The following is a 71,232-nucleotide window of genomic DNA, read 5'->3' on the forward strand; positions in this document are numbered from 1 at the left end:
ATATGGAAATCTTGTCCTATTTGGGCACAAACACTACATATGGAAGGATAAGCTCTACTTTAGGAAGATAAGACTATTTAGGAAGACGTTCCTAAATAGGACTCTTATCAGATTAAGGTAGATCCCGACAAATCAGGAGAATCTCTACGATACGGCCGAATCCCTACAAAGTAGGATTCACCTGCCTAATACAACTCTGCTAGGTATATTCGACTACTATAAAAAGAGCACGAGATATGCCTAGAATCACAATTACATTCATATACTCAAAACGCTGCTCAAAGCTCTAGACTGACTTTAGCATCGGAGAGTTAATCGGACAACCACCGTCCGGTTAGCTTCTACCCTGTTTTGCAGGTTCACTCACCGGTTCAGAAGGCAGACTCCATCAAGTAGTATTTGCTTTTTTACCTCTTTAACAATTGTAAGTAGATTTTTTTAAAAAAAATATAGTTTTATTTCTAACTATTTTTGTAATAAAATCTTGGTTCTAAAATTTTATATTTTACTCTCTTATTTTAATATTTTTGTCATTATCTCTAATTTTATAAAAATACGATGTTTAATTTTTTTCTTATAAACTATTTAAAATTGTTAGATTTTTTTTTGAAAAGAAAAACTATTTATAACCGTCTTTAAAAAATAGTTACAAAGTGTATTTATTAAAAAATGTCGGAAACCTTTTCAGTAATTGTTTTTAGAAATAGTTGCAAATTATATGTTCTTAGAATTTATTTGAAATCATTTAAAATTATTTCTAAAAATATATGCTAAAACGAAATATGGGGTTGGAAATCAAATTACATACGTAAAAAGTATGATATGCTTTGGAATATAATTTTTAAATTATAATTTTAAAATTAGACTCAATAAATATTTTTATTTTTGAATTATTTTTATAAAAAAAAATTTATAACCCACCATTTTAATCATTCTATAACCCTTTTTATATGATGGTATTTAATTTATCCAATTTTCTTCCAAAAATATATATTTTAAAAATTAATTTTTAATTTTACGTCTCATGGGTTAAGAAAGATAGATTTAAAAAAAGAATTATATATCGTTACTTTTTTTTATAAACATTCCTTGTTATTACTATGACCAAATATTGCCTTCAGGGAAAAAAAAATCAGGAACACAGCAACTAGAGTCTTTAGTGTTGACTAATGACTATGGTTAATTAAGTTTAATGACTATGGTTAATTAAGCTTAATTAATCTCTATATTAAGTTAAAGACTCTTTAACCATGGTTAACACCGCATGGAAAATGTTAAAGTATATTAACTTGGGTTAGTTCTTGGGTTTGCTTTGATTTCAGAGCTTAATAGCTTGTGAAACTTTGACTAATTAAAGCCAAAATCTAGTTTGCTGTATTCTTTGAATGATTTTAATTGTTTAATAATTTGGATGCTTCCTTCATAATTTATTTTTAAGGTTTATTCCACTTGCTCTTTACCGCGTGTGCCTCACCTTTCGAGACAATTTTTAACTGTTTCTAGGGTAAGAATTTGGTTGGTCGGGTCAAAACTGAACCAAAAATTTGCAATCCGCTCAAAATCTAACAGATAAAATAAAAAGTTCTAACCGAAATTAAACCGACTAAATATCAAAAGAACAAAAACCAAATAGGTTGACAATTTGGTCAATTCTGTTAAAACCGAGAAAAATAAAAAAAATAAAAAAAAAAGAAAAAGAAAATCAAATTTTTAGTTTATTTGATCGATTAAGCTAATTTGGATAATCTAAATCTTGAACCAAACCAAAATAATAAAAAACTGACAACTTTTTTTATTAAAATCAAACTAATCGAACTCAAACTTATAAATTAACCAAACCGATCAAAAATCGTCTGATCGGCGAATTAAGTCAATGTGAGTATTATTTTTTTTAGACAAAGATATTGCATATATTAAAAAAACATTAGCACAGTAACTCACATATGCTCAAAAATTGATCAAAGATCAATTTTTTCCATTTTTTTTTATTTTTTTGAAGATTAGTTGCTACTATTTTAACAAGTTTAAATTTAAACTATTTTCTCTATGAATTTTTAAAAATTATTATTTTCCTTCTGATAATTTCGTTCTCTTTGACTTATTTTTTTCTTACAACAACTTTAAATGTAAAATATAAAAATCAAGGTGAAAATATTTATTTTTAAAGTTAAATGAGAAGCTATAGCTTAAAGCTAAATTCATAATAATACTACTATTTTTTAGTAACAATGTGAGAATCAAAAGTTTGCTAGCCAAGGAAAGGTAAAATAATTATCTTATTAATATATATTAAACTGTTAAAATAATTTAATTTTAATCAGTTTTATTTTTTATTATAAATTTGGAAACCAAATGCTTAATCTTTTCTCGTAGTATTATAAATATGTCCTTTTTAGAGCATATTAAAAAACCAGAATCTAATTTGTTATAAAAAATTTAATTGGCTTCAATGCATTATCTCTTAAAGTTGAGGTCATTTTTGTAATTTTCCCTTAATCTTTTACCAATTGAGCTATTTAACCTACAGTACTTTTTCCCAAAAATAAACCCTACAGTACTTTTGACTGCTGATTTCTGAGTAAGTACGGAGCAATATTTACCGGTTGAGTTAAAATTACTGTGCTGGACTATTTATAATGTCCACGCGCCGACACAACAGAAAACGAGAGTCATAAGACTCATAACCAAACTAAAACACCATCATGGAGATATTGTAGGAATGTGTTGAGATCTAAACAAGAAACAAACAAATTCCAAATTACAAAACTAATTATTTAATCATTTCACCTGAATTTCTTTTTTGTCTGTGTGATCCCAAACAAATATTCATAAAAAATAAAAACAAAATTCATTACGAGATCCCTATACTTTATCCTTTATATTCAAAAAGTCTATTCCGAAAAATTTATCTTTCCGGTCCTTATATTTGCTAAATTTTAATTTTCATATCCTTCTGTATGGACTCTATGAACAACAGCGCCAGCAAATATAAAGACCGTAAAGATAAATTTTCCGGAACATGAACTTTTTAAATAATATTTTTTTTATTTATATGCTTACAAAATTCGATTTTTATACCTTTTTGTATGAACTGGACGAATAAAAGTGCTAGTGAATATAGAGACTGAAAAAAATAATGTTTTCGCTATATAAACATTTGATATATTAAAATTTAACGATAAGTTTTTCGGATTATGAGCTTTTTGAATAATAGTGGTAAAATATAGGGTCCTCGAAACGAGTTTAGCCAAAATAAAAATAACTAAAAACTCTCATTCTCCTTATAAACTAAAAACACAGACACACTTGCACACATAAACTCTATCATCTCTATAACTCTGCTTTGCCTTTTTTCTTTTTCTGCCCAAAAACAACAAAAAGTTTCAAAATCTTGTCTCTGTGTTGCTCTGTTATAACTTTAATTCCCACCAAAATAAGAAACAATTACAATTCTGAATTTTTCTTACACCATTACTATGCAATAATACTTCATAAAAGGTAACTTCTTTTTTTATTTCTTACATGAAAATTGCATGTCTTTAATGTTTTTAGTTCATTTTCTTGTGATTTAATGAATACCCTCTTAAAAAAGATTGTGTTTTTTTAGTAATTATGGTTTAAATTTTTTGTTTTTCAGGTAGTTATAACTTATAGTAATAGAATGATGAGAGATTTTGGAGTTCTTAAATCTCAAAAAGAGAATTTAAGAGTTGTGGAGAAGTGTTTAGATTCTCAATTATGGCATGCTTGTGCTGGTGGAATGGTTCAAATGCCATCTTTGAATGCTAAAGTGTTTTATTTTCCTCAAGGGCATGCTGAACATGCTCAAGGAAATGTTGATTTTAGTAGTTTTCAGATTTCTGGTATGATTCCTTGTAAGGTTTCTGGTGTTAAGTTCTTGGCAGATCCCGAAACTGATGAGGTTTTTGCTAGAATTAGATTGGTTCCTTTGAGTGATAGGGAGATTGTGTTTGCTGATGATGAGTGTGATGAGGGTTTGTTTAGTGGAGGTGAGTCTCAAGAGAAGCCTACTTCTTTTGCCAAGACATTGACTCAGTCTGATGCGAATAACGGGGGCGGATTCTCGGTGCCTCGTTATTGCGCGGAGGCTATCTTTCCGAAATTGGATTATAGCGTTGAGCCTCCAGTGCAGACCATTCTTGCTAAGGATGTTCTTGGTGAGACTTGGAAGTTTAGGCATATTTTTAGAGGGACTCCGCGGCGGCATTTGTTGACCACCGGGTGGAGTAATTTTGTGAATCAGAAGAAGCTTGTTGCTGGGGATTCGATTGTGTTCTTGAGGGCTGAGAATGGGGATCTTTGTGTGGGGATTAGACGGGCCAAGAGAGGGATCGGTGATGGAAATGAGTGCCCGTCTGGGTGGAATGCTTTTGGGGGTTATGCTTCCGGGTTTTTGAGGGAAGATGAGAATAAATTGATGATGAGGAATAATAACGGCGATAATAAGAGCAAACTGAAAGGTGAGTCTGTTATTCAGGCTGCAATTCTCGCTGCCAATGGTCAACCGTTTGAGGTTGTTTACTATCCGAGAGCAAGCACTCCGGAGTTTTGTGTTAGGGCGTCGGCTGTGAGGGCTGCGATGCAGATTCGATGGTGTCCTGGGATGAGATTTAAAATGCCTTTCGAGACTGAGGATTCATCCCGGATTAGCTGGTTCATGGGAACTATATCTTCTGTTCAGGTTGCTGATCCCATTCGCTGGCCTAATTCTCCATGGCGGCTTCTTCAGGTACTGTAAATCCGAGTTTAGCAATTTTAGCGACTCTGAATTTATACATCGATTGTTATCTGCATCAATCATTAGATCTGAAGTATTTTCCTAGGTTGTATGTTCACCTATATGAAATATCACTTGATTTTGACTCTGAGAATTTTGTTCATCTTATGATATAGATTCGACATTTGAATTCATTGTTGTACCACAAAAATGTATCTATAATCACAGTACAATGTCCTATCTTAGGCTTCAACTAATTTTTCAGATTTTAACTTTCATCCAAAGTTTCTTATCGGATAAAAATTACAATTTCAGGTGGCATGGGATGAGCCGGATTTGCTCCAGAATGTAAAGCGTGTCAGCCCATGGTTAGTTGAGTTGGTATCAAACATGCCAGCTATTCATTTGTCGCCCTTCTCCCCTCCGAGAAAAAAGTTGAGAATTCCAACACCCGCGGACTTCTCCTTAATCGACCAGCTTCCGATGCCATCATTTGTTAGCAACCCTCTCAGTTCAAACAGTCCCTTATGCTGTGTCTCAGATAATGTTCCTGCAGGCATACAGGGAGCCAGGCATGCTCAATTTGGACTATCTTCGGCAGATCTCCATATCAACAAACTGCAGTCGGGTCCTTTTCCAGTTCGGTTTCAGCAGCTTGATTACGCTGCCCCAACTTCTAGAATCTCTGATTTCAATTTCGAAAGTGATACTGAAAACAGAGAGAATATCTCTTGTTTTTTGACGATGGGTAATCCTTCGTTGAGCCCGAAGGAAAGCAATGAAAATAAGGCGCCGCACATCTTATTGTTCGGTCAGCTTATTTTCCCCGACCCCCAGAGTTCTCAGAGTTGTTCCGGTGACACTAATGGAAATAGTTCATCCGATGGGAATCTCGAGAGGACAACAAATATTTTCGAAGGTTCTGTTTCTGCAAGTCATCAGACTACTACACTCGAAAATTCCTCTGATGAAGGGTCTCCCTCTTACAAGGATCATTGGAAAAATGATCTCGGTTTAGAAACGGGTCATTGCAAGGTCTTCATGGAATCAGAAGACGTTGGTCGAACCCTTGATTTATCAGTCCTCGGTTCATACGAAGAACTGTATGGGAAATTAGCAAAGATGTTTGAAATAGAGAGCTCAGATATGCTCAGCAATGTTCTTTACCTCGACGCAACAGGCGCCACTAAACGCACCGGAGGGGAACCATTTAGGTAATTTTCTAGTACACAAATCTTTTTAACCGATTATTCTTATCAAGCATTCTAAACTGCTTGTCTTATCGTGGCAGTGAGTTTTTGAAGACAGCACGGAGACTAACCGTTCTTACAGATTCCGGTAGCGAAAGTTTAGCGAGATAGAGAATGAGGAAGTTTGACTAAATTGTACAGTTTATGAGTCTTTTCGTTTTGTTTTAGATTAGAACTTTCACCATCGAACCGCTGCTAATCGGATTTTGAATGTTTTGCAAAAGTTTGAATTGACAAAATCAAGTTTTGAATGTCTGCTTGTTGTGAAAGTAGTTAGCCGTTGTTTATGTTGAATATAACTTAAAAAAAAAAAACAATTGTGTAACATTAACTTGTTGCTGAAGTCTTCTCCAAGATTTGGAGGATTTTGAGGTCTCGAGTTTGAATGCAAATCGACAATTGATTTCATCAATGTGAAACTAATTTGATCAAAATTTGCTTAAAAACATGGTTATGGTTTTCCATTGGATCCCATATGTAATAGAAAAATATTATTTCAATCCGAAAGTTGTAATCAAATTCTGGTTGTAACAAAGAAAAAACAGTTCTATAGTTGTCTTTATGATTGTGTATAAATGTTATGAAAACATGTTTCGTGCTTTTGCGGAAACAAAAAATTTCATCAAGCTAAATCAGCAGAAGTTAATCTGCAAGAATTGTAAAAAGATAAGAGAAATATTCCCGAGGATCTGATTAGTAACGAGATTTTTCACATAATCCACAAGTAGAGGTGATCATTTGGTCTGGTCGGTCAAAATTGAACTCACAATCCCAAGACTTAATTAATTGGCCGACCAAATTTCAAAACTAAACTAACCGGCGGAATAAAAAAAGAAAAGAAAAATCAAATCCTGAACCGAACAGGTAGACAATTATGCGGGCAGTGACGAAGTTAGGGTAGGGCCAGGTTATGCCTCAGCCCTACCTCGGTTCTTTTTGAAAAGAACAATCACCTTTAAAATAATTAAATTTATTTATTTGTTTTATAAAAATACACTAGCTACTTCAAATTTAAGAAAATTTAGTTTATATTGTATATTTTTCGCAATATAATATTTTATTTTATTTTAATTAAACCTTGTTCTATCTCAAATTTCGATCTAACTTGTACGTGGGTTTGGTAAGAACTAATAAAAATATAAAAAAATTAAAAATTAAAATATAATTAGAACAGTGTATCACAAACCATAATAAAGTGATCCTTTGTCAAAGTTAGGATTATATTAAAAAACTTTGAGCTGTTAAATGCATGGGAGGCTACAAATCTCAAACCATAGAACCGATATTTCTGGCGCAAGTGTGGAGCCAAAAAGAATTGCATGCATTGGGATTTTCATTCTATATTAACAATAAGATTTTAATAAGATTATTCATCAATGCTTTCCAAGTCAAAGGTGCAAGCTTTTATGGGTTCTTTAATTTATTTATTTCCAATATAAACAAACAGTAGCAGAACTAAAAGAATAAATATATACAAAAAAACAATTGATTATTGAAAATTGAAAATTAAATAAAATAGGTACAAAATATCGAAAGTCTTTTGATTCACGGATATAAATAATATCCGCGCCCATATATTTTTCTAAAAATATTTTCTATTATGGGAATCTGTTTTTATTTTTGGTGTATTTTTATGGTATATATTTTTGTGATATTAGAGTGATTTATTTTTTATCGATCAAAATTTTATTGCTTTGGACGAGATTCTGATTATTGATAACCAAAGTGTCGTTGATATGTTCAAAATTAGGCTTAATGTTTTAAAACCAAACCTTTTCGGTTGAGGTTAATTTTAACCAAACATTTCAAACCATAAATTTTAGCCCGTTTTCAATACGTATTTATTTTTGACCAGTCAGTTATGATCTCGTAATTTATTTTTATATTAATAGATAATTTTCAAATGAAAAATGGATAGATAAAATTGAAAACATTCAAATATGTCTGATATTTTTTTGAAAAAAATGATCGATTGACTAAAACTGAAACGTCGTACACATTAAAACCGGGCTAAATTTAGTGCTAAAAAAGATTTGATTAGAATTGACTTTACCCGAAAAAAAGATTTGCTCTTTTTAAATCATTACACCTGATAATTATCATCATGTTGATTTAAAAAAGAAACATGACACATCAAGCAGACAAAGATTCGTAAGTCATGCAATGCCAGCCCTAGGCCACACTACCAATTTATGAGCATACACATTATTATGTATATTTTAAACTAGTTCTAAGGATTGTGTTGACTTGCAAAATTAATTATTAATGCTTAAGATTACTGTATTTTTTTTTCCTGGGATTTTCAAGAAAAGGAGACGTTGAGTAGCAAGAAAAATAAAAGGTTCCACGTGCATGAGAACTACAAATATAATTTAGAAATCGATGGTCGTCTATAGTACTAATATTTAAATGTTGGATTAAATTATATGGTTATGGAGGATGGACAGCTAGAAGGTTCTTATAGAAAACAATACTTATAATTTGTCATAGTTGTCACCCATAAACCTTAAATTATTTCATTATCTACATTGGATCTTTAAATTATTTTTCTTACTTTAAATAATCAAGGGATTCAATAGAATTTTCTTTCCCCTTTTCTTTCTCTTAAGAATTTTTTGTGATGATTTCATTGTTAAATTAAGAGCAAAGGCTCCCTTATATATATATAATCAACAGATTTGATATTTTTTATTTGAAAATCGACTTAAAGTCGCCCAAGATCTCCGACTTTGGAGCATTCCATTGCCACCATCCCTAAATTTCATTTTCGGTCTAGAAACCACCTAAATTCGATTTGAAAATCACTACCGTCCTTTCGTCCATTTTTCAGCTAACACTATTAATAGTAGCTTATATGGCATTTCAAAAAAAAATACAATTCACATCACCTGACATATCAAAACATCCTAAAATGTCTAAAATATCCCCAAAAAAATTAAAAAAACAAAGCTTCCCCTACTACCACGGTTTCGCCACTGCCAAAGCCACCGTATTGTCAATTCCAACAGTCCCGCAGCCGCCATCAACCATCTTCTGTCAACCAGAATCCTTTTGCCGCCGTCTATTACCCACACCATGTCAGTCGTCTGAGACAATCCCTTGCGGACTCTTCTTCTCAGAAATATCGTTCGTCTGAGAAGACGAGCCCAGTGGAATCGTCTTCTCACACTCGTCTGAGACGAGCCCACGTCTTATACAAATGAAGTTTGAGAAGTTCGTTTGAGAAGACGAGTTTTAGTGTTCTACTTTTTATCAATTTTTTTGGTGTATTTTATGAATAATTAACAAACATAGTACTTTTTATAAAAGTTAATTTAGTACATGTATATTATTTGTTAATTTCATTTAATGTTTTTATAAAATATAGTAAACAAAAGTAAGTTTGTTTTGAAAATGATAAAATAATTACTATTAGTAATATATTCACTGAAACAAGAAAGAGTAGTACTGAAAGGCTGAAGGGCAGTGCTATTCTGGCATTGCCAGAATTATTGGATAAAGGTCACTTCATTCCTCAATTTGACACAAAATCTGAAATAAATAATAGAGGAAATTACACTATTTACCAAAAAAAATGAAAATAATTACAAAACTACATGTTGATTTTTTTTATTTACAAAAATATTAATAATATTTATAAAAGTACAAAAAAATAAAAAATAATATCAAACATACGGTGTATACTATGGATATAATGTCAGTATACTAAAAACTAACATTATATCAACATTATATCAATATTATACCAAAGTTATACTAACATTATACATACTTAGATTTTATTAATATTAAATAAAAATTTATCAAAGTTACATCAAATCGTTTACTAAAAATTAAATTAATAATATACCAAAATTATACCAACAGTATACTAAGAGTGTACACATCAAAATATACTGAAATTTTATTATTACATTAACAATATACCACATCACATACTAAATATTAGCCTAACAATATACTAAAATTATTCAAACAATATACAAATTCTCTAGTTCATTACCAACTATAGTAAAAAATACATATAAAAAAATATACATGTTATCAACTAGAAAATATAAATAAAAATTTATAATCGATATACCGAAAAAATACTGAAATTATATCAATAATAAACCAAATATTATTTTTAAATTATCTGATTTATAGTTTTAATATTCCAAAATCATATCATAATTATACTGACACTATACAAATCGTACTATTGTAATTAATTTTTATTTTTTTGATACTTTTGTAATTAATTTTAAATCGGTCGTATTTTTGTAAATAAAAAAAGTTTACATGTATTTTTATAAATATTTTTAAAATTTTAGGTACTTCTATCATCGTCCCTAAATAATATTTAGTATAATTTGACAAACCTGGCCCATGAACAAGTTTACCTATTTGGAATAAATAAGATATGCAAAATATGCAAAATTAAAAGGTATCAAATCATTGAACTATGAGAATTTAAAATCTAGTCAAACTATTTCTAACATGAACAATTCTTAAACCTAGAAAAATAGGTCACAAAACTTCATAAAATGTTCAGCATGCACAGAGAGATGTTTTATGTGTAATGTAGAGTAATTTTGAGCTCCAGATTCATCCATCATATTTAAATACTATACAAAACCATAAGTATTCACCAGCAACAAAGGATAAAATGTATGTGCAGAGATTCACTGATATGTAAACCAATATAAACAGTTCAATTCGAGGCATCAGTCGAAGTATAAACAACTAGCTTCATTGTTGATTCTATACTCGGATAAAATTGAGCAAGTAAAACGATGCAGCTCTACTGCTTTAAGCACTATAGTCTAACCAAACTCAAATGGTATACGAGTTAGACGGTGTTCTGCTAGATTGTGGGTTCAATTTCTTACACAAGCACTCTCCCTCCTCACTTATAAAAAAATAAAAAGAGTAGTCTAGTTAGACACTACTACTTACAAACAACAACAATCTGGCTCTCGAGCCTATTTATGATTTATATATGAAAGAGGAATGAGAGCAAAATCGGGATTATTAGCCATAATAATACCAATTCTTTATACCTTTGTATTAAAGCAGTACCAGAACTGTAATTTGTATCATTTTAGTACCATTATTTTTATTTTTATTCCAAGTAAAATTATTCAACCATTTTAGGTCATTTTAAGCTAACGTGACAACTAAATTTATAAATATTATTATTTTCATCAATAAAGGATGTAATTTCCACTTCGATATTTGGTCTGACGGATCGACCTCGAATTTTCTTATCATGCTGTACATCTTATGCATGAAAATATTTATGTGGTAACACAGATGTACATAGAACATAGTATAACAGCACTAGGAATCTCCAGTTTTCATCCAGCTCTTCTAGTTCATACATACATAATTTTCTATGTTAAGATAATATTTACTTGATAGATGTAACAAAATGATCAAATGATTAAAAATATATGGTCTAACAGTTAAATTTCATCCAACTCCAAACAGCAATAACAACAGCACAACCAAACATGCCCCAAGTTTTAATGCAAGAAATGTTTTGGAAAAATGAAAGTAAAGGTATGAAGGGGGAAAGAATACTATGCCTACATGCAACAATTGCGAAAACCGATGACGACCTTTTTATCCACTTTACTTCGACAAATTGAGGTACTCATAACGCCCAACAAATAATTGAAAGTCTCTACTAGTAAAATATATTAAGAACACTGCTTGACATATAGATTCACATTTATTGTTTCATTTGACATCAAGCATTTTACTGAAAGGGCGTTCATCATATATTACCACAAGAAAACCACGCAATTATCGTCATAACAAACTACACATCTTGTCGTCAAGTATATGTGCAACGTAACAAGACATCAATTTACAACCAACAGTAGGAAATTACTAGGATAGTGATGCAGCCTTCTCCTTCATCATACCATGCCATATAACTGCATTACCTGAATGAACCAAAAAAAATCCACAATATAAATCCATGCCTTCTTCAATTCACAAGTAATAACCAATGAAATTAAACAATGACGAAACTATAGCACTTGAGATGTACATACATATATAACCATTACATCAGTTTAGTGATCCCACAACTAAAGCTCCATGAATGAAATGAGGCAGCAAAGTAAGCAAGTCATTTAAATGAAAGTGAACAAGTCACTTGAAATTTTAACCACCCAAGTTCATATGAATGAAAGGATTCTGCCAATTTGGTACGAAATAGTAAAACAAAAACAAAAAAACAATTTAAGTTTATGCTATTAATGATTAAAGTGAAACCCCATGTACTAAAAAATAATTAGTACAACAACATCAAGCTTAGCTTCACAACATAGAAACTTACTACTCTATCCCAAAAACATGGAAACTCTTTTCATATAAACATGAATTAAGAAGTATCTTCCCCAAAATACCCGTCATTGCAACTCAAAAAATAATTAAAGTATAGTCAACAATTAAGTTTCAGTTGATGATCTCTCTTAAAAAAATTACTTTTGTTGTAACAACCAAATAAATAAGATTGTTTTGACTTTTGAGCACAGCCCAAAAAAGAAGTAATTCTATTAATTGGGAGATTGCGACACTCAAATTAAAAAAAAAAGCCTCTTTTAGGGTGGAGAGAGTATCAAACTGCAGCTACGATCTGACCCTTACAGATGCATAAGGGTCACTAAATGGTTCAACTCCAAGAGTGCTAAAAACTGCAGCAAATCTCATTCAATCAAGCAACATTGCTTTTAGACATTACTTTCAGTTAACTCCTAAATACTGTTTAATGCCTAAATAGACCATTTTCATTATAAGGGCAGGTACAAGGCTACAGCTCAATAATTCTACCAATTACTCAATTATTATGCCTTTGTAGAAGCAGCTCTGAAGAACTTGGCTTGTTTGGAACAAATTAAATGCAAAGCTATGTTATAATTCTTCAGAAATCCCTCCAAAATGTAATTTTCCCTTAAAAGAATCAAAGTAATGAATTCTAGTAACCAAGACTAAAAGTATCCAGCTGAATTGAACTCTTACATTTTTATACTTCACAAATTTTCAGACTTCTCAGACTCCGATTAATATAAAATGCATAGTTAACCTTTTTATAAGTTTAGCGAGTTGTAGAACAAGAAACTAATGTAGTTGAAGTTCTCAATTTCTAACAAATTATCACAGCATACAAATGTTAAAAAAAACCTGGGTCAAAAAAAAAAGTTACTGTAAAGTGGATTAACGTACAAGTAATGAATAAAAAAGTACAAAACAAACATCAAACATGCACCTATGAATCAGTTAAGTTGGCCTTGTTTAGAACAAATCAAGTGCAAGAGTTCAATTTACTTCCAGTATCATTATTTGCTAATTGATAACAGAACTGAATTCTAGTAAACAATACGTGAGAATTAACTAACCATATTCTGATTCCACTATTTCTAATCAATTATTAAACTTCCAAACACACCCATCAATACTTAAATATATAACCCTAATTTTAAATTAAACCACAAAACAGTAATTAAGAGTAAAAATTAAACCACAAAACACACAGGCCTAATTAAAAATCAGTGAAAATTCAAAGACAATTAACCTAATTCAGAACAACAACTAATTCCCCAGTATTCAAAACATTGAAAAGAACACCGAATATTAAAAAAAAATAAAGATTAGAAAAATTACTTGATTGATTAATTGTAGTAGAGCTCGAGGCCCATGCCGTCATGAATCTCGTAATCTCTGAGTGTAATATGATCCTTGTAAACATTGTACCACTTCTGAATCCGGATCTTTTCAGCCCGAGTTCCGGTTTGCGCGGCGACGAGTTTCTTTAGGTCGCCGATCGTGTCGTCGTCGTTGCACTTCACTCTTACCTTCTTACCTAATCGGTCGTTTAAGACTACCTCGATCATCTCGGTTGATTTTGTTCTTGATTGGAAATTTGAATCGGAAAATTTTAAAACCCTAACCCTAACATTTATTTATGAGGAGGAGATTTATTTGTCTGTTTGTAAAATCCTAGCGAGTTTGGGTTTTTGGGCTCTAAACGACGTCGTTAAAAGATACTATCCTTTTTCTTTTTCGATTTAATACAAATGAGCCCATACATGATCTGCTGCAAACAGATACAGCAGATAAAACCCCAAAGACTACCAAACTCTTCTCCTTTCTATCAATCTTCCAGTAAGTTTCTCCGCCAGCAACTGCTTCACTCTTCACATTTCTCATCCTAAACGTCGCCGTTTTTGTCGCCATAGGAGCACTACACTTATAACAAATGTCTGGTAATTACTTTAACTCTGTTTTTTTATTTGCTTCTACTTATCAAACAGATGTATCTAACCTTTAGCTTTTATTGCTATAAATTTTTAATCCAATTGGTTTGATATTGACAATATTTAAATTTGAAAATAAAATTTTTTTCTGATTTTTTTTCAGATGTTTTTAATTGTGTTGTTAGAAATTAATCCAATTGATTTGTTTTTCTATTTTTGTAATTGGATTTCAAGTTTTTAGTTTTTGTTTGGTGAACAAAGAAAATTTATCTTGTTCAATTAAAATATTTTAAATTTGTTAGTGTTGAAGCTTAATGTATGTTGATTTCTTTGAGTACAGCTAATAATTTTCTGGTTAGCTCAAATAAATAAATAAAGGAATAGTATTGCTAGGACTTATACATCCATTCCGAAGGATTTCGAAACATCAGCCATAATAGTAGTTTTTCAGTAATCAAGAATGAAAATGTTGTAACTAGGGTGTTCATAAATAGGTTATGTGGTTTATGAAGTTTGGATGAGATGGTATTTCGAGTGTAATGTCGACAATCTGAGTTTTTTTTGGATAATACACTGAATAACGAGTTCTTAAAATTTTATAACCTACATAAACCAGATTTAAACACCCCTAGTTGTAACATTCATTGTGATTCATGCAACATGGTGACTTGTGGAATTTCCTGGAAGTTTTATAAGCATTTTACTGGTTTTTGCATCTAATTAAAATTCCAAACTTTCATTATGCAGCAGCAATGTCAGGGAAGATTGTTCAAAATGTTTTTCTAGCACAGAATAGACCGAACCTGTACGAGACCCAATACTGTCGAAGGGACTGTTGTCCCCATTATAACACCCGCAACTCACTTCCCTTCTATGGAGGGAAGTTAGCATGGACTACTACTAGCTTATCTTCCATGCAAATGAACACGTTATCCTATTACCAGAGTGGTTTTGTTAACCGAGGAACTTTTTCCTGCAATGGTCTGTTCTAGACTCTCATTTTATCAGGTTGATATCAAACACAATATTGAACGTTTTTTCAAATCTTTAAGTAAATGTATACACATATTTTTAAAATTCTTTAATCATTACGTGGCACATCAACTCTTTTTTTTTTTTAAATACACTTGGTTGTTAAATGGCAGTTATCATTCAAGCTCTAATATTTTCTGGTAGACATGGTTGAAGTTTATGATGTTTTAAACATTTTTGATAATTTTGAATTTTCATATTATCATTTTTGAACTTTTCTTGCAGCTGCTTCTTCTACAACGGCAGTTCCACACCTTGACAAAGTTGATTTTCTGAAGCTTCAGAATGGCAGGTGCGATAATGTTCTGTCTACGACACATTTATATATCAGATATTATCATTTTTGAATAAATTAATGGATGTATCAGATATAGGGTCTTAACCAACATACATGACCTTGCCGTATTTCTAAATAGTGAACTGAAATGGTTTATGAGTCTATTTTCTTTTTCAAAGATGTCCTAGGATAGATGTTAAAGTATAATTAGGCCCGCACGTTTATTTGAGATAAACTGTCAGAATCAGAGTTTATGCCTTCTCTTATGATCACAGTGATGTTCGAGGTGTAGCTGTCGCTGGCGTTGAGGGAGAACCTGTTACCTTGACCGAACCAGTAACAGAGGCAATAGCATCTGGCTTTGCGGCATGGTTATTGGAAAAGAAAAAGGCTGATGGTCCCAAACAGTTGAGAGTTTCTATTGGTCACGATTCCCGAATATCTGCACAAACTTTACAGGTGTATATCCTTTGTCACAAATATTCTTGAATGTCCACTATTACTTTCCAAATGGGCACATGTCCAGTGGGTCCTTATTAAGTTCATAAGGTGCTTGTGCTTTTGGCATTCACAGTGCTTGCACTTTGGTAGTTTGGGCACGGGAGCATCGAATCTTTGATAGACATGCGTGTATGATGTACAAGACAGTTCTTATTTACATTGTCATTCCAACCATTTAGACCGCATGTCTTTCACTTGAATTCATTGAGCTTTCTATCTCTTGGATAGGAACTTATATGTCTTGTTGTTCTTCCTTTTTTATGAAACATGGATAGTCATTGACTCTGCCAGGTGCTGTTGCAATGTTGCAACCTGTTCATTGTTCAAAGAATATTACTCTAAGTCACCTCTTTGTGTGTATGTCTGCATGTATTTAAACACATACAAATAGATATGTCTACAGAGGCATACCCTTTGTGTTTGTATGTCTGCATGTATTTGAACACGTACAAATAGATATGCATACATTCGCATACCCGGCACTTTAATGGAGGTTCTATTCAATGGTATTGTTGTGTAAACATATGAAGTTACTGAGAACTTGATGGTTTAACTGGCAGGATGCTGTTTCTCGAGGTATTGCTGGTGCCGGCCAGGATGTTGTTCAATATGGGTATGTTGATGATTTTCTTTTTATCTTATGGTGATCTTGATTTAACATTTTATCAATTTTTGTACATGTTTTCACCGAAGTTGGCTTTGGACCTAACATATGGTCTTTATAGAATATTCTAGTTGAAGTTTTTTTATTTCATTTTATTGGCAATCACTTGCATCTGTTCCATTTGGAAATTCCATATATGATGTGGGCACGGGCAGTTACACTTTGTTTTTGGCATTATGTGCCTGTATACCATTTTGAATCAGTTGCGTTCACTTTTGTGAGTTGTACATTTGGCCATTCTAGTAATTTTTCTGGTGGCCTCGTCATCCTATTAGCAGAGCAGTGTTGCAGTCGAACTATAATGGTTTTAGTTATCTGTTTACTTCTTGCTTTATTTTCTTCTTTGTAGTTTGTAACTAAGTAACTAACCTAACTCTTATAGATTGGCATCTACCCCAGCAATGTTTAATAGCACACTCACTAAAGCCGAAGAATGTTTATGCCCAGTTGATGGAGCTATAATGATTACTGGTAATTTTCTTAGTCAATTTCCTGCTCACCAACTTTTATCTGCTGCAGTGATGGTCTCTGAATGATGTTTGTAATGGTCTCTGAATAGATTGATAATCAGAAATTAAAATTTGTTTAGAAATGATTTAGAGATAATTTAAGTGGGTTAGGGTTTACAAATAAGAACAAGGAATTTATAGTGGTTCGGCTCAAACTCAAGCCTAAATCCTCTATTCAGATTGAGATTTCCACATCCACTAGAAAGTCACAAAATTACAATGGTATTTTTTGAAGTTTACAAACAAATGGCTTTAAATGGTTAAACCATTAAAACTTTCAAGAGGAACTCAAATTCCTATCTACCTAACAATGGACAAAATTTGATTCTCACAAATAACAAGTAATCAATTTATTATAATTGATGCCACACTAAGAAATTAATTCTTAGAGAGATAAACGAGTTGCTGCACTAACATTTTGGCTTTGACTTGAAGGACTGAGCATACGATCATATGAGGATAATACGATTGTATGTTGCACTAAAATAACAAAAGCTTGTATTTCCTATACAAATTTAACTTAAACATTTTGAACTTATTAATTTATCAATATGATTGTATACATCAAAATAAAATACATGATCCGACAGTCTACTTGCTTCGTATGAGGATCATACAAGCGTATGTTGCACTCAAAGAACAAAAGCTCGTATTTCCTATACATATCTAACTTAAACATTGATATATCATCAATATGATTGTATACATCAAAATAAAATACATGATCCAACAATCTACTTGCTTGAGCCTTTGACATGTTAGTAAAAGTAGCAGTCTAGTTTTAAATTTTACCTCTAACTCATGGTCAATATTTTTGTGCCAATAGCTAGTCATCTTCCATACAACCGGAATGGTTTCAAATTCTTCACAAATGCTGGAGGGCTTGGGAAGGCCGATATTAAAGACATTTTAGAGCGTGCTGCAGATATATACCAGAGTCTTACAGATGAAGGTTTAAAGAAGTCGAGACAGGCTTCTGCATCTGCAAAGAGAGTTGACTACATGGAAATTTATACATCTGATCTTGTGAAGGCAGTCCGTAAAGCTGCAGGAAATACAGGTAATAACTCTTTGAAATGTATAATCAAAATAAAACCATACTCAGGATTGAACATTTATAAGCTCTGACAAATCTTATGTTGGTTTTGCCATTTGATTATCTTGGCATGTGTAAAAAATTTACTCTGATATCATTTCTTGCTAAAGATGTGGGATTCCATTTTAATTGTCTATTGGCATTTTAAATTCTTAGAGAAGCCATTGGAGGGGTTCCATATAGTTGTAGATGCAGGAAATGGAGCAGGAGGATTTTTTGCCGTAAGTATTGTTCAGATTCTTATACACAGACTGGGTTTACTTTCATCACTGTCAGCAACTATTTTTACTCATTTTTAGGTACTTGGTTCGATCTAAATTTACTGAACATAGAAACAGTGTTTAGTCATGAGCCAAGTGAAGTTTGCATTAATAGTAAACCGTGTTAAGATTGATTAAACTTCTTTTTGGTTCTACCATATGATTTTTGGTCTCTTTCAATTGGATGTCAGGCAAAAGTTCTTGAACCTCTTGGGGCTATCACTTCTGGAAGTCAGTTCTTGGAACCAGATGGTAATAAAAAGTTCTAAAAGTTTTGAGTTAAAGCTTTTCATTGGAAAACCTGTCACTGAAACATCTTTGGAAACAGGTTTGTTCCCCAATCATATTCCCAACCCAGAGGACAAGGAAGCAATGAGAGCTATCACTAAGGCAGTCCTTGAAAACAAGGCTGATCTGGGCATAATATTTGATACTGATGTTGATAGGTAGTCACTTTGACAGCATATGCAATGATTTAAAACATATGGTATCCTTTTGCTTTCAAAGCATAATATAATTTGTTATAGATCTGCTGCTGTGGACTCCATTGGTCGCGAGTTCAACCGGAATCGTCTTATTGCTTTGATGTCAGCAATAGTTTTGGAGGAAGTAAGATCATCTCTCTGTTCAGCTGGCTTAAGATTCATTGCTTTCTATTGTTATTGTCTGTTAAGGCATTTTCCCCCTCTAATTTGGCCACTGTCTTTTTTTGTGTGCGCGCTATAGCATCCAGGAACAACTATTGTGACAGACAGTGTGACTTCAGATGGGCTGACTACATTTATTGAAAAAAAACTTGGTGCGTTAAAAAACCGAAATACCCTATTGTTTTTGTTCATTACTATAGTGTGTTCATAATCTGCAATGCTTTTTAGGGGGAAAGCACCATCGTTTCAAAAGAGGCTACAAAAATGTTATTGATGAAGCAATTCGCTTGGTGAGTTTAGCTTTTAATTGATTCTGAAACTAGTAAGTTTTGGGACAATTGCATAACCAAGAATTTGAATAAGTTGATCTTCCCTCTCAATCCATGTGCAATGAATCAAAGCTTATAATACAAACAATTACTAGTAATACTGGCATGGTGATGTATCATCATATTTCCCATATGACCGACACTTCGTTGTAATAACTATGGATTTTTAGCTTTATATAATAATTTACATTTTATGCAAAGTCTTTATCTAGGAAAGCGTGACAAGGTGCCTATCTATTAAAATCGTGATACATTTAGCCAAGAAGGATGCAAGTGCAAGCTACTAAAGTGATAACATGACATTGACACACATTGAACCTTCTGAATGTGCAAATGCAACTTGCTTACAAAATGTCGTCTGATGTTGGAAGTTTGGATGTTCAAATGCAACTTGGATACAAAATTTAGTTTAAGCAAATGCTATTGAAGTTTCTTGTCTTGTAATGAGTTCTGTTTTGATCCATTATAGAACCTCTTTTATATTCAGTTCTCATGATCAATCTGAAGTAGTATAAACATTGGCCATTTTGATAAGTTACTAAATTAAAGTGTTAACATGGCACACAGAACTCGGTCGGTGAGGAGTCACATCTAGCTATTGAAACTAGTGGCCATGGAGCTCTCAAGGAAAACAACTGGCTAGATGACGGGGCCTACCTCATGGTAGGTTTATACATAGACAATACCCTTCTTAAAACTCTCTATACTATATTACTTAAATTGCTGCTTGTAAATATACTATTCGCAATACAGGTCAAACTCTTAAATAAACTAGCTTCAGCCAGAGCTTCAGGAGTTGGCGGTGGTAGTAAAGTTTTGACCGATCTAGTGGAAGGTCTCCAGGAACCAGCAGTAGCTGTGGAGTTAAGACTGAAAATCAATCAGAATCATGTAGATCTTAAAGGAGGGTATGGTTATGTATACGGTTATTAATGCATATATAATTCTGTTGCTTGGATGTTACTGATCAATTAGATCATCCAGATCTTTCCGGGAATATGGAGAGGCAATTCTAAAACACTTGGAGAACTCTGTGGATACAGACCCAAAGCTTCAAAAAGCTCCTGTTAACTACGAAGGGGTGAGTTTGACACAGACCAGTAATAATGCTGTTGATAACGCCGTTTGCAAGGAACTGTTGTTCTCATAGTTTTTTTAACTTTTTGTAAAAATAGATTCGAGTTTCTGGTTACGGTGGGTGGTTCCTTCTCAGACTATCACTCCATGATCCAGTTCTTCCACTTAATATTGAGGTAAAAATGACCCTTTCATATTCTACACACAACTGTTATACTTATCGATCTCCCAGTAACGAAATATGATTCCATATTAGGGACCTAGCAAAGAAGATGCTCTCAAACTTGGACTCGCTGTGGCTTCTGCTGTCAAGGAATTTCATGCTCTGGACACTTCTGCCTTGGACAAATTCATCCAGCCATCCTAGATCTCGTAAAAACGGTCTCGTCTGTCAGTTTTATGGGCAATCGGTTTATTTAAGTTACTTTTCCGGCAAGGCAATGTTTAGCCGACTGCCATTGTAACGAGTATATAAGAACTTAAAGGAAGTCTCTCTTTTACTTTGATTTGCAAGTGATACTACAGTGTCAGTCGCTGAAGTTTGTCATATCTCTCAGCTATAGGTCTGAAAAATATCCAGATAAATGTTCTATGTCAAGAGCAATGTCATTTTTATCATAATAAATCATTGTATTTTTATTTCGGCATGAACTGCTTTGTGAATTCAAGTACAATTTATTTCTTACTAAATTCCTTTCCTTAACTATGTTGAGTAACGCCAGTAATAGACGGGACGAATTAAAACTGAGGGATGATAAATTTTATTTTCATACCATTTAATTAAAGTTTTTGTGTGAAAATTGGAACTTTAGTGTTGAGTAAATTTGCTCTATTTCTTATGGTAACAGAACTTGAAAAGTTTCCCTCTTCTATTCTCATTTCAACATGGGATAGAACCATTTAAATTTTATTCAATTTTAAGATTTAAAAGTTAATAATACTTAATTAAAAGTGTTAACTGTGTTTAAATTGTCATAAAATTAAAAAAAATACAAGCATCATAGATACAGCACCAACTCAATACAATAGTGGTGCACCCTAATAGGTGGGGTTGTGCATACGGATCAAAAACTGAATTTTTTTTTAGAAATTGAACTAAATCACTTTTATAAAAAAAAAAAGATTAAATAGTATTTTATATCAAACAGAACAAGTTGGTTCAATCTAATTTTCTGATTTGATTTTTTCAGGTGGTTTGTGTTAAAGTGATATTCTCCCACATTCGACGTGCGTGTGAGTAGACATTGTATTGATATAGCGGTTAGGCCTCTCTACTTAGTACTAACTGGAGATGAAATTTAAAAGTTTGCAATAATGGTGGTTTGGAATGAACCAATCCATATAATTAAAATTTTCTATAACTTCAACTGAACGGAACAGATTCTCTCGGTTGGTTCAGTTATTCAATTTGATTCGATTTTTACATGCCCCTACTTACAGGTTATACACAAATATATATATATATATATATACAGCACCAAAAGTTACCTACAGTTATCTTCGGTTTCTTAGAAGCTTCATCATGAAACTGAACTCGACATCCGGTGATGCCCTTGGTTGGGGCCAATTAGCTCCTTCCGGTACCTGGATACATTTGAAACCCTGACCTTTGTACAATTTTGTAGCTCCAGGATTGTTCAGATCACAATGTAAAGCAATGGCTCGGCATCCCCAACTCTTGGCTTGAGCCTCTGCCTTTGCTACAAGTCTCTTAGCTATTCCCTTCTGACGGTATTTCTCTCGGACTGCAACATTCGATATGTAGCCAATACCAGTCCTGCAGCAATAAGGTGCATTTGCCATTTTCGTTAAATGCATTAGCTAAATGCAGATAAAGAAGCAAGCACGTACAATGAAATGTCTTCCGTATGGAATTAAATTCGGATTTTTAGTTAAGCAAACAAGGAAATATGTTTCCGTTCGAAATTTCCACATTATCAACACGAGGATGTGAATATTTTTACGTACATTAATAGAATCTATAACCGAGTCCTATGAGTTATTTATAGCACTGAGAAGATCAACAGAATTTTGGTACCTAAATTAGTGATGCAGACTTCAGATTCGAGCAACATAATTCGCAGTCAACAATAGAAAACCAATACTCTTGTTAACTTGTTAGCTATGTTCCACAGAAACTTGTCGAGTCCTACATTTCCGTTCCTCAAAAGATTCTGAAACTCTGAAACCTTGATATTCATAATATATTCTTTAACGTTTGAGTCACATAGATAAACTCAAACCCGCCCCTAAGTACTGAGTCAATAGTGTATATGGCGCTCCGGCTTTACGGAGACATCAGTTTTGGCCGTAAGTTAAGTTCTAAACTAAAAGTTGACCACCACATTATCAACACAAGGATGTGATCTTTTACATATGTTGATAGAATCTATAATCGTCCTATGAATTATCTATAGCACTAAGAAGAGAAACACAATCCTAGTACCTAAATTTGTAAGGCTCAGACTTTAGATTCAAGCAACATAATTCTCAGTCAACAATTACCTATTAGTTATATTGCACAAAACTTGTCGAGTCCAACATTATCGTATCTATAAAAATTCTGAAATTAGAAAATTTCATATTTATAATCTACTCTTAAGAAAAATATCATGTTGTCGTTTTTCATTTCAATATTTCCCGTCTTAGCATTTCCATTTCCGAGCAACATAGCTTGTTAGCTGATATAATATTGTCCCAAATGACTCATGCACACTTTGCAAGCTATCTTCAAAAATGAATTTAGAAAATCAGAATAACTTGAGCTCCAGGTTTAAATGCTAAACTAACCTTCTCTGTAGAAGAGGGCCTCTTCTTGGAAGAAAATCCGCCACCGTATCCAATGTCAAAATCCCAGCAACATATCCTTTGTTAAGACAGAATTTCCCACCAAGTCCTCCGATTTTAAGATCTTCGTCTCCTAAGCAGAATGTTTCATCGCTTGAACCACCAACTACAGCAACCAAACAAGTTCTTCGACACCCATGCGGTAACGAGAATCCTGATAACAATCCAATCAGCCTATTAATCCTCAATGCAAAATCTAGAGGGAATGAGTAGCCCGGGAAAAAGGCAGTGCAGTGAGTCTCAGCCACTTCCCAACAATCTTCTAACCTCGCCTCTCTTACAACAATCTCTGGTGACATAGTAGGGAATAAATCAACCACTTGACTGGCTCTGCATATTCCTACAGTCACCAGAATCATCCAATTAATCTTTCATTACCCAACAAATTATTCAACCTAAGTAACAAAATTCCTACAACATTTCACAAATTATATAGCACGAAAACGAAAAACGCTGAAACGGGAAACCCTTAAAAAGGAAATGGCGAAACCATATATTTTACACGAATACATTGTAATATAGTGTTTTTGAGTTTCAGGAGTGTTTCTAAAAATGGAAATAACACCAAAATGCAAGACTGGAGAAGTTCACGTGCAACATCCACAACAAGATTAGATAGGGAATGGCTCCACAGTTTTGCATCTATGTTTTACGGAAATCAAAAAAATTCTGAAACAGAAATGCCGGATTGGAAAACGCTGAAATAGAAAAAGCTGAAAAATTTCATAAGGCTTCCGAAAATAAAAATGCATAGCACCAAAACGGAAACGAAAACATTGAAACGGGAAACACAGAAAATGGGAAATGCCGAACCCATGTTTTTACTCAAATAAGTTGTAACATAGAGTTTCGGAGTTTTAAATATGTTTCCGAAAAGTGGAAACAAACACCAAAATGTAACACTGGAGAAGTTTCCGTGCAACATTCACAATAAATTAGATAGGAAATGGCTCCCAAGCTTTACAACAAGGGCAGTGAGATGTTAGGTGGTCAGAATCAAATAGCTATACTGTAAATTATTCCCAAAGGGGAACAACTCCATAAAGTCGCAACCCGAATTTTCACAAATTTCAAAAAAATGTAACTGTTTCATATTCGATATATTGAAAGTTCAAGAATTCAAAAAACAAACAATAAAATCCACAATTAGAAAGAACTGGCAACAATACAAATGTAATTCAGCAGAAATTTCAAAACAAATAAGAATTAAAGTTAGAAATGAATTGAGGTACCTGATTTGAAGATATTATTAGAATGATGTGAAACCCTGGAAGAAAATTGGTTCTTGGTTAAAGAGGTTGGGCATACTGCAATTCCCAATGGTATTATAGACCTCATTTTTTTCCAGATTTTTTCTTGGGTGTTTGTTCTTTGAACTGAAAGTTTTAAACTTGGATTCAACTGTAAAATTTGTAAAAGTTTTTTCTTTCTTTTACTGCTCTTTCAGTCGTAGATTTTAACTTGTGTTCTTGTCTGATTGTTATTTTTAAGAAATAGTATTTATAGTAGGTATTTTGAAATTAATAGGCAGAAGGTACAAAAAAGCCCTCAAGTTTTTTTCAAAAATACAGATCAGCCCTTTTACTTTATTTGGGCACAATTAAGCCCCCGTATTTTTAAAATTGAACAATTAAACCCTTATGATTTTAAAATCGAACAAATAAACCCTTTTAGTTTACTTTTGGGACACTTATCCCCTCAAATTTTTGGTAAATATTTTAAATATTAAAATTATTTTTGAACTTTTTTCCTATATGATTATGAGAGACATATCAGCCATTAACGAGTGTTTCTAATGATGTTGGATGAAAGGAGTTATTTGTTCTATTTGAAAACAAAGAGGGCTTAATTATACCTCAAAAAAGTAAAAGGGCTGATTTGTACTTTTATGAAAACTACAAGGGTTTTCTTGTACCTTTTGCCAAATTAATAGTATTTGATTTTTTTTATTGCATTAGTACGGGGATTCGGTCCTAATGGTTCGGTACGGTTCGGTACGAATATCACTAGAACCACATATAATGTTTTATTTAAAATGTGATCTCTACTATATTATAATATATTATTTTGACTTTTAAAATTAATTAGCTACTCATTCAATTATATTTTCAACTATCAAAAATAAATAGTCATCAATAAAATAAAAAGGCACAACATATATATTATCGTTCGATTTAATATTAATTTTTTGATTATTTGATAAGGGTACTTTTTTCTATTCCAAATCTAAAGTTATATCATTTTTGTTAAAACTATGTAATTTGGTTAATGATATGAGTAAAAATATTTAAAAATTGGAAAAGCAATTACAGTGACTTCTCTTGGAGATAGAATCATGAAAAACTTTATTGTCTTTGATGACCCATGTAATGAATTAACTAATACATTCTATTTGAGTGTATTTTCTCTTATTAATTTCATCCTCAACTTATGATGTGTACAATTGTTAAAAAAAACAAAAACAAAATTATGATGTGTATAGACACCTAAGAAATCTAACAACAAATCATAAAAAAGATATAGATACTTAAAAATTAACAGGTAAATTGCTCAAAAATGCTAGATTAAATGGTGATGTGGACTTCCCAAATTGGGAACACCATTTAGGGAGCTTTTCAAGAACCCTTCCGGTTTTCGGCGTCACTCGATCAACATCCGTTCTTAGCTTTAGAAGTGGTCGTTTGCTCTCCGTCGATTGTCCATCCGCATTGGCGTTTCGTGTAGACTTAATAGCTTTTTTCACCCAGTGAAGTGTTAGCTCAAATTTTCTGGGAGATTCTTTCCCTCCTGAAAACTGAATTACATGCCACCCGTCTACGCTGCTCTTGTTACCGAACACAACTAGTTCCTCTGAATGCCCTGCATTGCGGATGGAATTTTGAGATAGAAAAACGACTAGAGAGAAAGACTAGCAAATCCAATGTTAACGAGAATGTAATATGTAGAAAACAGAAAGGAATTGTCATTCATAACGTAGTTATTTCAGGGTGTACCAACTTGCGAATTCCTCGGAATTGAATCCAAAAAAATTCGAAATCGAGTCGATACTAATCGAGTCAAGTTTTTTGAGCTACTCGAATCAACTGTTGAGTTGATCTTTGATTGTTTTTTAAATAATTTATAAATATTTATAGTATTACCCTTACTTTTTAAAATTTTATACAAGTCAAACTCGATTATCAATTATTTTACCAAACTCGAAACAATCTCCTAAAATAAACTCGTTCTAGTTCGAGTCGAATTTCGAGTTTTCAGTGTTAGAATCAAGCAACCTCTAGTCTATAAGTGTTTCAACTCGGCTTGATTACATCCCTATAATTAATATCTAGGTGTACTTAAAACCCCATATCCTTACTGGCAGAAAAACCATGACTAATCAACTTTTTTAACAGAAAAAATCCGAATAACAATTTAATGATGATCATAAGCATAAATTAGATAGTCCTACTGACAATTTAAAAATTCATACGAACTACATTCGTTATTGGTTTTTCGCTCATGGATAGCAGGAGCTTGCTATACATGCTTTGCCTTTGTAAGTTTAGCATCAAATGGGAATTATAGAATTGCAAAGAAAAATATGATGGTGATATTTAACAATGGAAATCTGGAAGTTCACCATACCTGCAAGAGCAAAATCGTCAATTTCGTCGGTATTGATTGCAAGAGACCACCGTACAGAAGCTTTCGTATCAATTGAAACTTGTGTTATTCGTTCCTCCTCCTTTATGTCACTATTGACATGCAACGTGGGGATATCTGTATCAGTCCATCCGTCTTTTGTTTGTGCGTCCTCATGAGTCCGACAACCATATTCCACAGAAAAGGTAATTAAATCAACAACCTTGTCTCTACCGCATGAGAATCCCTCGTTAATCTGTTCAACCTCCTTTGTCAACTTTCCAGGAGTGTTGGAAAAAAGAGACACGTATGAGCGAGGATCTTGCTTAATTCCATAGCTTCCTGTCGTATCCACGATATGCACAACCTGATAAACATAGATTTTGGAGTTTCTTAAATGCGAACTAACAGTAAATTGGTTGCTTTAACAAATTAACTGTTCAAGCCAAATATTTACGAGTCCCAACAAATTTACTGCTGGTGGAGAACTTTGACACAAACACAAAAAACTTTCTTATAATCGGATACTAACAAGTCTACATTTCCCAAAGCTATTTCTACGTTTTTGTATTTAGTGATCATATACGCAGATGCTGGATAAGAGGAAAACTAGGAATATAAGTTGGTATGGAATAGGTTTTAAGCACAATTACGCGTGTGAATTCGGTTCCAACCATACCAAAATTTTGACTTTCTTTCCAAATCAGAATAAATTTATAGTACTTAAAAAATTTCAAAGCAAACCAAATCAGTCGGTTTGGTTGGTTTTTTTTAATCGGTTCGATTTTTCCAGTTCGATTTGTACTAAAAGTAAATTGTAAATTTTTTTCTTCCAAAACTAAACCAAACCACAAACTAATTTTTTTATAACTTTTAACCTAACCGAATTTGTCAGTTCGGTTCAATTATTCGGCTTCGTTTTTTTTTTTTTTTTTTTGCACACCCTAAGAACATTAAGCTGATCTTTTTCTTCCTTAAACAATGTAGCCTTTATGCCTTCAACATGCAGTACCAGGCTCCACAATGAAAATGCTTATGATGTCATTCACATTATCTTAACTTGGGCTAACCAAAGGGTGTACCCGGAATCCAAAAAATTGTATCCATGAATCTATCCACTCAAAGAAACCCTATCCAACAGACAAGCCAACTTAATTCTACCAAATAGCTCAAATGACGAGATATTGGATGCAACAAACACAATTTACTAACACGGTTTTATTCCAAAAAGGGAAATATGATAAATAAAAAATTTCGAGACAGTTGTTTTGAGTATGCATATCAAAACTTACATTCACAGCTCTGGCAGCATCTTCAGTAAATGGTTGAACAAAACCAGATGATAAGAAAACGAGTGAGATGCCAAACACGATTGTAGCTGCAAGGATGATTGATCTTTTTGCACCTAAATATTAATAGTACACAAGTAAGTAGAGTTCCATTATTTTATAGTTTACCAACCAAGATAAGATGTAATATAAATTTTAATGTAACATAACAGTGATCATCCTCGTTATGGATTATGGAATAATCTAAATACTCAAATGCGGACAATCTGACAATTCCATGTCAGATTATATACTTCAGAAATAGGGATGAGGTGCAAATATTTCTAGAAGTAGAACAAAACAGATAAGGCTAAAGCTGGATAAACCTAGAATCATTCCCGGTCCAGGTTCACATCCCATTCTGTGCCAAAGTGATTAACAAAATATATCACGAACGTCCCAACTCAATTTGTAATTCAACCTTTGCCCAATAGTTAAGTGATAATCTAACAAAAATGTTAATATGCAACAAAATAAAATAAAAACAAGGTTCAGTTAACATGGAAACCTGAAAGGTGGACGTATGAAAGGATGTAAGTGAGAGTTAAGCATATGACAACAGCAACATAAACAGAAATAATCAAGCTCCCCATCCACTCCGGAGTGCTTCCCGGGTTCCTGCATATAATCACAACTTTATCAGGTCAATTTCTAAGCATTTAGATAATCAGGAGTTTCTGAAGATGACACTCTAGCAGACCATGTCTAACAGTTCACTTCAGTCAGAAAATTCCTCCGTCCTATTTCCAAGGTCCAATTTGCAATTTTATGACTTATATTGGTTTATTTTTTATGCGTAAATAGGTCTACACACATACAAATGCACGCATGCGCACACACATTGATCAATATAGCATGCTACGCCTGCTTATTTGTGCAATGCTTAACCCATATTTCAATTTTTTTAATTTATATTAAATTAAATCAGTAACAAGCACAATTAATTAAGAACTAAAAAAGCAGACGTAAAAAAAATGTGCTTTTAGTGAAATCAAATCAAAACAAAGAAATGGAAAGAACTTTTGTCCCAAGTTAGCGGGCTTCTAGCATGCTAATTATTCAATGTGTATTTTGATTTTAAGAAAATTATTCATTGTGTTTGTATGAGTGTATGAGGTTAAAAATGATCTTTTAAAATTTCACATAATAGCAACACTATAAACTTTACCTATCAAAGCGGACCATAATCCCTATAATTGTGCCTGCCAGACGAATAAAAGTTCCCACAGTGATTACAATTGGAACAGCCAACCCCATTAGCAGCGTCGCAAGTTTGAGCGGCCTTGGCAACCTGGCTGGGGTTAGAGTAGCTTCAAGCAATCCATCTGAAAAAACCGAAATTAGAAAACAAGTAAATAAAGATAACCATTATCTTATATATTATATGTAAATAAAATGTCTTACTTTTACCCCTTCTAAAATCTTCGAATTACTAGACAGAAAAAGGGACGTAATTCAAGAGTGCTTTAAATGCTTACATGCAAATACAGGTGGAACTAGCCAAAAGAGTGCCATGTAAGATGATCCAATTCTGTAATAATTTCCCAGGATAAGAAGAACAAGCCATTGAAGAAAACCAGACTTAAACAGCCACCTTTCTGCTTCCAACATAACCAAATCATCTCGGACAATGGATGAAAGCTGCTTTTTCTTGGAATACACACTTGATAAATACATTTTAAGAATATGATAACCGAAATGTTGGCCGGTCAATGCCCCAATGAGTGCAGGTGCACCAAATAACCCAACAACTAACCATGGGTTCGCAACATAGGGCACTGGTGATGAGGATATATGGGGTAGAATGAAGGCCGCAAGAACAGAGAAACTTATTGAAAATACCAACGTAAGAATGACGTTAAGGCATGACAAGCCCAATGTAACGACAGCTGGAAAACCACCCATAAACAATGATGCTGCCCATATTAGAAGTGATTGCATAATCACTGAATTGTGAAGCATGCTTGCAAAACGTTGATTATACACGACCATATATGTTCCCTGAGATACAGATGTGTTAGGTAACAGTTACAAAAATTAAAAAAATACACTCAATAAAAATTTGCACGCGAGCTGGAGATGTCAGTAGCTTAAAGTACCATAATGTCAAAAAATATAGCAGTGTCATGACCGCTTTTTCCGTCATCCGAAGTTGGCTTTTCTTTTGGAAGATGAGGAATTGGACCAATCCGAAGTAAAAAGGCAAGCATATTCTCTCCAAGATGTTGAAGAGATCCAGATTGGAGGAGCTCTAATTTGTCATTCTGCAGTAAAAAATATTTCAAACTTTCTTGTTACACAAATACAATTAAATATGCACTGGAGTTTATTTTGATTAGATGTTTAATTCAATATCAGTAACTAACTAAATATTATGAAAGCTTCAAAAAGTTTAACGCAGACGTTTAAACTAGGTCATTGATAATAGAAATATAAGAACTACTACAAGTCTACAACAATTAGAAAATGAATGTTGGTCTCATAATAAGTATGGAAGAAATATCGGTTGCTTAAGAGGCAACTCAGCTCAATGAGTTACGATTTCATTACTTTCTCTGGCCTACAGAGGACTTATCAAGCAGATCAATATCACATTACATTATAAAGAAAATAGAAACCAAAAAACAAAGGTAACGAACATGAAAGAATTACCTTGGTGTGATATACACCACTGTTATCTGTGTAAGCAAAGTCGAGCCCTGAGAGACCAGCAACCTCTTTGTATACTTGCAAATCTGTTGCAGATTTAATGACTCCAGATGCAAAAAGATCCTGGAAAGCTAAAACAAATTCATCAACTGGTAGAGCAAATATCTATGTAAATAGTACATACATACATATGTGTTGTAATTCATTGGAAAAGAAAATTATGTACCTGTGCTGCAACATTTCCACTCGGGTACTTTGCTGCTGATGCATAGTTCTCAATAAGCCATGGATCAGGACCAGCCTGGGGGTTAACAACCATAAATAATACTTGTGATTGTTGAGAAACTCTTAGATGCAAATAGACCTAAAGTCATTTCATTAAATCCCCAAATCTTGCGTATTTACACTCTAGAATCCTAACCAAGCCCTCACAAGTGCATTAGAGCATTAGTAACACCCTTAAGTCACTTCATCTCTAGTTCACTCTAACATCTTATGCTTGAAACCGCACCTAAAACTTTTATTTGCTTTCTTTCAACTCATTGCCTACTTTTTAACCATTACTCAAGCATAGAAGGAGAAAATCGAAAAACACATCTTTCTGCTAGTGTTCTAGACAATTAAAACCTTATTCCTATTGAACTAATGGACCTGATGAAATGGCGAAACAAAAGAAAATGAAGGAAGAAGTTGATTCAGAACAATATACCTGAAAAATGCCAGATTTCCCCCCAATTCCCATAGCCTCCAAATCAACAGCCATGCGAACACTAGTACTCCAGGGATGCTGCGCAACCAAAATACATGATATATTACTATTTATTCCAGATTACACATGAGCAGTTCTTGAAAAGGTGTCCTTAGTGTAACCAAATTACTTGGACAAACTTTGGAAAAAGGTTGTATATTCATCTTGCTCAGTAACCAACTTAAGCGAGAATATCATGGAGATAACGAAGATTTACGAAGGTCAAAAATAGTTCTTTAAGCAAATACTACACTATTGCTGAAGGTTAAAAGGTAATGTTAGGGGCAAAGTATGATAAAAGCAAGCAATAACAATGTACGGGGCGTCTTACCTGAGTTATGAAGCTATGGGCACCATTTAGACCTTCCTCCTCCCCAGTATTAAATAAAAATATGACGCCATTCTTGAATCCATGAGCCCATTGAGAAATCCCTCGAGCAAGTTCCAACATAACAGCCACACATGAACTGCAATCTCCAGCACCTTCTCTGAAACATGCATAGGAATTTTTGATGTATTATGCTACTGGAAAACGCATAGATAGTCAAAATTCTTTTAATTGAACCATAAATAAGGAAATGATACATGGGGCTGTATGGAGCTCTTAGCATTTTATCAGCAGAAATTATTTTCCTAAACAAATGGATAACCAATTTAAAAAAAATGATTATCCATTTTAAAAGAAGCCATTTTGAAATATAGTTTTCTGTATTTCACGAACTCGTATGCAAGACCTGCAAGAGGAGCACATAGGCTATGTGTCTACTAAACCACTTCTAATCATTTCCAACCATCCCAACTACAAAAGGCTGTTGCGTACATGACATAAATGACTACTATTTGATTTCTTCATTGTTTGAAATATGCTTTTATTTGCACATATAATTATATAATTATAAAGACCTTGCAGGTCCAACCACTTTCAGTCTTATTCTTTGAAAGAAAACTTGTTATTAAGAATGTATCCTAAATCCTAAAAGAGTTAATATAATATTTTACTTTTTCTTTAAAAAAAATCCACAAACATGTATATTTCTGTGTAACAAATAAAGCCTGAAAGTGTCTAGCAGTAAATCAAGTCCTTATAGCTAGTCCTTAACGAATGAGCAATGCTAAATTACCATAACATACTAAAATAAATAAAATAAACAAAATTAGCATATTTGCTTTTGTATATATTGAGAGCCATCCAAGTTAACACAATAGGGGAAAAAACTTTGATGTAATAGCATGAAAAAAAAATAACATACGCTGAAAAGACGGTGTCGATATGGGAAGAGATGAGAAACGCATTTTCTTCTGCTTCAGATTCATATTTTGGCAAGATTCGTAGTACGATGTGTTTAAGATCTGAATAGACATGTGTTTTCCCTTTAAAGAGACCGCTGACCATACGATTTGAGCTAGAATTTGAATGGAAAAAATCTACTTGAACATCTACTTCCCGATGAGCTGTTTTTTTTATATTTTCCACTGCTTCCAAAACATACTGCGAATAGAAGTATGCATATATGATTGCACAAAAGATTGATCACAAATAAGTTACTATAAAAGAGGCAAACAAGCTATTCAATTTAAACAGGCACACTGTAAAAGGATTAACTTTACTAATTATTTTCATCTTCCTTCCTCCATGCTTCTAAACCAACATTTTTTTGGTAAAGAGGACTCACTCCCCCGAGCCAAAGCCCGGATCACCCACATACCTCGTAATTCCGGGTTATAATGGCCAACAGCCCAGTTCCAACCACTCTATTTATTGGCGGGGTTTGAACCCGCAACCATAGCACCCAGATGGCTGAGTGATAATTTAAAATTTAAAACAGAAACAGGACATTGCAGATTGAAATTCAACACTAAATTGCAGTATCATACTAAACAGAACCACTCCACACTCAAAAAACATAAATTCACAAAAATTTAAACACAATCAAGATTAATTTTCACCCTAAAACCACACAACAACATAAAACCAACCAAAAAAGATGAAAACTTTTAACCAAAAACAATACCTGCAAAGCAGAATCAAGAGCAGTAGAGCCAACAGGATGAGGACCCAATTGAGTTAAAGCACGAACATGTTTCAAAGCTTCCACTTCAGAAAATCCCCTCTTACCAGCTTGTTCAAGTGTGAGTGGCACAGGCAAATTCTGGAATTGGTAATTATAAACGCCCCAAGAAGAGTAAATTAGTAAACTAAACAAAATTAGCCACACTGATTTTGACCTTCTCCTTGTGTTGCTTCCACTTATCAAACCAGTGCTGCTGATGGGTTGTTCTGTGCTGGTTGATGGGTTTGATTCTGATGGAGAAGATGATGAATTTTTGACCTTTTTACGCATTTTTTTGAACTGAGTTGAGTTAGAGTGAGTTTGTGTTCGTGTCTGTGTAATATGTTGGGTGGGCGATCAAAATTTATATGCTTTATTGATTTTATGTGCCAGCTTGGTTGACTTTTATTTTCTGTTTGGGTTTAGGATTTTATTAGATCACTTTGCTTCCTATCTAAATTCTGAGTCTAGTCGTTTATCCTCGTACCTAGGGATTACATGAACCTAATTCGCCACGTAAATTTATGAACTATCCATTTATTGCGTGACATGTGGCAACAATAAATATAATGATCAATCAATAAATATCATATTAACTCACATTAAAATATGGACAATTAATGTGATATTTATTGATGGGTTAATACATTTATTATTTACACATATTACACGATAAATGGATAGTTCATAATCCTACGTGGTGAACTAGATTCATCTAAGAATTTCTCGGAGGGATAAGTATTCAGTTGGTTCGATTGAAATGGAACCAACACCTCCTAAATCGAATAAACTATTTGATTGAATAGCCAAAATTGAACTCACCAAATAAAATATTATAACTGAAAATCGAACCGACCGGATAAAATAAAAAAGAAATTCAAAATGAAAAATCAAAATTTTAGTTAGTTCGGTCGGTTTGATTAATTTAAATAATTTAAAATTAAACTGAACCGATAACCGAAAAACTAAATTTTTTATATTAAAATTGAAGTAACCAAATTAATTATTTTAACAAAACGAAACCAATCAAAATTTATCGATTTGGTCAGTTAATTTGGCCGAACGGTTGTTTTGCTCACTCATGTCCGTACCTTGAATTAACCATTTTGACATCACAAATATTAAATTGAGGCAAATGATGGTGATTTTGAAAGTATTAGTTAGAATTAACTTCATCCCTTAAATTTACACTTTTTTAAAAACATGAAGCTATAAAAAGTAAATAATCTAATTAATAAAAATAAAATTGATAAAATTCAGCATTTAAAACTCCTTTTATGCTAAATTATTTCATATTTGGAGGCTTTTTTAAAAAAAAAATTATATAATAGCAAAAATAATTTAATACCAAATAATTTTTTATGAAATTGTACAGATAATTGCTTTTATACTTATTTTCTGCAATTATAGACAAATATGTCATAAAAATAAGTTAAGATAAATTTCATTTTTTAAAATTGAATTCTTTTCTTTTAATTTATTAATTGGATATAATTGACACAATTATAAAATCACATTAAATTGTTAATATTTTTATTCGTATTAACTTTGACTAATACAATATAGTTTTAGGTATATAAACTCATTATTAATAATTTATATTAAAATGGTATTAATTGGTGCATATATATATAAGGAATTAATAAACTTTTGGTATCTTAATTTTTTTTTAATGATAATATGATGTCTCAATAAAAATTTATATCAACCCGGTAAATGAACTTGTTAAATAATTACAAGTTAGTTGTTCCAGCCTGTTTACGTTAGAAAAAGGTGACATGGCATATTACGTGGCTGTAATATACAGGTGACTAACCAGCGTTTTTACCTGCTACCGAAACAAAACCGACTGACACAACTAATTTGTAATTATTTAACAATATGAAACACCAAATTGATATAAATTTTTGTTCGGACACCATATTGTCATTTTTTAAGAAGTTCAGACAGTAAAAGTTTATTAATCACTATATATAATAACAAGAAGGCTAGTAGGCTGAAAAAAATATGACCTTTGTTTTGGTTTTCAATTTCATTCCGGCATAGGAATTTTTTTCAATTTTATCCTATTAAGAGTTTTTGGTTTCAATTGTACCCTGAAACATTAAATTAAACTCTTTTCATTTGAATAATATTTAAAATAAATTCTTTATATTTATCAAATAATCTAAATATTCTTTTATGTTAAAAATTATGCAAAAATACAGTCTTCTTCATAAAATCAAAAATAATAATATTCAATTAATTAAATAAAAAATAAATTTATTTCTTTTAAATTGCCGAAGGAGGAGCAGAATTGCTCCTCAAGCCCGCAGCTGCCGGAAGAGGAGCAGCTCCTCCTCCTCTGGAAATAAAAAAAAACAAAAACTTATTTTTAATTATTTTTAATTTAATTAGTTGTTTTTAATTTTAGAATTTATTTGAAACTTTTTTGAAATTTAAGGACTTGTTTGAATTTATCCAACTGGAAAAAAGTATGAAGTAATCCTTAAATGTAGTTGTTTTTTTAATCTTATAATAATAAACTCATTTAATTTTTTTAATTCAGGGTGCACTTGAAAACCAAAAATCCGAAATATGGTAAAATTGAAAAAATTCCTACATCGGAGTGGAATTGCAAATCAAAACAAAGGTCATAGTTTTTTTTTCCAGACTATTAGTCTAAAAAGAATCATTTACTCGTTAAAAATATAAAAAAATTGAGCGAATAGCTGTTAGAAAATGTTAAGAACAAACATGTATAATCTTCGTCAATTTTATCAGTTTTAGGACTCCGCTTTTTAGCAAAAGGGTTCAACTTCGATTTAACACTTGATAAATTTGCACCATTTTATTTTGTTTTTCCGACATTATTACAATAAAACCGCTCTAATTTATCAACTTCAACGCCCATTTCTTTCAGTGTATCCTTAAAAATAGAACGACATACTTCATTAAGAACATTCTAATTCCCCTAAAAACATTTTGTTTAAATAATCAAAAAGGATTTGAGGAGTTAAAAAAACGTTATGATGAAAGCACCGTTAGACACATAAGTTTTAAAGGGATGAGCCTTATTTTTGATGAAACAAAGTTTACATATGATAAAATAGTAATCGGAAAAAGTGGTCAAGAAATTAGCATTGTAACAAATTATAGTTTAAATGATTTTTTCAAAACTTTGCGTCTTTAACTACATTCAAAAAGCTATTTTTTTTTGTACAGAGTACATGAAGTGTCCTGAACGGGACCCAACTATGAGACAACACTTTAATCCTTTCACATTCAGATTATTCTCCACTCGAGCCGGATAGATCCTTTGCGTGAGGCAAAGCTCTGATCCCAAATTTTAAAAGGCTACATACATAAATACGGTTCGAACCCGCGACCTCACTTAAACTATTATTCTAATGGATGCTTCAACGGCTCTTTCTAGATTGATCATACGGTCGAATGCAAGTTTTGCATTCTCATCGGATGGCGCTATGAGAACTGTATTTTATGTGAAACTGTGTTTTATGTAGAACGTTGTGTGTAGAATCAATAAAGAAAATGTGGTTGGATTTATATTGAAGAAGAGTGAAGACCTGCGATGGTTGATTAAATTGGTTAATTGGAAAAATCCCATAGGAAAGTGTGTTTTTTTTTTGAAAAAAACCATTCAAAAGATTTGAATTTTGTTAGTTGTATTAGGTTCATGCAACCATGGAATAAAGTTAGTGAATGTAAACAAAAGCTTTATCTTCTGAAAAAATTCTATCTTTTATACTCAATTCATTTACACCCTCACGTTGAAAAACCATCAAATATATTCAAATTACGACCTTTCACTTTCAATTTCACCCTCAAACATTAAAATTCATAACTTTTGATTTCAATTACACTCTTAAACATCAAATTGACCTTTTTTTTAATACTTCAAATTTTAATAAATATTCTAAATTATACTCATACTTATAATTAAACCCAAACTATCTTTCTTAAATTTTTAAAAAATTATTAAATATATTAATAAATAACTTTAAAGAATAAGCAATTTAAATAACCTTTTTAAATATAAAACAATTTTTACTTTTAAAAAAATAAAAAAAATGAGGAAGACGACCATAACGAACTGAATATTGGCATATCATAATGAACTGGATAGTGATACGTCAGCAATTTTTGCCGGGATTTGAGAAAAAGTGGTAAGTAGTGTATGGAAATGACAATTTTTAAACGGTGTGATTAAAATAAGAAAAAGTATAAAGTTGATAATTTTTTATAACATTAACCCTAACCTAAAAATAGTATTTGATAATTACCATTTAATATTAATATAAATTTTAATTTATATATTGTTAATTAAAAGATTATAATTAATTAGTATAAGATAAATGAATATTTTTACTTGAAAAAAATAAAATACTATTAATTAATTTTTACTATTTTCATATAATAATTACTATCTTTAATTTTAATTATTAAATATTAATCATAAGTAATTTTTACTTGAATTTGAATTGTATGTCAATTATTGTATCCTATTTAACAATTTCTTTTTAAAGAAAAAAGATATATATATATATATATATATATATATATATATATATATATATATATATATATATATATATATATATAAATTGAAAATTAAACGATAGAATTGACTTTAAAAATCAAATTTCTTACCATTATAAAAACATATTGGCGCACCGAAAGCGTACATTCTAGTATATATGTTTGCTTTGAGTGTCTGGTTTTGCATTTCTACTGTGTTTCATGTTTGGATTTGAAATTGTTTAGATTCATTATATTTAATTAGTTTTTTTTTTCAAATCAATTTTCAATTCTATTATAACTTTAATATTTAATTAGATAATTTAATTTAAAATTAATTAATCAATGACTATAAAATTTTTAATTAAATAATGAATTTAAAAGGACCCCTCCCCCCTCTCTCGTACTTTTATACACATGGGTAGATAGATGAAGATATATTTCAGACGATAATATTTTTCATTATAAAATTACGTTAATAGAATGAAATCAAAAACTACAAACAGACCAGGATTTGATTAAGAAAAAATTTCATAAATACCTTAAAAACTAAAATAATAACACCCACTTATCTATGTTAAAAAAATTCTATTTATACTTGACTATCTATTTTAATACATGATGTACTTTATTATTAAAAATTACGATCTTTGAAAGTTTAACAAATAGTTGTAATTAACAAACTGATTCAAATTATCAAAACTTTTACAACATAAAATTGTCCATAACACACCATGACTCCAATAATTATAAAGACTTTCATCTATTGAAAGTATTAACTGCGTATTTTCACTTGACAAACTTAATAAGAGTTTCATCCAGTGAAAGTATTAATCGAGTATTTTCACTCGACAACCTAAACAAGACTTTCATCACTTGAAAGAATTAACCGATCACTCTACAATCTAAATAAGAATTTCATTTGTCAAAAGCATTAACCGGATATTTTCATTCATCTATGTTAAAAAGGACTTTCGCCTAACAAAAACGCTAGCCGAAAACTTTCACTCGACGATAATAGCAAGACTACAAATTATTGAAAGTATTTTAAAAAAGAAAAATAACATAAACACCATATTGAGAAGTCAAGATGATGAAAAGGCACAACGTTTATGCAAAATATGAAATATTCTGAGTAAAAAACCAATCTGATAAAATATTATGTTGTAAAAAATTTATTAAGTGTAGCAAATTGAGAATTGTTGTTCAATTTAATGTCTTTTCAAATTGTTATTGTATTTTAAAAATGTTTAAACTCGCCAAAAATCACCAATTTTCGCGTGTTTTAAAACTAACACCATTTTTCAAAGGATACGTAAATATAGTCTTAGCTGTAAAAATCTTTTTATGTATTTTTTTAACAAAATAAAAAATTTAGATTAAATACAAAAACATAAAATTTAAAAAAAATGATGGTTCAATTTTGGGCCAGTTCATGTATCTTGACCCGCTGTTATGGCTTCGTCTGTGCGAGCTGCGGGAAGATGTAGTGTCGAGTAAGCCATCATGGGCTGTCGTGTCGAGTAAGCCATCGTGGGCTGGGGGAGGTAGTCCTCTTATTGGGCACTCCCATTGTTCCATCACTTTATTGTCCCCTAACTTGGGTCACAGGCTGACGTTACCAACCCGACGGTCAAAACTTAGATGTACCAATATTATAAACTGTTGGAAATAATTATTATCTGCCGATGTGGGATATTAATTCTTTATTTTATTGGCAAATCTCATGGGCTATTTACACGCTGACATGTTGTTCCTTGAATGGGTATTTTATATAAAGTAAATATTACTCCTTCCATTTTTTTTTAATTGTCACTTTAGGCAAATATATTTTTCCATCAATAGTTGTCCATTTAAAAATTTAAGGTGATTTTAATTTTTATTTTTCAAATTTATCCATACCTAATAAATGACTCTATATTCTACTTTAGAAAGCATTTATTAACTAATGGGGTTATATTAGTATTTTTCTTTGTAATTTAAGACAAAATAAGCTTTATCTTGGTATGTGTAATTTTTTCTAAATGGACAACTAAAAAAAATGGAGGAAGTAGTAATGTAGTTTTCAAATTAATGTTCTTTATTGACAATGAAAAGCCTCCGGAATTGATAAATTACATTTAAATGTAAAAATTATCATTAAAACTTCTTTTTATTTTGACTAAATATACTATATATCGAAAGTACACTATTTTTTTTTGAAATTACAGACCCTGTTTAGTTGTGAAAAATATTGCTTGTTTTTCAAAAAATAATATAAAAAAAAATTAAAAAACAGATTTGTTTTTTTTTTATAATTGGGGATGGCGAAGCGCTTGTGGGAGGATTTGAAACCACAATCTTAGCATTTATTGGCCAGCGCTTATACCATTTGAGTTACAGCTCGTTGGTACAAAATTTGGTGTTTAGTTGTAGTATTTTTTAATTGAAAAAATTAGAAAACAATTTTCATAATTTTCTATATTATAACTGATGGAGTCTGCCTACTGAACCGGTGAGTGAACCTGCAAAACAGGGTAGAAGCTAACCGGACGGTGGTTGTCCGATTAACTCTCCGATGCTAAAGTCAGTCTAGAGCTTTGAGCAGCGTTTTGAGTATATGAATGTAATTGTGATTCTAGGCATACCTCGTGCCCCTTTTATAGTAGTCGAATATACCTAGTAGAGTTGTATTAGGCAGGTGAATCCTACTTTGTAGGGATTCGGCCGTATCGTAGGGATTCTCCTGATTTGTCGAGATCTACCTTAATCTGATAAGAGTCCTATTTAGGAACGTCTTCCTAAATAGTCTTATCTTCCTAAAGTAGAGCTTATCCTTCCATATGTAGTGTTTGTGTCCAAATAGGACAAGATCTCCATATTTAGTCGTTTACCCGAATCCCGGACCTGACGCGCTCTTGGCGGATCATGTGGGATTCGGTCTTTATTAGTGTGTTACCGAATCTTAGAGATTCGGTATCTCCTTCATATCTTTCCGTCTTCAGGGGGAGTCCGGTGTCGCCCGAGAGTGGATCTCCTGCAACTCGGCTCCATTATACTTACAGTGGGATTCGGTATCCATCATTAGCCCCCCCGCAAGTGAGCTGAAGTAGTTTGGCATTTATGCCTTAGTGGATTTTAGCTCTTTTGGAGCTGAGTTCTCTTATACGGGCGAGTCGCTTTGTATTCCGGGCGAGTCGTTTCATATGTTTGTGGGTGACGTTTCTTCTTTAGTAAGATTCTGTGTTGCCACGTGTTGTCCATCAGTAGAGGGTTATGACTGGATGAATGACAAGTGTCTTCGTGCGCCATTAGTATTATGGGATCTCGTCTTTTCAGTTTCTTTGGTTCAGGCTATATAATTGTTCATTTTCTTTCATTTTCTTTCTTTTCCAACCTTTGCTTTCTCTGCAACTGCTAACCTTCGATTTCTTCAAGCTTTTTGTGGGTTTCCTTCTTCTGCTGTCAAGATTCCTCGTTTTCAAGTTGCTCCTTACCTTTCTTTTGATCCTGCGTATTTTCTTGCGAGGTATTTTACCTTTTCTTTAATTTAATTTCCTGGTAGTTCTTCATTTTTGATTTTATTCCTTCTGTTCTTCTTGTTCTTCGTCTTGTTCTTCGTCTTTTCCTTTCTTTTGATCTTTTAGAGTTTTAATTTCATCGTCATTCCGTGTTTCCCCCCCATTTTAAAAATTTTAAAATGTCAGAAGTAACTGAGGGGGCGAAGGGTGCTCGTGACGAGCTAGAATATACCCGGAGCTCCTTGTCAAGAGAACAGATACTTGGGTATGCCGAGGAATTTGATTTTCCTGAGTCGTATGTTATTCTGAGACCGGCAAAGTCGTGTCGGGCGAATCATAGTACCGATTCGCCTTCCAAGATAGTAATTTTTCATGAGCAGCTTTTAGCGGGTCTTAGGTTTCCCTTAGAGTCTTTAATCGTAGAGGTCTGTCATAATTTAGGTGTTCCTTTGGGTCAACTGCATCCGAACGCGATTCGCCTTCTTTATTCTTTTATGGAATCGTGTAGGGTTCGGATGCAGGAGCCTTCGCTTGCTCTTTTTAATTATTTTTATGTTTTCTCCCGCCAAAAGGGTGAGGAATTTATTTTTGCTGGTGGTCGACCGAATCGGTCTCTTTTTAGTCTTCCTTCTTCTTTGAAGGGTTGGACCCCCAAGTTTTTCTTGGTTCAGCACTCTTCTTTCTCCTCTTTTTCGCGGAGTTTTACTTCTAGTAAGGTTTCGCTTACTAATGTACCGGATCTGGATGATGGGGAGAAGGACTTCGCCCTGTCTTTGCTGTCGGATTGTCGTTTTGACAAGCCCAAGTACAGCGTTCTTTTAGAACAGTATTTGAGTCGCCGTGAAATACTTTTGGCGGGTCTTCCTTTAGAAGGTATTTTTCTAATCTTTTGTTATGTTTTTGTTTTGTAGGATGTCGACTTCTCTTGAACATTTGCTTGACAATTTTCATGTCGATATGACTGTAGATATGGGCGAGGTCACCAGCGGCGTTCCCAATCCCTCTACAATCGCCGTGCCGAATCCGACGCCTGATTCGGTGAATCCTGATCTTGATCCTGCTTCTGGCGATCAAGTTCCTGCTGCGACTTCCGAGTCGCCTCTGCTTCCTTCGAAGGAGTCAGGTCCTTCTCTGAAGGGGTTGCCTACCGCCGGCCAGAAGCGTCCTGCTGAGGACCAGGCTGGAGCTTCTGCCAAACGTCCCAAGAAGAAGAAATCTTCTGGGGTGTCTATTGAGGAGGCACCTCGGTTTGCTGCTTGGGCTGACGCGCAAAATCCGCCTCGTCTTTCAAACGTCGCCATTCTTCATGCTTGCATGGAGAATGTTATGATAAAAGAGGACATTGAGTCCATTGATCGCGAACATGGCGACAATTTGGCTGAGTTCGCCTGTCTCGGCGGTTTTTCGGTATGCTTTTTTCTCTGTTGTTTTATATTATGATTTGCTTCTCTTTTGTTTCTTATTTGTTGCTTTCTTTCTCAGGTGGTCCAGTCCATCGCTGTTTTGGAGCGCCGCCGAAGGGATGCGGTGGATCAACTGAAGAAGCTTCAGAAGGATTCCGAATCCTGGCTCTCCGAGAGGCAGAAGATGGAGGATGGGGCTGGCGAGGCGACTGGTCTGATCCAGCAGCTGAGGTCTTCCGTATCTGCCAAGACTCGGGAGATTTCCGCTTTAGAGGCTCGGGTTCGAACTTTGTCCGAGGAAGTCGAGTCTCTACAGTCTTCTTCAGGTGCTCTCACTAAGGAGAGGGATGATCTGAAGAAAGAAGAGGAGCGTCTCCGCCGGCGATTGGGTGACTCTGGGAGCTTTTATTCCCAAGTCATGACTCAGTACCGGTTGGCGATCGGGGCAAAGCTGCGGGAGCAGAATCCAGGCGTCGATCTTTCTGGAGTCAATCAGTTGGATCCTGCTTCTTTGGCGAAGGAGGTGAAGGCGAAGCTTGATAAGCAGAAGCAAGATGCTCTGAAGAAGGCTTAATTTTTATTTTCTCCTTTTTGTATTTTTTGCTTTTTAGTATTTTTTGCTTTCGCCTTTTTTTGTATTGGATCGTGGGCGGATCCTTTGTAATTTTTCTTCTGTTAATATAATGATCTTTTGACCATTCCTTTTCTTTAGTTGTAGAGTTAATCTAAACTCGTTTGTTATTTTGAGAAGTTAATCTAAACTTCTGCTGGTATAATTTATTTGTAGGTCCGAATGGATCCTTTTATTTATTTGACTCGGACGAGTCTAAATTATTTTTTAACTAAGATTCAAACGACTCTTGTTAAATTGTATGCATTAGGTCTCGAGCGAGCCTATAAGGTTTGTTTCGCCAAATCGCCTTTTATTTCAAAAATGGAAATAAGTACAAGCCATGAATTTATTGATAATACTTTCTCAGGTGTTCTACATTCCAATATCTGGGTACCATAGACCCAGTTATTGTTTTTAGTCTATATGCGCCTTTGCCAGTAGCTTCTTCTATGATGAAGGGGCCTTCCCAATTAGCTTGCATTTTCTTTACTCCTGCGTTTCCTCTGCCAACTTCTGCGTTTCGTAAGACCAGATCGCCTCTTTGAAATTCTCTAAAATTCATTCTTTTGTTATGGTATCTTGCAGCTTGCTTCTTGTATGTAGCGGCTCGGGCCGCCGCTTCATCCCTTCTTTCCTCTAGTAGGTCTAGACATAGTCTTGTTCTAGCCTCGTTAGTTTCTTCTTCTAGATAGTTTACTCTGATGCTGGGTATTCCAATTTCTACTGGAATTACTGCTTCAGTACCGTAGGCGAGCCTGAAAGGTGTTTCGCCAGTTCCTTTTCTAGGAGTTGTTCTGTATGCCCATAGGACGCTGTATAATTCTTCTGCCCAGTTCTCCTTATACTGAGAAAGTCTCTTTTTTATTCCTTGTGCTATGGTTCGGTTGGTGACTTCTGTCATTCCGTTTGTCTGAGGGTGCGCCACCGAAGTAAATTTTAAATTGATCATTAGTCCTTTGCAAAATGCCTTGAACCGCTTGCAATTGAATTGTTTGCCGTTGTCTGCTATTACAGTGTGGGGTATGCCGAATCGGCATATTACTTCGTTCTTGAAGAATTCCTCTACTTTGGCTGCGGTGATGGTTGCGACAGGCGCTACCTCTACCCATTTTGTGAAGTGCTCTATTGCGACGATTAGGAATTTCACTTGATGTTTTCCCGTTTCGAACGGTCCAACTATGTCAATCCCCCAAGTGGCGAACGGCCATGGGCTTTCCATTGATCCTTGAGGCACTGCTGGTACACGGCTGATGTTGTCGTGTCTTTGGCATTTATCACATTTCTTGACTAATGCTTTTGCGTCTTCTTTGATGGTCGGCCAGTAGTATCCCTGGAGTATTGTTTTTCTTGCTATGGTGACTGCTCCTTCGTGTGCGCCGCATATTCCTTCGTGGATTTCCTTTAAGATGGATTCTCCCGTCTGAGGCGAGACGCACCTAGACCATGGATGAGTTAATGAGGTTCGGTAAAGAACTCCGTTGTGAAAAGAGTAGTTGGCAGATTTTCTGATGGTGCGAATGGATTCGACTTTGTCTGTTGGTAACTCGCCGTGGTCTAGATATTTGATTAGTGGAGTCATCCAGGAGTCGGCCTCCTCGATTGCCATGACTTCTGTTTTTCTGGTGCTTGGTGATTCGAGAATTTCCTTTAGCTGCATTTTAGTGAATAGATCTCCAAGTTCTGATGCTGATTTGGCGATGGCGTCGGCTTCGGTGTTATCCTCTCTCGGGATTTGAATGATTTCCCATTGTCCTCCTTGTGCTTCCAGCTGTTGGAGCTGTATTTTGACTTGACTCAGGTATTCGATCATCCCTGTTTCTTTGGCTTGATATTCTCCCTTGACCTGATTTACCACCAGCTGGGAGTCGCTATAGATCTTTAGGATTTCCGTTCTTATTTCTAATGCGAGGCCGAGGCCTGCGATTAGGGCTTCATACTCAGCTACATTGTTGTTGGCGGCGAATTGGATGTTTACTCCATATTCGATCCTGATTTTTTCGGGTCCTTTGAGGATGGCTCCTGCTCCAGCTCCTTTTTCATTCGACGCTCCATCTACGTGGAGTTCCCATACCAAGGCTGGTTTGGGTTGGCCAGTCTCGGTTGGAGTTATTTCTGCTACGAAGTCCGCCAGAGCTTGTGCTTTCAGAGTCGGGCGAGGTTCGTATCTTATGTCGTGTTCGCTGAGTTGGATGGACCAGTGGACTAATCTTCCGGAGGTTTCTGGTCGTTGGATCGCCTTTCGCAATGGTTGATTTGTTCTTACCACAACGTTGTGACTTTGGAAGTAGTATCTCAGCTTTTTAGCTGTGGTCAGTACGGCAAGTGCCATTTTTTCGATCTCGGGGTATCGTGTCTCCGCACCCTTCAGGACTCGACTAATGTAGTAGATTGGCTTCATCTCGTTATCTTCCTCCCTTACCAGCACTGTCCCGATGGTCTCGTGCGTGGTGCTGATGTATAGGTATAGTGTCTCCCCTTTCAGCGGTCTGCTTAGCAATGGAGGGGTGACGAGGAACTTCTTTATTTCTTCAAAAGCGTTCTCGCAGTCTTCATTCCATTCAAATTTTTGTGTTCCTTTGAGAGCTTTGAAGAAAGGCAAGCATCTTTTTGCTGAGGAAGACATGAATCTACCGAGTGCTGTGATTCGCCCATTGAGTTTTTGAACTTCATTTATGCTTTTTGGTGCCTTCATGTCCATGATTGCCTTGATCTTTTCGGGGTTCGCCTCTATTCCTCTTTGAGATATCATAAATCCCAGGAATTTCCCGCCTTGTACGCCGAACGTGCATTTGTCAGGGTTCAGCTTCATTCCAAACTTATTCAGTATGTTGGATGTTTCTTCAAGATCTTTTGCATGGGTTTCTTCCTTCTCGCTCTTGATGATCAGGTCGTCTACATACACCTGGACTCGTTTTCCTATCTCGTCTTTGAACATGAAATTCATAAGTCTTTGGTATGTTGCTCCAGCATTTTTCAAGCCGAAAGGCATTGCCGTGTAGCAGTAAGTTCCTCCCTCCGTGATGAATGAAGTTTTTTCCTGGTCTTGCTCCTTCATCTGAATTTGGTGGTAGCCTTGAGCTGCGTCGGCTAGGCTATACATCGCGTGTCCAGCAGTAGAGTCCACGAGTTGATCGATATCTGGGAGAGGGTAGCTATCTTTAGGACACGCTTTGTTTAGATCGGTGTAATCCACACACATTCTATTTTTTCCGTTGGCTTTCTTTACGATAACTACGTTAGCTACCCATTCGGGGTAGTGGACCTCTCGGATGAATCCTGCTTTCTCCAGTTTTTCCACTTCTTCAGCGATTATTTTTTGTTTTTCTTCCGAGAACTTCCTTTTCTTTTGCTTCACTGGGTTCGCCGCTTCTGCTACATTTAGATCATGAGTAATGACCTGGGGGTCTATTCCGACTATTTCTGATGCGTTAGCAGCGAAGGTTTTGACGTTGTTTTTCAGCATGGCCGTGATTTCGCTTTCGATCTTTGGGTTCATGTTTGCGCCGAGATTTACTCTTTTCTCCTTGTCGAGTTGGAGTTTCTTTGTTTCGCCTTCTGGTGCTGTTTCTTTTTCTTCGATGTCGTGATTAAGGATTTCTTCTATTGCCATTGCTTCGCCTGATTCTCTTATTGCTTGCTCGTAGCACTTTTTCGCCTCGGCTCGGTTTCCTTGTATCGTGATAATTCCTTGTTTCGTCGGTATCTTCATGGTTAGTGCCTTTATGCTTGTCACGGCAGCTGAGTCGTGGAGGAATGGTCTCCCCAGTATTGCGTTGTATGGCAGGTCGATTTCCACGACGCTAAATCGTGTAGGTAATTCCTCGCTTTTCCTTGTCCTTCCTAGCTTGACGTCGAGGGTAATTGTTCCGTTGGGCTTAATTGGCAAGCCCCCAAATCCTACCACAGGCGTGGCATTTCTTTTTAGTTCTGCTAGGTCTCCTCCTAGGCTTTCGTAGGCCTTTCTTGTTATTAGGTTTATTGCGCTTCCTTCATCGATCAGGATTCTCTCAACGTTCCAGTGTTCGATGATCATGGCCACTACCAGAGCTTCGTTGTGCTCTTCAGCTATTCTCCCGAAGTCCTCCCCGTCAAAAGTTACTGGAGGAGGAGTTGAGAGTTCTGTTGCTTTTCGTTTTCTCTGTGACGTTTGATCCTTCAGGTTTACTCTTTCAGAAGTCATCTTCTTCAATGAGATTTGTATTCGAGTTCAGAAAAGCTCCTTCTTTTGAAGTTTAGTTAAGCTTTTCCCACAGACGGCGCCAATTGATGGAGTCTGCCTTCTGAACCGGTGAGTGAACCTGCAAAACAGGGTAGAAGCTAACCGGACGGTGGTTGTCCGATTAACTCTCCGATGCTAAAGTCAGTCTAGAGCTTTGAGCAGCGTTTTGAGTATATGAATGTAATTGTGATTCTAGGCATACCTCGTGCCCTTTTTATAGTAGTCGAATATACCTAGTAGAGTTGTATTAGGCAGGTGAATCCTACTTTGTAGGGATTCGGCCGTATCGTAGGGATTCTCCTGATTTGTCGAGATCTACCTTAATCTGATAAGAGTCCTATTTAGGAACGTCTTCCTAAATAGTCTTATCTTCCTAAAGTAGAGCTTATCCTTCCATATGTAGTGTTTGTGTCCAAATAGGACAAGATCTCCATATTTAGTCGTTTACCCGAATCCCGGACCTGACGCGCTCTTGGCGGATCATGTGGGATTCGGTCTTTATTAGTGTGTTACCGAATCTTAGAGATTCGGTATCTCCTTCATATCTTTCCGTCTTCAGGGGGAGTCCGGTGTCGCCCGAGAGTGGATCTCCTGCAACTCGGCTCCATTATACTTACAGTGGGATTCGGTATCCATCAATAACTAATGGTAGGAAAAAAGAAAAAGATGTTTTTCGATTTTTCTTTTAAAAAAACCAGAAAACAATTTTCATAATTTTTCATATGATGTGTGTATTTTATTACTTTTAATTTATTAAGTAAATCATATTATTATTTAAGAAAATTATACACACACACACACACACACACACACACACATATATATATATATATATTATTTTTTTAAAACATTTTTCAAAGCCGTTATGAACTTATTGGAACGTACTTTTCTATTGGGCGACAATAGTACTGTGAGCGCACCAGTTATGATCATTAAGGTATATGATTGATATTGGAATCGTATGTGGTTTGGTACTTTGGTTGCAGCTCCGCTTTGAGAACTTACATTGGTTAAGTAACTCAGTTGAAACCTAGCTCTTGGGACTTACATTTGTGGTTTAAGTGCGGTCGGTAACTCAGTACAAGCTTCGCTCTTGGGATCAAGACCTTTTGGATAAATAATTGATTTGAGAATTATTTATATTATGGTTATTCAGATTGTGGTATATGATTATATAATTATGTGATGGTTTAATATATTATTTTAAATGGTTTTAGTGAATCATTTTCACTTAATGGTTAATTGCAATATTATGAATTCACCGTCGTTGTTTTTTCCATTTCAGGTTTATCTTTATGGATGTTGTGTGCTTCCGATTCATACTCCTCGGAAGTATTTTATTTTGTACGTACGATCAAATTTATTAAAACTCTAGACTGCATTAGTACTAATAGTTATGATTGTCTTAGGACATTATTTATTTGTCGGGTATTTCCGATGTAATTATCGTATGCATATTGGCATGTTGTCTTTGTATGCAATAGGATTTATGATGGTTGTATGTTATGCATAATTTAGAATTTGGGATTGTGCCGAATATTTATAGTATTGATGATGATGTTTTGTTTATTGATAGAGTCTCGGTTGTCTCAGAACATTGGACACATTGTAATGAATGATGATTGATTGTTGTTAGGATTTCTACGGATTTCGTAGCTCACTCTCTCAAATCCTAGTCCCGTTCACAGTCTACAATTTTGAATTGTAATACATAATAATATGAGAAATCAGTCTGCATCTACTCAGCAAATTTCAGGACTTATTTGAGCTGTTTTTCAGTTAAGAAAGTTGTTACAGAATCGTGATTCAGTTAAAGTTAACGTATTTTGTTAGTTTATTCTTCATTTTATATCCGTTATATGTATAGCCTATAGGGAAATAACACATGTCATGTACATGTGTATAAATACTGTAAACAGAGCCACTTTATCGATTAATGAGAATTTATTCATTTTTCCTCTTTATCAATCTTTTTCTTCTACAATCTTCTTCTTCTTCAAAGTTTACAGAAATCTTATACTTCAAAGCTTACAGAAACTTAATATGGTATCAGAGCAATCTTTTGCTCCGCTGAAAAACTTCTAATCATTCGTTTATTTCTCTATAGATCAAATCTTTTAATTTTGTTGATTTATATTTCTTGAAAATAATAGCAGTTATTGAAATTTTCTTTTCTTTTCTTGATAACCAAACATAAATTTTCTTGTTAACCAAACAGAAAATAGATACTTTTCTTTTCTTTGAAACAATCAGTTCAGTATGTCTCAAACAAATTTAGACTTTGAAAATTCTTCAAGTCCTTATTATCTTCATCCTAGTGAAAATCCATCATTAATTCTAGTTTCACCACCATTAAATGGTCAAAATTATCATTCTTGGTTTAGGTCAATGAGAATGTGTCTTCTCTCGAAGAACAAATTAAAATTTGTTGATGGGAGTATTCAAGTTCCAGCTGTGACAGATCCAATGCATCCGGTTTGGGAAAGATGTAATACCATGGTGCTTTCTTGGATTTTGAAGTCTTTATCACCATCAATTGCTCAAAGTATCTTGTGGTTAGACAATGCAGTAGATGTTTGGAGTGATCTATTTGACAGATTCTCACAACGTAATGCTATGAGAATTTCTGATTTGCAAGAAGAAATTTCTGCACACAAACAAAACAATCTTTCAGTTACAGAATATTTTACTCAATTAAAGATTCTTTGGGATGAATTTGTTAATCTTAGGATGATTCCAGCATGTGTTTGTACACCTCAATGTCATTGTGATGCTCTTAAAACAGTGAAAGTTCAACAGGAGGGTGACTATGTTATTAGGTTTTTAAAAGGCTTGAATGAATCCTACTTTGTTGTTAGAACTCAGATTTTGATGCTAGATCCCTTACCTAAGATTAATAAAGCTTTTTCATTAGCTTTACAACATGAAAGACAACTTACCATGGGACTTACTATACCTCAGAATATAGAACCAACTGCTTTTGCAACTCAGGCTACTGTTCCTTATCAGAGGAGACCTGTGTTTAACAATAGTAATAGAGGTTTTAGACCAAGTTTCAGTAGTTCTAGTGGTACTGGTTTTCGTCCACAGGGGGGGACAAAAGAAGTTTTATCCAACTCCAAATAATGGCAAACCAATGTGCAGTTTTTGTGGATTATCAGGTCATAGTATTGACATATGCTTTAAGAAGCATGGGTATCCTCCTGGCTATAGACCAAGATTTAGGCCTCAAACTTTTGTCAATCAAGTTGGGGAGTATGTTTATCCTGATGATCAATATCAAGATGCTTATAGTTTTGATCGGTCTCAAGATTCTTATGATATTGGATATTATGCTGCTGAGGAACAAAATCAAAATGTTAATCAAGCTGGACAAGTTGGAAATACATTGGTTCAAAATCAAACTGAGAATGTCATGGCTCCTGTGATTACTCAAGATCAATATACTCATTTGATGGCTCTTCTGCAAAATCAAACCAGCAACTCAACAGAAAGAACTACACCAAAAGTGAATGTTATCTCCACTAATTTTGATGTTGTCACACAGCCTGAAGGTACACAACTTCTATCTTATTTTTATTTTAATAATTTTGTGGCTTGTTCTTTTGGTAAGAAAACTGGTTCTTTGGATTGGATTATAGACTCAGGTGCCACAGATCATATAGTCTGCTCATTAAATGCTTTTTCATCATATAAGTTAGTTAAAAATGTTTTTGTTACTTTACCAAATCATTCAAAAATTCCAGTGACACATATAGGAATAGTTAAGTTTAGTTCTAGTTTTGTGCTACATGAAGTTTTGTTTGTTCCATATTTTTCATTTAACTTGATCTTTACAAGTAAATTAACATCACAATACAATTATTGCTTGATTCTTCATAAGAATATTTGTATAATATGATACGCATATTTTATATAGGATTTTTCCAAGTATTTGATATAGTATTATTGCATATTTTGAGGATATTATGCTTGGAAAGGTGTTTATTTTGTAGGTTTATGCGTATAGAGTGAAGCGAATCAATTTGGAGCAAATTGGAGAAAAGCTGGAAAAAGTGCCTAGTTCCTCAAAAGTGCCTCCAGACACTATTGAGGAACTGGCCCAGATTACAATCTGCGAATCCTTTGTGGCCAATTCCTCAAAAGTGCCTCCAGACACTATTGAGGAACTGGCCCGGATGTACCTGCGAACCTAAAACGTGAAAATCCTTTTTCAACGCGGATTTGGATCCGATTTCAACTACAACTCTTGCAACACATCAAGGACTCCTCCACTATATAAAGACATCTCAAGATCATGTATTCTAGCTAGTTTTTCATTATTTTCTATTCTACAAACAATTTGTCTTATGTTAATTTTCTTTTAGTCCTTAGTTTATTTTCAAGTCTTAATTCTTCGAAGCTTTGATTCGAAGACTTGTGTTCCGAATAATTCCAGGTTTTTAATTCAAGTATTTTCTTTCATATTATTTAATTATGTTCATTACTTTTGATTTATTGATTTCTTCAATTATGTCTAGCTAAATCTTTTAAATCTAGGATATTGTGAGTAGTATGGGTTTAATTCAAATCTGAAATTTAATATTCTATCTTTCTTTATTCTTGCAATTTTTATTATTGGGATTAATGCTTGTAATTACTTGATCACCAATTACATGATTAAAAATCGATTTGTGAGTAAACGTCATTAAAGCAAGTTGGTTGGAAAAGATAATAAGAACGTAGTTATAAAACATGAGTCCGTCCACTATGTTTGCGTTGCGTGGCATGTGTGGATAACTTTTCTTAATGCTTTGTTTATGATTGTCGGGTTATTTTCTATTGTCCTCTAAGCCGTGACAGTAAGGACGATTCGGGGTAATCGGGTTATAAACAATAGGTTAACATCGTCTACGAAATAGGGGGTTAACGAGGTTAGATCTATCCGCCATTGCAAAGAATAATTAAAGTTAGGATTGATAGAGATTAGATAAAGATTTGAAGGATTTCCCATATGAAAACAATATTTTAGGTTTGCTTTTTATCATCGTATTTCCTTATTTTATTTTCAGTTTTAGTTTAATTAATTAAAAATCAAATCAATCAAATTCGTTAGTTCAAATAATAATTAGTTAACTATTTTGGTACTAGATTCAATTCCTCGTGGGTTCGACTTTTACTTATCATTATATTACTTGATTTATCGATATCGTACACTTGCGATTTTGTGCATCATAATACAGGACATAACCAATTGGAAGATGATTGGATTAGCTAGACAAAGGCATGGACTTTATCACCTTGATAGAGATCAGTTTGAGACTTGTGTTGTTGATTCTGTTGTGGCAAATGTTGATTCTACTTTGGATTCTGTTAATTCTGATTCTGTTGGTAGTTGTTTGATGGATTCTGTTAGTAATAAGAATATATGGCATTTTAGAATGGGTCATTTAGCTAATTCTAGGTTGAAAGTATTGCAATCTATTGATTCTTCTATTGTCATTCCTGCAAATAATCATTGTAAGGCATGTCATCTATCAAAGCAAAAGAAAAATCCTTTTACTTTGAGTACTTCTGTTTCTCATGAATGTTTTGATTTAATCCATATAGACATATGGGGACCAACCAAAACTTGTTCTTTATATGGTCATAGGTATTTTCTCACTATAGTTGATGACAAGAGTAGATTTACTTGGTTATTTTTATTAAAGCTGAAGTCAGAAGCTAGACAGTTAGTTCAAAATTTTTGTAAGTATGCAGAAACTCAGTTTAATAAAAAAGTAAAGTTTATTAGATCAGACAATGGATTAGAATTTCACATGCCAATTTTTTACAATACAAAAGGAATAATTCATCAAACTTCTTGTGTCTATACTCCTGAGCAAAATGCTATTGTTGAAAGAAAGCATCAACATATCTTGAATGTTGCTAGAGCTCTTAAGTTTCAAGCTTTTTTGCGCTTTCTGGGCAGATTGTATTAGCCATGCAGTTTATTTGATAAATAGAACTCCATCACTTGTAATATCAGACAAAACACCATATGAGTTACTATATAATAAAATTCCTTCTTTTGACAATTTAAAAGTTTTTGGTTGCTTATCTTATGCTTCTACATTACCACCTAATAAACATAAATTTACTCCTAGGGCAATACAGTGTATTTTTTTAGGATATTCTTCTATCACAAAAGGTTATAGGTTGTATGAAATTGTCAGTAAGAAAGTAATTCTTTCTAGGAATGTCAGATTTTATGAACATTTGTTTCCTTGTAAGGATATGACTCTTATAACAGAACCATTAGTTTTGCCAATAACTACTGATTCTTTGTATATAGATTATGATATACCTGTTTCTAATATAATTGTTCCTACTGAAATTGTTCAAAGAAATTCTGATATTTCTATGAATAATGATAATGTTAATAATAGTCATAATAGGCAGGATTCAAATATAGATAGAATTTCAGTTCCTGTGAGTGATTCAGCCTTAGTTAGTAACTTAGTTCCAATACCTAGTTCAACTAATACTGCACCTTTAGTTAGGAGATCATCTAGAGTAGTTACTGCACCTTCTTTTTTAAGAGATTATGAGTACAACTTACCTAAAACTCATGCAGTAATAACCAATAAACCACTTACTTCTCCTCATAATTTTTCAAATAATTTTTCTTATGATCATTTACATGATTCACATAAAGCTTTTTCTGTTCAAATTGATTCACAAACAGAACCAAAAACCTATAAGGAAGCAGTTAAACATTTACATTGGCAGAAAGCTATGAGTCAGGAGTTAGAAGCTTTAGAACTTAATACACTACAAGAAATCAGCCAATTAGCGACGAAAATATCCGTCGCTAATTGGCTAATATCCGTCGCTAATCAAGATTAGCGACGGATTACCGACGGACATAATCCGTCGGTGCAATTTGGGTCGCTAATCATTTAGCGACCCAAAAAATGAACCGTCGCCAACTTACCGACGGAAATTTCCGTCGGTAAATTGACCTGGACCTGTCGGTATTTTGGTCGGGTTGACCGACCAAATACCGACACATTTAGCGACGGACATTTCCGTCGCTTATTTAGCGACGGAATAGTCCGTCGCTAAATGTAGTCGCAAAATTGGACTAGTTAGCGACGGATTTTCCGTCGCTAAATAGTCCACTTTTGTCGTTTTTGAGCATTTTAGCGACGGAATATCCGTCGCTAAAAGCTCATATGTGGTCGCTAATTTTTTGTTTTTTTGGCAGAAAATTCCCGTTTTTCGGCATTTTTTGATTTTCCCTGTTTTTTAATAGACTCGTTAACTAATCACAGACAGACACAATAGACAACAACAAATAAACAAAAACCGAAACACAAATAAACATAAACCGAAACCGTTATATATAAATAAACGGTAAAAAAGTATACAATTCGATAAATACTAAATAATTCAAGATATGCAAACTGTATTATAAAAATCCAAGTCCAAATACTATACTACCCCAAACTAGTAGTGTCGTCAGCCGGTGGAGGTGGAGGTGGGGGAAACTGCGGTCGTAACTCCGGTGGGAGTGTAGTCATCAGTCGCGCAAGCTCAGTACGGATCCGCTCGTCGAAACCCGCCTCCACAGTACGGATCCGCTGCTCGACCCGCTCTTCAAAACCCGCTTCCACAGTACGCATCCGCTGCTCGAGTCGCTCCTCAACCTCTCTAGCAATGCGCTGCTCGATCTCCTCACTAACGACCGCCTGCTGCTGTGACTGGGATGATCCGCCGCGGCGCAATCGGCTGCTCTGGCCGATGTAGGATGCTGAAGCCGAACCAATACCGTAGACTCGCTGCTTCTTGATTGCCTCGAGAGACAAAAACAGCTCGTTCTCGTCGATCGGCTCTGGAGTCGACGAACTTCCTTCTCCAGCCGCCTGAGACTGGGTCGCTGCAGCAAGCTCTGCCTGGAAACGGTCCTGAGAATAAAAATACAAATTTATAGTTTAGTAAAACTTTATAAAAATACTTCACAAATATTAGTTTAAACCTACATTTCTAACTAAAATTCGGCAGCATTTTCTCTAAAATTTGATCATCACCCATTTTTCAGGGACATCCTGCAACAACTACAGACAACTCTGTTCAACAATACGAAATAGCAATCACAACACCCACAACAAACACGTAAACATCCTATAAACAACTAACTATATAAAGTTATATTTATATCATAGTAAGCAGTCACTTAAGGTTAAAATAAATTTACATTTTTATCCTTTGATCTCTTGTCAACGAAGACAGTCCGATCAGCTTTGGTCAGGTGCAACCGTACATGCAACTCAGCTAAAGTGGGCTCTCGACCGAGCTCCTCAGTCTATCATATGAAATGAAAAAGTTAATTAGTAGATAAACAGAATATATAACAATTAGTAATATTAAAAACTTACCATAACTGTCTTATGCCTCGTAGCCGATCTCGATCCTGCGGTATGTCGAACCGGTCCGGTGCCAGCTCCGGACGGCTCACTCAGCCGATTAGCTCGTGCTACCTCGGACTTCTTCTTAGCCTCAGCAGTATCCCAGTCTCGCTTCCACGACGCCCAAGTATCAGCACTAACACTGCCCTCTTTTTTATCCGACTTCATGTTGTGGAGAGTATCTTTGTACCGATTAGCCGCATGTCGGTAGAAGACCCCTCTAATCAGGTCCTCAGGGTGGGTGGAGTCCCAGCAAAAACCCTTATGCAAACCATTAATTAATAAAAACAATTAGAAATCAAAAAGACAGTAAAACATAAATTTAAAATTTTAATTTAACAACCTTGAACTCCTCGAAGTAGAAGCCCTTATACTCTGCTGTCAGCTTCTTCCACGAGGAACCCTCAGGGAACCAGCTAGATCGGAAAATGGGCAAGATCGCCCTCGATGCGCTCCCGCTGTCGTTCCTGCTATCTAGTAACCTTTCTCTGTACATTACAAAAAAAGTTAGTTTTCACATTTTTGAAATAATATTTGTTAAAAAAAAAGTTGTCAATCATACCTTGCAGCATCAGGTGTAACTCTAATCCTCCCAGTCTCGTCCGTAGCTGGCGGCTGGTCCTGTGGCTGTCTCGCCGCTCTCCGCGGTGCGGGTCTACCCGCCAGCACCTGCTGCTCAGCCCCTGGATCCGAGCTCTCAAGTGGATCCTGCTCTGGGTCGCCACGGCCGCGTCCACGTCCACGTCCCTGACCAGTGTCCCTACCCCGGCCTCGGCCGGCAGAAGAAGAACCTGAACCTCTCATATCTGCAAAACAAATTACAAAACAATATTCGACAAGAAAAAAATAATCACATCTATTATAAAAACCATAACACATAATTTTTTAACAAAATAAAGTTACTACATCAACAAACGTAAATAAAAGTCAAAATTCTACAGAAATAACATTAAAACAAATCATGCAATTTCTATATCATCTTCCGCTCCAATGTCATCATCGTCTGATGAGGATGGTGGATAATCATCTTCCGTCTCTACTATTGGGTGTGTAACGCTAATTATATATTCCGTAAGGAATAAGCGTTACACAGCCTATATTAAATAGTCACCCGGAAAACATACGCCAGAAAACTACCAAATATTCCTATACCATATCCATACATATATGTTTTTTCGTGATCAAATTACGCAGACGACGGCAGTTTTACGAACTGTACACACGTACAATCCCGTGTCGTTCAATCTCTTGAACACACGGGACGGGTTTCTACGGCTAGGTAAGATTTTATTCGGTGGGAATAAAATCTTTGTTAATTAAATTTAACAGTTGTTCAATTTACTCTAACTAATTAATTAAATTGAAATACAAAAATTCAATAACACTTACTTATTGAAGAGCAGAACCGCAAATGAGAGGACTCTTGAGAACGGTCGGTTTAGTGCGAAAACAATCTACGGCTATCAGCGCCAAAATCCTACGGTTTAAGTTTTTCATTAGTTTTTAATATTTAAAAAAAACCGGCAGCATTTCCCCTAAAAATGAGCATCACCCATTTTTCAGGGAAAGCCTGCAAGTAAACAATACGTATTCCAACATAACCAACAACTTATTTCATCTCAATGTTTTTCCAATAAAGCATATTGTTAATAAATTACGCTAATTTCATTTAATTAACATAAATTAAAATTATAGGTTGCCTTATATTACAAATTAACTAACTTAATTTAACAAAATTAAACAAGATTAAATAATACAATTAATCTATTAAAATATTTAACCTAAAATATTTTGAATTTAACCTAAATTCAAAAATAATTGAATTAACCTAATCATTCAAAATTTAATCAACTTAAAATTAAACAATGTAATTAACCTAGTCATTTATAATTTACAAAATCTAATCAATTTAAAATTAAACTATTTAATTAACATAATCAAATAACCCAAATTTACATAATTAATATAGAATAACCTAAATTTAATAATTTTAGCTATAAAATTAACATTAATGTATTAACTAATTATAAATTAAATAACCAATTAAATAACCTAAAATTACAATTTAATTTTATTAACAAATGTAATTAAATGTGTGTTCAAGAGAGTAAATAATAAACCTAATTTAAAAAATTAACAATTTAATCTAATTAAATAACAAATCTAATCTAATTAAATAACAAATCTAATTATATTAATAAACCTAAATCGACATACCTGGACTGTAACTGAAGACAGTGGCGGCAACGGTGGCGGCAGCGGGCGGGCTGGAAATGGGCAGCCAACAAAATCAAAAAAAATAACCTAATATTGTTTTATATTAAAACAAACTAATACAAATAGAGAAGAATACATACCTGGATCGGAAGCGGCAGGCGGAAGAAGGTGGACGGCGGTGGCACGGGGTCTAACTGGACGACGGCGGTGGCAGCAAAATCAACGGCGGGAGAAAATGAAAAGAGAAAGGACGGCGGTGGCGAGGGGTCTGAACTGGACGGCGGTGGAAGGGGTTCTGAACTCGACGGCGGCGGGTCTGAACTGGAACGGCGGCGGGAGAAAATAGAAATGGAAAGAAAAGAGAAACGAAGAAGAAAAGGAAAGAAAGGGTTTCTGCCCGTTTATTTTACTGAGATTAGCGACGGACACAATCCGTCGCTAACCTGAGTAAAAATGAAACACAGCGTTTCAAGGGTTATAATTACCGACGGATTAACATCCGTCGCTAATTTCAGCCCTTGAAACGCTGCGTTTAAAAGACACAATGAAATTAGCGACGGAAAGTTGGAATCCGTGGCTAAGTTCAGTGTATAAATTTGGCGGGCTAGTTCCCGCCAAGCTTTTTGTGTAAATTAGCGACGGATTGCAGAATCCGTCGCTAAGTTCAGTGGGAAAAATTGGCGGGTTGGTTCCCGCCATGCTGTTTTATAGAATTGGCGACGGATGACCTATCCGTCGCCAATTCCGTCGGTAATGAATAGAATTAGCGACGGATGATGAGTCCGTCGCTAACTTCGGTCGCCAATCTGCTGATTTCTAGTAGTGATAAAACTTGGATCATAACTGAACTACCAGAAGGTAAAGTACCAATAGGTTCTAAATGGGTATATAAAATTAAATATAATAGTGATGGTACATTGGAGAGGTATAAAGCTAGATTAGTTGCAAAGGGGTATACTCAACAAAATGGAATAGATTATTTAGATACTTTTTTCCCAGTTGCAAAAATGACTACTATTAGAATGTTATTAGCAGTTGCAGCTTCACAGGATTGGATAATTCAGCAATTGGACATTAATAATGCTTTTTTGCATGGTGAATTACATAAAGAGGTATACATGTCCTTACCATTGGGATTACAATGTACAAAGAATGATGCAAAGACTGATATGGTCTGCAAGCTTACTAAGTCATTATATGGACTTAAACAAGCAAGCAGGCAGTGGAATGTCAAGTTGACTGAAGCTTTATTATCTCAAGGGTTTACACAGGCTACATCAGATTCTTCTTTGTTTACAAAACAGCAAAATGGTTCTTTTACAGCCTTATTAGTTTATGTGGATGATGTCATTTTAGCAGGAAATGATTCAATTCACATAAACTCAGTAAAGAAGTATCTTCATGAAAGATTCAAGATAAAGGATCTGGGTTCATTAAAGTTTTTTCTGGGGTTAGAAGTTGCAAGAAACAAGACAGGAATTAATCTTTGTCAAAAGAAGTACACCATTGATTTATTAACAGAAACTGGTTTTTTAAATTCCAAGCCTGCATCTACTCCTATGACAGCTGGTACAAAGTTAGTAAAGAATGATGGACATCTATTCAAAGATGTAAAGGCTTACAGAAGGTTACTGGGAAGACTTATATATCTCACAAACACAAGACCACATATATCATACCATGTGCAGCAATTGTCACAGTTTTTAGACTGTCCAACTGAAGTTCATCATGCTGCAATCTCAAGAGTTTTAAGATATCTGAAAAATAGTCCAGGACAAGGTCTATTTTTTCCAACTGACAACAATCTGAAGCTTAAAGCATTCTCAGATTCAGATTGGACAACACGTCCTGACTCAAGAAAGTCCATAACAGGTTATTGTGTTTTTTTAGGAGAAGCATTAGTATCCTGGAAAACAAAAAAGCAGGTAACAGTTTCAAAATCTAGTTCTGAGGCTGAGTATAGGGCATTAGCAAATGTGACATGTGAGTTATAATTGCTAACCTATCTTCTAAAAGATCTGCAGATTCAAAATACACCACCAGCCATGGTTTATTGTGATAACCAGTCAGCTTGTTACCTAGCTCATAATCTTGTTTTTCACGAAAGGACCAAGCACATAGAAATAGATTGTCATGTGGTGAGGCAGAAGATACAATCAGGTTTAATACATCTAATCCCTGTTTCAACACATCAACAACTTGTTGATTTCTTTACTAAGCCTCTGGCTATTTCAGCCTTCTTAAGTTTTCTCAACAAGATGGGTATACATAACATATATACTCCATCTTGAGGGGGGGATAATAAGATGAGAAATCAGTCTGCATCTACTCAGCAAATTTCAGGACTTATTTGAGCTGTTTTTCAGTTAAGAAAGTTGTTACAGAAATGTGAACTGATTCAGTTAAAGTTAACATATTCTGTTAGTTTATTCTTCATTTTATATCCGTTATATGTATAGCCTATAGGGAAATAACACATGTCATGGATATGTGTATAAATACTGTAAACAGAGCCACTTTATCGATTAATGAGAATTTATTCATTTTTCCTCTTTATCAATCTTCTTCTTCTACAATCTCCTTCTTCTTCAAAGTTTACAGAAATCTTATACTTCAAAATTTACAGAAACTTAATAATACACGCACGTGAACAAGTTTACGGTAGAAATTTTCTGAATAAAATTGATTAAGTACAGAAACCACGGAAAGGGTTTCGCCTAAACTTTATATTTTGAAAGTGTTGCCACTTCATTGAACCCACAGCCCTAATGTTAATCATTTCCTTCCTTTTTCTTTTCATTTGTTTTCTTTTAATATTCTTGTTGAAAATCAGACTATCTTTGGTATCCTAAATATCCAAGAAATCAGCAGGCAATCAAGGATTGATTTGGTCTTCCTAATCTTTAAGGAACAAAATCAAGGCCTTTATTGTCTATTGTGTTTCCTTATTTTCTTATTTCCAGTTATGTTACTGATTTGTCTCCTAGATTGTTGGGATATGTTCTGACCAGAATATGACTATATATTCTGGGTCTTTTCTTGTATTTCAATATATCAAATAATAAGATTCAAAGCAGTGTTTAAAGGTTTTCTTCTCCGGTATTCTTTCTTTCATGGTATCAAAGCCAGGATACCGTTGAGAGGAGAACACCATGGCCAATAGCTTTAAGCAGGCCTTGACAGGGTTAAGCAAGGACAGAAAAGAGGAAGCTTCTACTGAATCTTCCTCTATACCGGGCCTTACAATTAACCCCACTGCTTCTTTTGATAACTCTTCCCTTCAAATCACTCCCTACAAACTAAATGGAAAAAACTATCTTCAATGGTCACGGTCTGTCCAGATGGTTATTCGAGGGAGAGGAAAAATTGGGTTTCTTGATGGCTCAACAAAGAAGCCAGATTCAACTGACCCTATGTACACTGTGTGGGACACTCAAAATGCTTTGGTGATGTCCTGGCTCATCAACTCTATGGAAGAACATATTGGATCATTATATCTCGTTCACTCCACGGCCAAAGTCATTTGGGACAAGGTGAAATTTGCATATTCTGATCTGGATAATTCAGCACAGTTATGCGAATTAAGAGAAAAAGCTAGGGATCTCAAACAAGGAAGTACGGATGTCACAGAGTACTACACCACCCTTACCAAGTTATGGCAGGAGCTGGATCTGTTTGAACCAAATGATTGGTGCGGTGAGTGTGCAGAAAAATATGTGAAACTTATAGAAAAAACCCGTACCTATGACTTCCTTGCAGGGCTGAATAAGGATCTAGACGAGGTTCGTGGTAGAATGATTGGAATCCGGCCTCTACCTCAGATTGAAGAGGTCTTTGCTGAAGTTCGAAGGGAGGAAAGTAGGCGAAAGATTATGCTTGGTGATCCTAGAAGTATTGTGCAAACAGAGGCATCTGCACTGGTCTCAAAAAGCCACGAGCAGAACAGAAGATCAGAATTTTATAATGAACCAAGACGCACAAAAAAGGGTAATCTTTGGTGTGATTTCTGTAAAAAGACTACTCACACGAGAGACATATGCTGGAAATTACATGGGAAACCTCCCTATCAGAACAACCGCGAATATCAAAGGCAACCTGGACAATTTCAAAAGGAGACCACTGCCTATCAATCTAATACGGAGCGTGCTGAACAAAAATCAGGTGAACATCTAGGCAACATCAACCTCAACAAAGAGCAACTTGAGTGCCTTTACAAGCTACTCGCTCATGAGAAAGTAACTGGTACTTCTTTAATTGCCCAACAAGGTAATTTTCTTTCAGCCCTAAATTGCACAAAAGAAGTTAACAAATCATGGATTGTTGACTCTGGGGCTTCAGATCATATGACAGGTTGTGCTCAATTATTTTCCTCATATATTCCAAATTATAGTCACACTAAAGTAAGGATTGCTGATGGGTCCTTGTCTCAAATTGCTGGAATTGGAACTGTTAAAATTAACTCACTTGTTCTTAAGTCTGTATTACATGTTCCAAATTTATCTTGTAATCTACTATCTGTGAGCAAAATTTCTAAAGATTGTGGTTGTAGAGTGGTATTCTCAGAGAACCATTGTGAATTTCAGGACCGACGTTCGGGGAAGAGGATTGGCAATGCTAGGGAGTATGAGGGGCTATATTACTTGGACGAAGGAACCGACGAGATCAAACAAGTTCATACTGTATGTTGGGAACCTTCCTCAAGACAAAATCAAGTAATGTTGTGGCATTTTAGGTTAGGACATCCTAGTTTTGCATATTTAAAACATCTGTTTCCTTCTTTGTTTAAGAATAATGACGTTTTTCAATGTGAAATATGCCCATTAGCTAAACATCAAAGATCTGTGTTTAAACCAAAACCTTATAAAGCTACTAGACCTTTTGCTATGATTCATAGTGATGTTTGGGGACCCTCACGGTCTCATAATATTTATTCAAAGCGTTGGTTTATATCCTTCATCGATGATCATACTCGTGTTTGTTGGTTATACTTGCTCAAAGACAAATCTGATGTTGAACAAACTTTCATAAACTTTCACAACATGGTTAAAACTCAGTATTCTACAAATATCCAAATTTTACACACTGATAATGGTAGAGAGTATTTTAACCAGATCTTAGGAGGATATTTCAAAACAAATGGAATTGTTCATCAAAGTTCTTGCACCAACACACCTCAGCAAAATGGCCTTGCTGAAAGAAAAAATAAACACCTTTTGGAAGTTGCTAGGTCTATCATGTTTGCAACTAATACTCCTAAACATTTTTGGGGAGATGTCGTTCTCACTGCTTGCTACCTTATAAATAGAATGCCCACAAAGGTTCTTCAATTTCAAACTCCACTAAATGTCCTTTCTAAATCTTTTCCTAAGAATCGGACTATTAGTAGTCTTCCTCTAAAAGTGTTTGGATGTACTGTGTTTGCTCATAACCATGAACCTAATCGAAATAAACTTGATCCAAAATCTTTCAAATGCATTTTTCTTGGATACGCTGCAAATCAAAGAGGGTACAAATGTTATTTTCCAGAAAAAAAAAATTATTTGTGACCATGGATCTCACTTTTTTTGAAAATACTCCATTCTTTCCCACAAATTCCCTTCAGGGGGAAAATAACAATGAAGGAAATTTTTGGCATTTTTCTACTGAAATCCTCAATTCCACCACTTCCCCTAGCATGTCTATGCTGGAATCTAATACTTCACCCTCGCACTCTAAGGATATCAGTTTGCCAACAATAGAAAATTTTGATGTAAATGATGCAAGTGACTTGCAAAGAAAGGTTTCAAATATGACAGATAATCAAGAGAAAAATGAGGTGCCTGATCTAGATAACCAGCAACACAAATTCCAACCGAATACAGAACTTCGTGTTTACTCTCGTCGGATTAATCAACAAACTCCTCTTACTCTCGAGACTTGTCATGAATCCAACCCGGACTCAGGTAATTCTCTTATTCTTTCTCCTGAGGACAATTCTAATGATCAGCCTATTGCTTTAAGGAAAGGTGTTCGGTCTTGTACTCAGCATTCTATAGCCAATTTTGTTCAGTATGACCATTTATCCTCTTCCATGAAAGCTTTAGTATCAAACCTTGATGATACAGAAATTCCCAAAACTATTGAAGAAGCCTTTCAACAACCTGAGTGGAAAAGGGCTGTAGAGGAAGAAATGCAAGCTTTGAAAAGAAATGAGACTTGGGAAGTGGTTAAAAGACCCAGAGATGCTGTTCCAGTAGGTTGTAAATGGGTATTCACAGTGAAGTATAAATCTGACGGGTCCATTGAAAGACACAAGGCACGTTTGGTAGCTAAAGGGTTTACTCAGACATACGGGATAGATTATCAGGAGACATTTGCCCCTGTTGCAAAGCTCAATACAATTCGAGTCCTTCTCTCTCTTGCAGCAAATCTCGAGTGGCCGCTCCATCAACTTGACATTAAGAATGCATTTCTCAATGGCGACTTGACTGAAGAAGTCTATATGGAACTCCCTCCAGGTTTTATGAGTAAAGAACAGACAGGGCAGGTGTGTAAGTTAAAAAAATCTCTCTACGGACTAAAACAGTCGCCAAGAGCATGGTTTGAAAGGTTCACAAAGGTTGTCCGCCAACAAGGTTATACGCAGGCTCACAGTGACCACACGCTATTCTACAAACATGAAGGTGGCAAATCAACTATACTTATTGTATACGTTGATGATATTATCTTAACAGGTGATAATATTCCAGAAATGAATATTTTGAAAAGAAAGCTTGCACATGAATTTGAGATCAAAGATTTGGGTATGCTAAGATACTTTTTGGGTATGGAGATTGCTCGAAATAGATCTGGTATCTCTGTATCTCAGAGAAAATATATCCTAGATCTACTGAAGGAGACTGGGTTACTTGGATGCAAGCCTGTTGATACTCCAACTGATCCGAACATCAAACTTGGAGATCAAAATTCAAGTACACCTGTAGACAAGGGTAGATATCAGCGTCTTGTTGGAAAACTCATTTATTTAGCTCACACAAGACCTGATATAGCTTTCGCCGTCAGTATGGTTAGCCAGTTTATGCATGCTCCTTATGAAGAACACCAAAATGCAGTCACTCGAATATTGAAGTATCTAAAAGGAAGTCCGGGAAAAGGATTGTTCTTTAAGAAGGGAGAGTCTCGTGAAATTGAAGCATATACTGATGCGGATTGGGCTGGTTCAATGGTTGATAGGAGATCTACATCTGGTTATTGTTGCTATGTTTGGGGAAACTTGGTGACATGGAGAAGCAAAAAACAGAATGTAGTAGCTAGAAGCAGCGCTGAGGCAGAATTTAGATCCTTGGCAAATGGAGTTAGTGAGTTAATTTGGCTAAAGCTACTTCTTGAAGAACTTCAGGTTACAATAAAAGGACCTATGAGATTGTACAGTGACAATAAAGCTGCCATCAGCATAGCTCATAATCCCGTGCATCATGATCGTACCAAACATGTAGAGGTTGATCGGCATTTTATCAAAGAGAAGATAGAAGATGGGACTATTTGCATTCCTCATGTAGCTTCAGCCGATCAGACAGCCGACATTCTAACTAAAGGATTGCCCAAATCTCTGTTTGAAAAAATGATGTACAAGCTAGGATTGTTTGATGTATACAATCTAGCTTGAGGGGGAATGTTGAAAATCAGACTATCTTTGGTATCCTAAATATCCAAGAAATCAGCAGGCAATCAAGGATTGATTTGGTCTTCCTAATCTTTAAGGAACAAAATCAAGGCCTTTATTGTCTATTGTGTTTCCTTATTTTCTTATTTCCAGTTATGTTACTGATTTGTCTCCTAGATTGTTGGGATATGTTCTGACCAGAATATGACTATATATTCTGGGTCTTTTCTTGTATTTCAATATATCAAATAATAAGATTCAAAGCAGTGTTTAAAGGTTTTCTTCTCCGGTATTCTTTCTTTCAATTCTTATATTTATATATAAAATATTTATTTATTCCTTTTTATATATATATAAATTTTAAAAATAATGTTAAATAAATTCATAAATTATACCTGTTTTTTTAATTTAATTACAAACTTTAACAACGTCTCAATTGTATATAAGAAATTTCATTTTTTTCTCAATTCGGTGCTTATTCTAACATGACACTTATTCATTAATATGATTTTGCTGAGGTGAACATCATTTTATGCAGCCACGTCATCATATTATAACCTTATGTATCGTATTAAGAAAAAAATGAAACTTTGTATGTATAATTAAGACGTTTTAAAGTTTGATTAAATTGAGAAAAAACAAGTATAGCTTGTGAATTTTTATAATATTATTCCTAAAATTTTATTATATCTATATTTATTCTCACATATATTTCATTTAATAAATTAATTATTCTATCAATATACGCTCCATCATATAATATTTACACGCGTTTTTCTATAACCTTCTCGATTTGAAACAGACGTGTAACTGCTCACAATAATTCTAACTCCAATTAATAATTTAATCTCGTATAACATCAAAAACGTCACGTATTTCGTCGAACTTTCTACAGTACATATATCACATGTCATATTCTTATGTCCTAAGTTGCAAAGAAACTGAAACGGAAACGGCGAAACAGATTTTTTCAAAATGTAGGAAACGGAATCGTGGGGGAAACGTGTAAATTGTAAAAATATAGATGTATATTTATAAATATATAAAGTTATAAAAATATTTAATATATATATATATATATATATATATATATGTATATACTAATTTTTTTTACAAAAATTTATTTTCATATAAATAAACTATTATAACAATTAATAAGATAAATTATTTGAATTTATAACAAATATGGCATATCTACAAATTCTATAATTATAAAGTCTATAATTTGAATATATAACAAATATAACATATCAATAAATTATATAATTAAAAAGTCTATGAGTGATTGATTAGTTCCTTTTATTTATAGTAATCTTTTTAAAGTTTTTTTTAACTATTTAAGATTTTTTTTTTCTATATTGGAAATGGGTTTCCTTTTAGATTACGAGTTTCCAACTTTTACTATTTACAGAAACGGGCCTGAAACGTTTTCGAAGAGTTTTTGAGAGTTTCCGAAACGGAAACGTTTCCAAAACGGAAAAACTTGTCCATGTAGGTTTCTGTGCATCCTAGCTTATGTCACAATAGCGGGGGTTATTACATGATCAAAATTCAAATGACAGGCGAATCGCTAAATCGACATATTTGGAGGGAGATCAGTCACAAACCTCTATATCAAGGCTCCCCAAGTGAGCTAAGCAAACTCTACGTATCTCCTGAATCCATAACTCACTAAACTCATAGATAGGCTATCAGCAAATGATTGTGATTAGAATAGAAATCATTGTATATAAATTCCAAAATTAAAGATACATCAAGGATTATAATTAGGATCATCTAATAGATTTGTAATTATTTTTAAAATTAAATTAGTAATTTTTATTATATGGTTAAGTGATTAGACTAGAAATCATCATATAATATTAGTTTGCATTTTTATATTCTAATAAATAAAATTTTCCTACAACCATTGACATCACACTTGTTAATTGGCCTATTTCAATATATTTAATATATTTATAAAATTATAACTTTAATTCCTATATTTTATTGAAAGTTATATTTTAATTATTTAGAATAATTTTATTTTATTTTTTTCCCAAATAATATTCCTAAAACTATAATTCTTATTAATATTTTATCATGAATGAAAATTAACTCATATAGTTATAATAATATAGTCTAAATTTTAATTTACTATTGCAACAATTATCTAAAATTATTTAATTGTAACTTATCATAATTTTAAAAAATAAAAATGGATGAAATATATGTTTATCTAAAATAATATATTATTTTAAAAAAAGTTATAATAAAAATTTTGGTAGATGAACTTATAAAAAAATTATTTTTAATTAACTAATTTAATAATTTTTGTTAATTTCATTCCAACTATCATTTTATTATATGTAACACTACCGTCTAAAAGAAATTAAAATATAGATAAAAATTATCAATCAGAAATAATACTGTTCAGTTTGCAATTTTAGAAGTCATAAATTATGTGGACATGTTTTATAAAATATAGGAACTAAAAATGTATCTTTGTAGAAATATTAAATATATTTAAAGAGGCCAATCAATAAATGACATGTCAATGGTTGTAGGAGTTTCCTGCAACCAAGGTTGTAGGAAAATTTTATTCTATTCTGAGTATACATTTGAATTTATTTTTTAGTTAAATACATTATAACTTATTTATTTTTAGAGTATTTAATTTTATAATAATATAATTTTTAAATAATAATATAATAGGTGTATAAATAAATCTCTACTATTATTTAAAAATTATTTTATCTCGAATAGATCTTCAAAATTTTAAAAATGATTTAATAATATTCCTATGAGATAGATCATTATCATTTTTTATAAATTAAAAAAATCTAAAATTCATAAATGAAGATGAACTTAATAAAATAAAAATAATAGAATAAATAGTAAATTTTAAATTTTAAAAAGAGTTCATTTCTCAAGATAAATATTAGACCTATATTTATGAGAAAATTACCCCTGTTACGCCATTTTAATTAATCTTTTTAAGATTACCTGCTCAAAAACTTTATTAGCAAGCGTGCTCTTTTTTGACTATTTTCTTTCAAAATTACGCTTTTTTTTCAAATGGTTATATGAGTATGCTTTTGTTTGTTTGCTAGAATAATTATGCAATTATTAGATTCATTATGTCCATTTCATCTTAATTTTGCCAAATCAATACAATTAATTTGTACTTATTTCTTTTATAGACTAACTTATTTATTAATTATAAATATTATTATTTCTATCAACTCAATAATATCATTTTTTTGTTTATTAGTAATTCTTTTATTTTTTTATTCAACCTTATTCATTTGATTTTTTTTTTCATATTTATTTCATAATTTTAATTTTTATATTTTTATTTATTTATTTCTAATTAACATAATAAATCTTAAAATAAATCCATTTTTCATAAGTTTAAATTAAATAAATTATTATATGATTAATGTTAGTTATCAAATTTTACCATTGTATATGATTAATATATTTAATATTTTTTTATTTAATTTGTTTTATTTGGACACTTTGTTATTTAATTTTAAACATTTATTTTTAATAATTAAAAACATATTTTTTTACTTTTTCTTAATTTAGACACTTATCTTTTATAGTCAAATCTTATTATTTGCACTTTTAGTTTTTTTTTTATAACTTAGACCATAAATCCTCATTAAAACGGATGTAAAATGGAAATAAAATCTAAGAAGTAAAAAGAGCAATTAAAAAGCAAATAATGAGTCACTAATAATCAACCACTAAGCTATCAATAATCAATCAGAAAACAAGCTATCAAAGAGCAACTAATGAGCAACCAAAAATCAACCAGTAATTCACTAATAATCAACCAAAAAACAACTGAAAGCGATACAAAAATTTAAAAAAAATCATTTTTTGTAAGTAGCAGATGGTTTTTTTTCTCAATTGTGTCACTTAAATAATATAATTCAATTGCCTTTTGATTTTTTATATTTAACTTTCTTTGCTAACTCACAATTGGATATCATTCTCTTCTTATTTTATTTGATTTATCAACACCTATAAATCATGTTTAAAGATTAAATTTTCTTAAATTTTAATGTGAAGAATGTCACAAAAGACAATTTCAGAAATTAAAATTAAACTTAATAATAAAATATGAAGATAATTGTTTAGTAACATGACCCAACTAGTTATAACAGACTAAGATTAATGTATTATTATCATTGATAATAGGTCTAATGGTAAAAAAACCAAACCTTTACGACTTGTTGCAATTATATCCAAACTTTTTAATTTTTGCAATAATATCCAAATTGCATTTTTTGTAGCAATAATAGTCAAATTGATGGCTAAACTTGTTGTTTTCAATTAAGATATTAGGCTATTATTACGTTTTGATGTATAATAATATAGTAAAAGTCCCAAAAAATGGCAAAAAACTCAAAAAAAAAAATCACATAAAAAGTGCAATTTGGATATTATTGTAAAAAATTAAAAGGTTTGGATATAATTGTAACAAATCGTAAAGATTGAGTTTTTTTTTTGCCATTGAGCCTTGATAATATATAAGCTTTATATAATTAGTGTAGTTTAGGGAAAAGGTAGCTATTGTTTAGTCAAATCATGGAATTTAATATAAAAAGTAAAAAAAAAGCTGAGAAATACTAAATAATATGAGTTTTACATTTAAAGGTGAAATTTATCACATGTAAAAAATAGAAATTTAATAAAATGTTCATTTAAAATAAAAGACTATGTAACTTAAACATTAAGAACAAAATATTAAACCTCAAAAGTAAATTTATAAAATATAAATGTAAAAATTTAGAAATTAATGGAAAGGGATTAAATCTTTTCATT

General features: G+C 33.7%; 7 protein-coding genes across 10 annotated transcripts; 3 read left to right on the forward strand and 4 right to left on the reverse strand.

Annotated features, from left to right (window-relative positions):
* The first annotated feature begins 3,301 nt into the window (after positions 1–3,301).
* Positions 3,302–6,239, forward strand: LOC126661426 (auxin response factor 18-like). Its single transcript, XM_050355281.1, has 4 exons — positions 3,302–3,498; positions 3,638–4,750; positions 5,054–5,952; positions 6,030–6,239. Exons 2-4 carry the CDS (start codon positions 3,662–3,664, stop codon positions 6,097–6,099), a joined length of 2,058 nt encoding a protein of 685 aa, XP_050211238.1. The 5' UTR covers positions 3,302–3,498; positions 3,638–3,661; the 3' UTR covers positions 6,100–6,239.
* Positions 6,240–11,732: 5,493 nt separating this feature from the next.
* Positions 11,733–13,954, reverse strand: LOC126660328 (ubiquitin-like protein 5). Its single transcript, XM_050353766.2, has 2 exons — positions 13,648–13,954; positions 11,733–11,924 (listed from the first exon to the last, which is right to left on the reverse strand). Exon 1 carries the CDS (start codon positions 13,875–13,877, stop codon positions 13,656–13,658), a length of 222 nt encoding a protein of 73 aa, XP_050209723.1. The 5' UTR covers positions 13,878–13,954; the 3' UTR covers positions 11,733–11,924; positions 13,648–13,655.
* A 135-nt stretch (positions 13,955–14,089) lies between these two features.
* Positions 14,090–21,279, forward strand: LOC126660327 (uncharacterized). 4 transcript variants are annotated; one of them, XM_050353762.2, is made up of 18 exons: positions 14,090–14,249; positions 14,991–15,221; positions 15,498–15,564; positions 15,825–16,008; positions 16,611–16,663; positions 17,097–17,185; positions 18,050–18,283; positions 18,476–18,540; positions 18,771–18,831; positions 18,908–19,025; positions 19,107–19,188; positions 19,306–19,378; positions 19,455–19,516; positions 20,123–20,218; positions 20,309–20,463; positions 20,540–20,636; positions 20,731–20,808; positions 20,889–21,279. In XM_050353762.2, the coding sequence occupies exons 1-18, from the start codon at positions 14,243–14,245 to the stop codon at positions 20,997–20,999; spliced, it is 1,863 nt and encodes a 620-aa protein (XP_050209719.1). In that variant the 5' UTR covers positions 14,090–14,242; the 3' UTR covers positions 21,000–21,279. The 4 variants fall into 4 exon arrangements, with proteins under 4 accessions (XP_050209719.1, XP_050209721.1, XP_050209718.1 ...); XM_050353764.2 differs by having other exon boundaries at positions 14,090–14,244; positions 14,988–15,221; XM_050353761.2 differs by having other exon boundaries at positions 14,091–14,249; positions 14,988–15,221.
* Positions 21,280–21,974: 695 nt separating this feature from the next.
* Positions 21,975–24,954, reverse strand: LOC126659590 (uncharacterized). The gene is made up of 3 exons (XM_050352887.2): positions 24,712–24,954; positions 23,423–23,819; positions 21,975–22,409 (listed from the first exon to the last, which is right to left on the reverse strand). Exons 1-3 carry the CDS (start codon positions 24,815–24,817, stop codon positions 22,127–22,129), a joined length of 786 nt encoding a protein of 261 aa, XP_050208844.1. The 5' UTR covers positions 24,818–24,954; the 3' UTR covers positions 21,975–22,126.
* An 895-nt stretch (positions 24,955–25,849) lies between these two features.
* LOC126660769 (uncharacterized) lies at positions 25,850–34,315 on the reverse strand. The gene is made up of 13 exons (XM_050354434.2): positions 33,838–34,315; positions 33,076–33,314; positions 32,157–32,313; positions 31,787–31,864; positions 31,304–31,378; positions 31,081–31,200; positions 30,528–30,692; positions 29,907–30,429; positions 29,597–29,753; positions 28,937–29,046; positions 28,393–28,505; positions 27,104–27,467; positions 25,850–26,338 (listed from the first exon to the last, which is right to left on the reverse strand). The coding sequence occupies exons 1-13, from the start codon at positions 34,165–34,167 to the stop codon at positions 26,007–26,009; spliced, it is 2,763 nt and encodes a 920-aa protein (XP_050210391.1). The 5' UTR covers positions 34,168–34,315; the 3' UTR covers positions 25,850–26,006.
* Positions 34,316–50,388: 16,073 nt separating this feature from the next.
* On the forward strand, positions 50,389–52,325 carry LOC126661981 (uncharacterized). Its single transcript, XM_050355864.1, has 3 exons — positions 50,389–51,205; positions 51,291–51,925; positions 52,125–52,325. The coding sequence occupies exons 1-3, from the start codon at positions 50,389–50,391 to the stop codon at positions 52,323–52,325; spliced, it is 1,653 nt and encodes a 550-aa protein (XP_050211821.1).
* Positions 52,326–55,560: 3,235 nt separating this feature from the next.
* LOC126661141 (uncharacterized) lies at positions 55,561–57,384 on the reverse strand. The gene is made up of 5 exons (XM_050354937.2): positions 57,121–57,384; positions 56,902–57,046; positions 56,529–56,819; positions 56,348–56,455; positions 55,561–56,057 (listed from the first exon to the last, which is right to left on the reverse strand). The coding sequence occupies exons 1-5, from the start codon at positions 57,360–57,362 to the stop codon at positions 55,590–55,592; spliced, it is 1,254 nt and encodes a 417-aa protein (XP_050210894.1). The 5' UTR covers positions 57,363–57,384; the 3' UTR covers positions 55,561–55,589.
* Positions 57,385–71,232: the final 13,848 nt, after the last annotated feature.

This window comes from Mercurialis annua, linkage group LG8, assembly GCF_937616625.2.
Source record: "Mercurialis annua linkage group LG8, ddMerAnnu1.2, whole genome shotgun sequence".
Lineage (NCBI taxonomy): Eukaryota > Viridiplantae > Streptophyta > Magnoliopsida > Malpighiales > Euphorbiaceae > Mercurialis > Mercurialis annua.

Excerpts from the sequence above, each read along its gene's own strand:
- LOC126661141 (XM_050354937.2), bottom strand. The coding sequence starts at position 57,362 with ATGAGAGGTTCAGGTTCTTCTTCTGCCGGCCGAGGCCGGGGTAGGGAC. Across the intron at positions 56,820-56,901 it reads TCTACTTCGAGGAGTTCAAG|GGTTTTTGCTGGGACTCCAC; the intron begins GTTGTTAAATTA and ends GGTTTGCATAAG. Across the intron at positions 56,058-56,347 it reads AGAGATCAAAGGATAAAAAT|GACCGTTTCCAGGCAGAGCT; the intron begins GTAAATTTATTT and ends TTTTATTCTCAG.
- LOC126660328 (XM_050353766.2), bottom strand. The coding sequence starts at position 13,877 with ATGATCGAGGTAGTCTTAAACGACCGATTAGGTAAGAAGGTAAGAGTG.
- LOC126661981 (XM_050355864.1), top strand. The coding sequence starts at position 50,389 with ATGTCTCAAACAAATTTAGACTTTGAAAATTCTTCAAGTCCTTATTAT. Across the intron at positions 51,206-51,290 it reads CAGTAGTTCTAGTGGTACTG|GTCATAGTATTGACATATGC; the intron begins GTTTTCGTCCAC and ends GTGGATTATCAG. Across the intron at positions 51,926-52,124 it reads CTAGTTTTGTGCTACATGAA|GTTTATGCGTATAGAGTGAA; the intron begins GTTTTGTTTGTT and ends TTTATTTTGTAG.
- LOC126660769 (XM_050354434.2), bottom strand. The coding sequence starts at position 34,167 with ATGCGTAAAAAGGTCAAAAATTCATCATCTTCTCCATCAGAATCAAAC. Across the intron at positions 30,430-30,527 it reads CTATATTTTTTGACATTATG|GGAACATATATGGTCGTGTA; the intron begins GTACTTTAAGCT and ends TCTGTATCTCAG. Across the intron at positions 26,339-27,103 it reads TGACGATTTTGCTCTTGCAG|GGCATTCAGAGGAACTAGTT; the intron begins GTATGGTGAACT and ends TCCGCAATGCAG.
- LOC126659590 (XM_050352887.2), bottom strand. The coding sequence starts at position 24,817 with ATGAGGTCTATAATACCATTGGGAATTGCAGTATGCCCAACCTCTTTA. Across the intron at positions 23,820-24,711 it reads TAATAATATCTTCAAATCAG|GAATATGCAGAGCCAGTCAA; the intron begins GTACCTCAATTC and ends TGGTGACTGTAG. Across the intron at positions 22,410-23,422 it reads GGCCCTCTTCTACAGAGAAG|GACTGGTATTGGCTACATAT; the intron begins GTTAGTTTAGCA and ends TTATTGCTGCAG.
- LOC126661426 (XM_050355281.1), top strand. The coding sequence starts at position 3,662 with ATGATGAGAGATTTTGGAGTTCTTAAATCTCAAAAAGAGAATTTAAGA. Across the intron at positions 4,751-5,053 it reads CTCCATGGCGGCTTCTTCAG|GTGGCATGGGATGAGCCGGA; the intron begins GTACTGTAAATC and ends TTACAATTTCAG. Across the intron at positions 5,953-6,029 it reads ACCGGAGGGGAACCATTTAG|TGAGTTTTTGAAGACAGCAC; the intron begins GTAATTTTCTAG and ends TTATCGTGGCAG.
- LOC126660327 (XM_050353761.2), top strand. Across the intron at positions 18,541-18,770 it reads GAGCAGGAGGATTTTTTGCC|GCAAAAGTTCTTGAACCTCT; the intron begins GTAAGTATTGTT and ends ATTGGATGTCAG. Across the intron at positions 19,379-19,454 it reads ATTTATTGAAAAAAAACTTG|GGGGAAAGCACCATCGTTTC; the intron begins GTGCGTTAAAAA and ends AATGCTTTTTAG.